Here is a 69480-nt window from a genome sequence, read left to right as displayed (position 1 = left end):
TTTTAGGGCAGAGGCTGGTCCTTCTTCTTTACCTTCTTCTTCCTTCTTCTTCGTGGCTTTGGGTGGTGTTTTGTAATCGGACAGAAAGGTCCTCATTGAGGACTTTGCGTGATCAGTTATTGGGTTAAAAGTGAAAATAATTTAGGTGTCATTTCTTAATTAGATCGTTTAGCCTTAAAAGACCTCCTAACGAGATAGTTGGCCATTTTGTGCCTTGTTAGTGAAATATTGCAAAACTCACTGCTGTGAGACTGTAACACTAGATAAGAAATAATAGATAATAGATAAGAAATAGATAAGAATAGATAATAGATAAGAAATAATAGATAAGAAATAATAAACACCTGAGTCTGAAGCCGAGCTAGCATCTCAAGTACCTTCAATCCCAATCTCAACAGAAGGAAAAAGAAGCTGAGAACCAGCACTCTGACACACTGAAAGGGCTCTTTTTGCTGCAGTCCGGGGGGGGAAAGCACACAGAACAGGGTGTTGAAATGTATTTCTTCTAATTTTTGCTTTAAAGGCTCCTGCACAGCGGGACAAGGCCTGTGCAGTGTGGTGGAAAACCCCAGCACCAGGAGCACGAGCTCAGCTGCCTGGAGGGGCTCAGCCCAGAGCCTCCTCTCACAAAGTCACCTCAACACCCAGAAGGGACTCCAGGACTGGCTACTTGGGCTTCAGAGCATCCAAAAAAGGAGAGAGGCTGAAGCCCAGGAACATTTGCCTTGTCCTGTGTTGCATGAGTTAATGAACGTGGTGTTTCCAGCCCGCTCCATTCATCCAGCCTTCCCCTCCCAGGTAGTAAAGAGTCACCCAGGTCACGCTGCTCTGGGATGTCCTCATGCCAGAGCTCCTTGGAAACTCTCTGTTTCCAAAGAGTCGCCCTCCTGCCCCAACATAATAGTGTTGGGCTTCTCTAAGTGCATCTCATAATTGTCTAAATTTATGAGGCCCCTACTGAAATGTTGAAGACAGCATTTAGAGTCCCTCAGTTCTCGTTCTGTTTAATCCATTCCCCTTTTCCCTGGGCTGTGATTCCAGCTCAGCATGTGAAGCTCTGCCATTGCCAACAGGCTCTTTCATTTCCAAAAGGAGGCAGTTCAGCCTCTCTGTGATGCTGTTCCTTTCCCTCCTGTGGTCCCTCTTCACCTTTTTTACAAATTGTTTCATTGGCAAATTAACTGCAGGCTGGGCACAGATCACCATGCACAGTGAGCAGTGGGATTGAAATTCCTTTGGCCAGCAGGAGTGACAGCCTGCTTGCCCTCAGGATGGGCCCAGTGTCCTGACACATTCAGAAAACCTCACCTTCTCTGAGGGCTTCTCAGTGGCATCAGTCCTACCACCTTTATCTCCACATTGTCTCCAGGGCACTCTCTGAAGGACAAATTCAGGCTGAAGGTACAAATTTATTGATTTTGGTGAAGGGCTTGAACTTTACACCAGAGATATACCAAAGGCAACAAATTGTGGGTTCCCCAAATTGGTATTTCACCCTGAGGATCCCATGGAGCACTTTCCCTTGGCACAGTCTGATTGCATTCACTCAGGGTGTGGGTGATCCACGATCCTTCCCCAGAAAATGTTTAATTGCATTTATAGCAGCAATTTAACTGAAACAATGGGATTGATTCACCTCTGAAACGAGAAGTGACAAAGGATGCTCCTATACAGGATTCCTACACGATTCCTACCCGTGCTTGCTTCTTCTGCAGCGGGTCCTGCTGCTGCAGTCCCCCTCCCTAGAGCAGAGGGATCTGCCCACCCCTCTCTGGCCCTTCAGCCACCCCAAAACCCTCCCCAGCTGCAGCAGATGTGGGTGGGCAGAGGCACAGGCTCTTTGGAGAGCTGTGAGAAGGCAGCCACAGCTCCTGGGCTGGGTGCCTGCAGAGGACACTGCCCCAGGACACCACTGGGTGAGTCCCTGCAGCTCCAGGAGCAGGGGTGGTGACCTCAGAAGCTGAAGCAGCCACAGAGCAGAGCTCAGCTGTCCCCTCCCCTGTCCCAGGAGGGACCCTCCCCAGATGGGGTCCTCCAGAGCCCTGCCAGCAGCTCTTGCTCTCCATTGAGACGCAGCCATCGAACAATCCCTCTCTAATTGGCATTGTTTGCTAAAATTAAACCCCTACTCAATGAAACACAGCCAGGAAGACACAGATCCCCCAGGGCTTGGGCCCTCCCCGTCCCTCAGACCTCTGCCCTCGTGCTTGGCCACGATCCTGCTCTGGGAATGCCCGGGCTGGTGGTGGTGGCATGGCAGGGACAGTCCCTCATAGTGGCATGAACCCTTGGAGACCGTGACTGCAGGTTCCCCAGGTGCCCACACGTGGCACAGCTGTCCTGGCAGGAGGCTGTGAGCACCCAGCACAGAGCAGCCCCTCCCTGCCCAGGGGTGTCCCTGGGGCTTGGGTCCATCCAGGACGTCACATTCCCCCACGTCCCCAGCAGCAACCAGCACAGAGACACTCCTCTCCAGAGCAGGGCAGGAAGGCAGATAGCAAACTTTGCATGCTGAATTTTCTACAACTAACTATAAATGGTAAAAACTCAAAGTCTTGCTTTCTCTGGAGGTTTTCAAGCAAAATAACCCCAAATAACGGCAGCTTCGACTTTTATTCGGATGAGAAAACATTCTTTTATTTTGACATCATCTTTGTCCGTTTTTATCATAGGGATAAAGTGTCTTTTATCTGGACACAATGCATCAAGTTGCAGGGTGAGTCATTAAGTGAATCTATACAATTGAGCCAAGGTGCTGCTCTGGGGCGAGGGCTGGCAATGTCCAAATGTCACCCTCGAGGTACGAGGCAATAAAAAGCATCTCTGCTCTCCAAGCAGCGGGGTCTGCTCGGGGAGAGGTGTCACTTCAGAGACATCCCCACGAGCTGGGCACGGAGCTGAGCCCATGAGTGAACCTTTCTCACACCTACTTAATCCTGCAGGGATGTGGGGTGTGTCCATGTGCCCCGGATTGCCTTACACGCGCTGGCACGTGGGCAGCTGTGGGAGCTGCTGTGGGGTGATGCTCTGTCAGCCAGGACTCTGCAGGGTCAGCTCTGTCAGCCAGCACTCAGCAGGGTTTCCATGTGCAGCACACTCTGTGTTCAGTGTCAGGCTCTCAGAGGATTAACTCGGGGGCTGGAAGGCCCCTGGACACGTCTGTGCTGCTTGGAAGGGAAGGCAGCCCTTGCAGAGACGTGCCAGGGATGTCAGAGAGCTGGAGACAGCCTCATCCCTTCCTGGGCTGCTGCAGACTCATGGGCCAGAGCCACCCCCAGTGACAATTGTGCCCCACAGTTTTTGGGGAGGGAGAGGGGCGTGTGTGAATCACTTTGGCTGTGGAGTCCTGTCATGGAAAGCCTGTGTGACCTTCCTGGGGGCAGCAGGCACACCTCACCTCCTCCTGCTCCTGGAAGGGCTGCTGAGCCAGCTGAGGGTGAGGAGGAAGAGGGTCCCAAGACATTACAGTGCTTTATGTCCCTGGGCTCTCTGCTCCCATCCTTTGCCACCACGAAGGGTCCACAGCAGCTCAAAGGCAGGACCAGCTCACGCTGCTGCTTCAGGAGAAGTGTCCCCAGCACAAGGCTGTCCTTTAACACCCCCAGAACTCTGGTACCAGGCAGGGCAGTAGGAACAAAGAGCTGATCTGACCAGGCCGTTCTCCCCAGGGCAGGCAGACACCTCAAACCTGTGCCATGGGCAAGCCTTCAGACAAGCCCGTGGCTGCCTTTGCAAGGCTCAGGACTAGGAGAGGCAGCACAGCTCCCCAGAGTAGAGGGGGCTTTGTGCTGGGCACCAGCCACCCCTCCAAACACCAGCATGCCAGGGGACAGTGGTGGGAAGAGCCCTCCTTCCTCTCCTGGCCAGCCAGAGCTGTGCAGGAGGGGAGGTGGGTACATACCTGCCCTGGAGGTGGCAGGAGGACCTTGCTTGAGGTTGAGTGGGTTGCCCACCCCTCTCTGGCTCTTCAGCCACACCAAAACTCACCCCAGCTGCAGCAAACGTGGGTGGGCAGAGGCACAGGCTCTTCGGGTGAGTGAAGGCAGCCACAGCCTCTAGGCTGGGTGCCTGCAGAGGACACTGCCCCGGGACCAGCCTCGAGGCTGGCTGCAGCCTGGGGGTGGTGCAGAACTGACACTGTGTTCTCCACTCTGGTACCCACCCTGTGGAGATCCATTCTGCTTCCCTTCTCCTCCCAGACACCATCAGGACCTCGACAAGGGACAGCCATCCTTCCTGGGATGGGAAATCTCAGCTCTGCTCCGCTCGAGTTTCCCTGCCCGGATCTTTCCAGAAAATGGGCTGTCCCAGGAGGAGGAGGAGGAGGAGGAAGATGTGGGCAAAAGGTGCCCATCGTGGGAGGAGGGCACCTCCCCACCTCCCCCAAGCACTGATGGTTTGGATCCCACAGGGCCAGGCCAGGAAGGAAAACCACCTGCTCTTTGCCTGCATGTGCTGCTGTTTCCCTGGAAAACCCAACCGGTGGTCACGCGGCAGAGGAGCACACCAGAAACAAAATGACTTGTTTTTAACCTCAAACTGGTCCAGCCAGCTGGACCTGGCCTGGGGGCTCACAGGGCAGCAGTGTAGGTCGGGGTGGGAATGTGTTCTGGTTTGGGGGGTACCCCTCAGGGATGCCTTTGGCTGCTGAGTGACAGGAGGGTTGCAGGGAATACGGGGAGCCAGAGCTGTGGCTGCTCCCCAGGGAACCAGGGCTGGGTGAGCAGCAACATCTGAACTGACTGAAACCAGGACCACAGCCCAGCTCAGCCCAGGGCAGAGGTTTCCTCCTGGCAGGGACACTGAACCAGGCATCTCTTGCACCTCTGGGGGACAGTGTGACTCAGCTTTTACCCACTCTCTTCTCAGAGGGGTCTTCTGCTCCTCAGGGCCCTTGCCCACCCCCTCTCCACTCCTCCAAAGCCACTGGATTAAGATTCAAAGGTGAAAGCACAGCAGGAAACGCTTTGATACCAAGAGACGGACCAGCCCAGGAATGTTACAGGATTTTTCCGTGGCTGTTTCTTCTCAAGCATGTACACAAGCAGCAGCACTGGGTTATGCAACTTTGCCTCAGTGCCTTTAGCAGCTCCAGGCAGGGAGAAGGGGCGTTATTTAGAATACCCCCTCCTTAAATCAGGCTGAGAAATCAGGACTGGCACGAGCAGCAGGGCTTGCAAACGACATCCATTCCAAATGTTCCCACTAATGAGCACAACAGAGCATCTTTCCAAGAACAAGGGAAGCTCTGACAGCCCGTGGCAGTGCAATAACATGCAGGCTGATGGAAGCGTGTGTCCTGAGGGTGGGTGGCCAAGCCCTTGTGGATGTGGCCTGGCTTGGCTCACAGCACGGCCTGACCACGCAGCAGGGCTGGAAAACCACTCTGATCAACGCACCCTTCAGTAGCCTGACACGTTTGGATTTGCTTTCCCTGGGGAGGCAACTCCTCTGAACCTTCCCACGGGTGGTGTCCTTCCACGCTGTGCTCCAGGAACACCCAGTGCCATCAGCTGCTCCTCGGACCCTCGGCAGCTGCAGGACGCAGCCGTGGTGCCACAAGAACTGCAGGACACCTCAGCCTGAGGCTGGGATAGAAGGGCATGGAGAGGAAGACTCTCCACAGCTCCTTCCCACGGACCTGATGTTCAGAGCCAGGCAGAAGTGTGTCCTTCAGCTTTGAGGATCTTGGCTTTCCTGCCTGGCCCTCTCCCCGAGGCTGGGTTGTGGGAGGCAGGGGCCTACCTGGATCTCTTAGTTCACAGAATTCACAGAATTCACAGAATTCACAGAATTCACAGAATCATAGGATCACTGGGTTGGAAGAGACCTTCAAGATCATCGAGTCCAGCCCAGCCCCAACACCTCAACTAAACCCTGGCACCCAGTGCCACATCCAGGCTTTGTTAAACACACCCAGGGATGGTGACTGCACCACCTCCCTGGGCAGCCATTCCAGAACTTTATCACCCTTTCTGTGAAAAACTTTTCCCTGATATCCAACCTGTATTTCCCTTGGTGCAGCTCAAGGCTGTGTCCTCTGGTTCTGTCAGAGCCATTTCTGGTGTTCTCAGTGCTGGTGTTGGGGCTCTGCCCAAACTGTGAGAGCCCAGTGATGTTTGTGAGCTCAGCTGGGTGCCCGTTCCCAGTTAGGAGGGGCAGGAAAGCTGTGAGTGCACCAAACACCTCCTCTCTGAAACCCCAGAGAGTCTGCAGGGGGTGCAGCCCAGCGTGGGTGTTTGGTGGAAGAACTGTGCCTGCAGCACTCTGCTCGGTAGCACTGGCAGCCCTCATCCTGGAAATCATCCCCAGCATCTTGGAGTCATCACTCCCACAAACCCCCGGAGGGGATGCTGCCCACGCACGCTGCGGCTCCAGGAGCCCAGGCAGGAGTGGGACCGTGGCTCCCTGGGGTTCCTGCTGGGGGAGATGAGTGTGAGCAGCTTCTGAGCCAGGGCAGAGCTCTGCCAGTGCTCCTGCACGAGCTGTGCCCGAGCTCAGAGCTGCGCTGAGCCCCTCGGGGTGACGGCAGCCAGGAGAGCTGGGCAGCGCAGCGCCCACTTTGCTGCTTCCATCAGCTCCTGCAGCAATTCCCCAGCATCCTGCAGCTCACAGGGTGCCCGTGCTGGTCTTGGCAGGGGAGAGGGTTGGTGCAGGCACACACAGGGCAGCAAAACCCCCCCAGCACCTCAGCCCTGCTGCCAGGCAGGGCTGCCCTGGAGGAGGGGGCACGCAGGATGCGTGTGGAGCTCAGCACAGACGGGGTGGCACAACCCAGCCCAGTCTGCTGGGGACTGCTCCCCGCTGGCTTGGTTTGTGTTTTAATTCCTCCTCCTCACTCAGGAGCTGCTCCCCTCAGTGCAGCACAGGGGAAGGATCAGCTCTGGCCGTGCTGGCAGGGGAGCCAGCCCAGTGTGTGCCCGGGGCAGGGCAGAGGCACCTGAGCACACTCACAGGAGGGTTCGCGTGGATCCTCATCCCAGCACATCCCCTCCAGGGAAACTCAGCGTTTGCTTTGCAAGTGCTGGGGAGAGAGGCTTGAAAACCACGCTCAGCACTAGTGAGGGAACCTTCCCTGAGTGCTGGCTGCTGCCCTCGGGGCTTTCACACTCCTGGGGACCGTGCCCCAGTTCTGCTGTGGGCAGAGCTGCCAAACTACAGCTGCTGTGACCGACATGGCCCTAATTCAGTGCTGGCTCTGGAGCACCTGCCTCAGCTGAATCGTTGGAGAAAGGACTCAAAAACAAGCTAGGGAGAAAACATGGAGGGAGGTGAACCAGCTTAGGGCGTGTGGCAGGAACCCCTGGGCTGTGATCACGTTTTCAGGAGGGCACTCTCACCCTAAAAATGGTGTGGCAAAGTCTTCCCCAAGCGCAGGGGAGGTCACCCAGCACACACCATAGCCCCAGCCACGAGTGAAGGCTTCTCCCTGGCACGATGAAGAGAAAGTGCATTCCCACATCTCTCAGGAAAGCACCAGGCAGCTCAGAGAGATCGGGGATCTCCAGCAGCACACCAAGAGTGACCAGCACTAGCTGGGATCCAGAGGGGGTTTTGGCACAGGGCAAAGTTTACTCTGCCACTCCCAGGCACACAAATACTGCAGCCTGTCCAGAGAGCAGGGGCAAAAGGTGGTCTGAAAAAATTCGGGTGGTGGAGGAAGGAGAAGCAGCACAGAGGTGAGGGAGCTGTGAAGTCCCAGAGCACTCTGCAGGCACAGCACCGACCCTCTGCCAGGTCTGCAGTGCTGGCCAGCAGCCTTGAGAGAGCTGGGATGGAAAAAGCATTTCAGGGAGGCTCAGGTAGCTTCTGCGTCACCTCCTAAGATGTGATGGCCCTTGAAAAGTCATCTCCTCTTCCCAAAACACCCTGTTCTGGGCCAGCCTGAGGGAGGAGCAGAGAAAGCTGAAACCCCACTGAAATCGCAGGAGGTCCCTTGTGGTTCCTGGCTCGAGCTGATGCGGATCCATTTCAGCTGAACGCGGGATTATCTTGACAGCTTGAAAGCTATTCTTAACCACAGCTGGTGCCCAACGCCCCCCACAGCCGGGGGAGGCTCCGAAAATCAGCGGACACGGGGAACCAAATAAGTGAGAGGAGATAAGAGACCAGAACAGAGGTGTGACGCACTCTGACAAATGTCTCTGAGATGGCAATCCCAGACCTGGGTATTGCAGGCACATGAGTCAGTGGGACAGGCAAAAATGTGACTTAATGGATGCTTTGGTGGGCTTGGCCTTGCTACCACGTCCTGCAGCACCTCACAATTCCTGCTCTGCTGGGCTGATGGACAAGAGCTGTGCTGCCAGAACCAGAGAGGCTCTGGGGCCAGAGTCAATTCATCCTGGACGGAGAGGAAACAACAGCTCCACGAAATGAGGCAGAAGAGCTCCAGGCAGAGTTATTCCCATGTTATTATTCCAGGTTATTCCCAAGGCAGCAATGGGAATCTCAGGGTAGACTCCAAACCCTCCTGACGAGCTGCACTACCCAAAGGTGGCAAACACGCATCAGCTCAGTGGCAAACAAGTCCCTCATGCTGTTCCTTCTTTCAGCCTGACTCTTCCTAACATGCAGCTTTCCCTCAGGCAAAAGCAAAATGCTGCTGATAATGCAGGAGGAGCAGTGGCTCTGCTCTTCAGGGACTGAGAGGCAGGAGAGGAGGAGAAAACAGGGAAATCCCGACCCCTCACTGCATTGTTTGGTCCTGTCTTCCCTCCTCTGCTCAGCCACCAGGATTCCCTTCCCTTTCCACCTCTGCAGCTCTGGGCAAAAGAGGGAAGGGGGCAAGAAAAAAAGCTGGTGGGAAAGCAGAGTAGATGCAGCATTCTGATGGAAAACTGACCAGGATGTGGGGCTGGGGAGCAGCTGGAAACTTGGAATCCTCAGGGAACCACTGCAAACCCTGCAGAGACACCCCCGTGTCCCTCAGGAGTTAAGGATGTACCTTGTGTGGGGAGCCCAGCTGCATCCAGGAAGAAATTGGCCCCCATCATGGGATCTATAAACCTACAGAACTGCCAGTGTGACATTTCTGGAGGCTAAAATGTGCCTGAGTCCCCAAGGCTGCCCATGCACTGACCTGCAGGATTTGCCTGAGGGGTGTGGACACTAGATCAGGTTCGTATTCTCCTCACCTCACTGAAAGCAGCCCTGTCAGCAGCAGTGCCTGGGCTGGAGACAGCTCTGATGGTCGCTGGTGACAACAGCCAGGAAGTCCCAGCCTTGGCAGGGCCAGTCCTCCCTCAGGTCAACTTTGGACCAGCCCTGCACACCAGAAATGGCCTTTAAATGGGGAGTTTTGAAGGTGCCAGTGTCTAACTCCTCGGCTTCTCTTAATTTTTGCCTTCTTGCCAGTCCTCTTGCTTTACAGACAGGACATATCACTTCTTCCAATTGCTCAAGGACTCCCTGGCCAGGACCTGTGTGAGGGTTTGGCCATTAATAACACACAGGGTTCCATATCTCCACCAGCGTCCACCTCCCTCCCTCACAGCTCCCTCCCTTTCAGGTGAGCCTCTGCCAGAAAAGATTTGGGATCTGTGGCAAACTCCAAGGCTCTGGAGAGCCTTTGGCCTCCTCCACTGGTCTCCAGCCCCAACAGAGTGACTATTTGCTTGCTCAGTGCGAGTTTATCCTGGAACCTCTCACTGATACTCAGCCACATTCGTCACTTGAGTCTCTGCAGACCCTCTGCCAGTTCAGGTGGGGTTTCTTGCCTTGCCCTTTCCCCCCAGCTCTCGGCTCTGCTCGGGCCAGCCCTGAGAGGTGCCTGGCTCCAAGCCACACATCCAGGGCTGGTATCAGATCTGGAGCACGGAGTTCCTTTTTTATGGGGATAAGTTTGGCAGCAGCGGGTCCACTCTAGCTGACTGCTGAAACCTCTCCTCCCGTCTGGTTTTCCCAGCCATCCGTTGCACCAGGACGCCAAACCAAGCCAGAGGCACCTCCTGGGGACATTTCACTCCAGGCCATGGCCTTTGGCCCCCTGTGAGAAGAGCAGCCCTCCAGCAGGGCACATCCTACTGCAAACTCCAGGTCCCGCCCACGCCCTTCTCCTCCTTGCTGGCATTCAGGCTGTGTGGGAGCCTGAAATCAATGAAAATGGCATATTCACTCTTTTTTTGGAATTGCAAGCTTGGTACTCAGAGCTTCAGAAAGTTAGATCAGCACAGGGAGATGTCCTGCTGAAGGAACGTTCCCTTCACCTTTCTTGTTTAATGTTCCAAGGAGATTTTTTTGTTTTGTTTTGTTTTAATCAGTACAAAAATCAGACAAAAGCCACGCTGTGCTGCAGTACTGAAAGTACATCCCAATAATTCAGAGTAAAATACTGTACAGGACAGGAGTGCTCACTCCCCAAACAGCCATTTGAGCAAAAGAATTTCCTGGTTAAACTCCTAAAAGGCCTGGCCAATGCTAAGGACACACAAGCTCCAGATGAGCCTGGTGGTACCGTAACACACACCTACACAGGTGGCTGAGGAAGCATCTAAAGGATTAATGGCATCTTCCTGATCCTTTATGCACTGCCTGTGCTGGGGCAGCTAGAGGCTCTTTGAGGTCCCTGCAGGGGATGAATTCCCCTTGGAGTTTGTCTCCTCGGGGAGGGGTGCCCTGTCCACGCGGCCCCACAAGCCTGGACAATATTTCGGAGAGTTCTGGGCTAGAGCTGGCCAAGAGACAGCCCTGGGCTTGTGCTTGGAGCAGGCTGGTGGCCCAGCATGAAGAATCACGGAACAGAATCACGGAATCATGGCAGCTCCTGAGCTGGAGGGACCCCCAGGATCATCAAATCCAGCTCCTGGCCCTGCCCAGACCCCCAACAAACCCCACCCTGGGCATCCCTGGCTGTCCAAAGGACCCCCAACAATCCCACCCTGGGCATCCCTGGCTGTCCAAAGGCTCCTGGAGCTCTGGCAGCCTCGTGCCCATTCTCTGGGGAGCCTGAGCAGTGCCAGCACCCTCTGGGGGAAGAACCTTTCCCAAAATCCACCCTAACCCTGCCCTGACCCAGCTCCAGCCGTTCCCTGCTCCTGTCCCTGCCCCAGAGGTCAGAGCTGCTCTTTAGGAGGAGCTGCAGCCCCTGCTGAGCTCTGCCCTCACCTCCTCTGCTCCAGCTGAACAAGCCCAGCTCCCTCAGCCCCCAAACCCTTCACCATCCTCATCCCCACCACATGCCTGGTGACACCACGGTGTCAGCCCGCTCTGCTCTGCCCACGTGCTTTCAATGACCAGAATGGCCCGTGGCAACCTCTGGGCAACCACCCTCAGCCTCCAGCAGCCCTTGGTGGAGCAGCAGGTCTGAGGGTTTGCAGATGGCCCGAGGGTGAGCATCACTGCCTCGTGCCAGGGGCTGCCCTGAGCTGTGCCCAGGAGCCAGGGGTGGGCTGGGGAGCACGTTCCCAGCTCCATGCCCCGAGCAGGGCGTGCTGGCCCGTGGGAAGGGCTGGCCCAGTGCATCCTGCTGCTGTTTTGTCTCCCGAGGGGTCAGGCAGCCCCGGGAGCTGTCAGGAGCTCCCCGTGCCAGCAGGCTCCGTGTGAGGCCGCAGCGTGCTTGCACAACACAGCAAAAAGTGATTTTTACACTCGTCAGCAAGGCAGTGTTCTCGTGCTTAGCAACAAGTGTGTGCTCTCCAGACTGGCTGCCTTTTGGGAATGCCCTTAAATCCACGGGTGGCACGTTGCTGTCCCCAGGGGTGCGAGTGACAGCCTGCCCGGGCTCTGCAGGATGTCTGGGGACAGCTGCTCACGTCCCAGGGGACAGCAGGGACCCCCGGCTGCACGGGAGGAGGGAGGGTGGCAATGCAAGCCAAGAAAGGCAGAGAGGGCTGTGGGAACGGGAGGAGGATGAGCTGCAGCAAGGCAAGCCCTGGACTCGGCCAGGCAGACCCAGGGATCCCCAGGCAGGTCAGGGGGCAGGGGAGGGCTCAGGGCTGTGCCAGCAGGGCCAGGTGCAGCCTGGCAGCCTGTGCCTCAGCCCCAGAGTGTCACCAGAGGGCAGCTGCAGGGGCCAGGATGGGGCTCCTCATCCCTGCAGCCCTGAAGCAGCTCCCTGGCTCTGTCCCAGCCCATCCCAGGAGTGCTGCTGTCCCAGGAGTGTGCCATGAGCTGGGAGTGCAAACCACACTGCGCTGACTTGCAAAGAAAAGTTTGTTTTCTTTCCCCTTCCAGTGTGACCAGGGAGCTCCACAGACCTTCTGGATGAGGAGCTGGCTGTGTTTGCTGTCCTTCAAATCAATCTCTACCACTGGAAACATCTCTGGGAAGCTGATTTGGCAGAATTTCATCGAGAACTGCCGCTCTGGAAATCACAGGTGCATTTGGCAATGTCTTGTGCAGCTGTGCATGGTTCCCACCTTCCAGGAAACACTGGTGAGAGAGCCAGGCACCACCAGAAACTCATCCAGAACAAAAGCTCAACGCAACCTAAGAGCCATTCCAAATATTTGTTAATTTAAAAAAAATAATAATAATTAAAAAAAAAGGCAAAAAGAAATTGCACACGAGGAATTTCAGCCCAAATCAAACTGTACATCATCACTTCTCACCATCCTTGTAAAGGTCTCTTGGTTTCCAACTGAAAAATGCCACTGATAAACCACTTGCACTCAAACAAAGCCACCTGGCTTTGATCCTGACATTTGCATTCACTTGACTGATTTTTTTCCCCCCCAAGAACAGACCTTTTTCTGTACAAAGCAGCCATTTCAGTGAAACCCTCTTGTTCAGCAGAAAATTCAGAGAGGCAGAGGAGGAAGAGGAGGTTGAGGATCAAACCCTGCATCCCAGGAGGAGAGGATCTCTCAGCTGGTGCCCAGGCTGGATGTGGCAGGACCTCTGTCCCTCTCTCTGTGCCCTCCCAGGGCTGTGCCCAGGGGCACACAGGGCTGCTGTGAGCCTGGGGGAGGGCTGAGTGCCAGCAGAGGGTCCTGGGGGCTCCAAGCACCTCTCCCATGGCACAGGGTGGGGTCAGGGGCACCTCACTCTGTCCCCAGGAAAGTGCAACCCTGGGCATGGAGGAAGGCTGGGGGTCTTGCAGCCTTCCCCGTGCTGCCTCCTGTCCTGGGGGATGCCAGACCCTCGCTGCCAGGGTCACAGGGCTCCTGTCTTGTGTGGAATTGGAGACTGTCCTGCACTGCCCCGCCACAGGCCGTGCCACGGCTGCGGCCGTGTTCCTGGGGACAGAGCCATTCCAGGACACCCCTCCATCCTCATGCTGCCAGCTCCTGCTCTGCTCGGGATTTGCCAAAGACACAGGAGCTCAGGAAGTGTGGGCAAGGCTCTCAAACACCCCGTGGGACTCCTGGGACTGTCCCGTGTAGGGTTGGGCACGACGGGTCCCTTCCACCTTGGGGATATTCTGCAGTTCTGTGATCCTGTGAAACGCTTGCTGGTGGTGCTTGCACTCGTTCAGGGGAGGTCTGTGTGTGTCAGAGCAGCCCAGCAAGATGAGGGATGAGCTCATGGGATCTGCCATGACATCACAGGGCACGGCACCCCAGCAGCCCGCTGGTGCACGTGGCTTGGAAATGTCTGGCCTGTACATGACAGACCCTTCCTGCACGGGACTGAAAACATTTATTCTGGAAGGGCCTGGATGCTCGTGGCTAAAAGCAATAAATACGGATTTAATTTCATAGTTAATACCCTGTCCAGGGTAAAATGCTCATTTTTAATATCGTTGCCTGCGATCTGACATTACCAACGAGATGTTGCAATGCAATCTCTGAGTCATTGCGCAGCAGATAATGGTATTTTCTTGAGTTCAATCTGGAGGAGTTGGCCCCATTTATCAAGCTCGAAAAAACGATGCCAGAGAGTCTGCCAGAGAGTCTGTCTGGCCTGTGCTGCACGAGTTACGTGAGCCAGGGCTGCGGGGAGAGGGGGAGAGAGGGAGCAGACCTGGATGTCGCCACGGGGGATCTCCTGGGAGTGTGTCTCACTCTCTCCTTCCTTAGGGTCAGCCAAGAGACTCCTGAGTTTGGGCTGTGAGGGAGTCAGGAGTGACCACGTCGCTCCAGCTCTGCCTTGGCTTTTTGGCTGCCCCAAGGGAGCTGCTGTCCCACAGCACGACCAGGCACAGCTGACGTTTGGGCTCTGGGCAGCCCCTGTGACCTGGAGGAGGTGGCCAGTGTGAGAGGATCCCTCAAGTGTGTCCACCACCAGGGCTGGGAGCCCCACTGCTGCTGAGCCCCAGTGGTGGGGACAACAGCACTTGGCAAGGGGGCTGAGGAAGGAATGTCCACCATGGACAGGTCAGTAAAACCTCCTGGGTAGGGACTGGGGCAGGGAAGCCACGAGAAACCACCCTCGGAGAAATCCTGCCCTTAGAAGTGTGTGTGCATCTTGTAGGTCTCTCAGGGGAGGAAGAAGAAGAACAGAAGGGTGAGAGCTGGAGGAGAAACCTGCCTGGGCTGCCTTGGGCTCTGGGAGTGTTAAAGGAGTTTGAAAGATCTGGAGGAAAGCAGAAGCAATCCTGGGAATATCGGGCTTTGTTTCCTTAGGCCAGCGGGAGCCTCTCCAGTTATCCAGCGTGGGAGGGAGCCCTCCCTGGCAGAGAGAGAGCTCCTTGCCCTGGCAGGCAGGGCCCAGGTTCTGCACAGAAACGTGCAGAGCACTTCTAGCACACGGCACCACCCCCACATTGGGCCAACGTGGCTGCGGATGCAGCAGATTCGTTTTCAGCAGAAAGGCTTCAACTCAAGACTGGGCACCTCATCGTAGAAGAAATGGTTTTTCTTGAGCAGACATGGCAGACAGCATGCAGGAACCAGTGGATGAAAGTCCCTGCAGAGGTCAGAGATGATCCCCTCTGTCCTTGAAAGCCAGTGAATGGTTCTGCAGATACTTCATGTGTGAATGAAGCAGTGACTCATGAGAACAAGACACGTCAGCTCCTGCAATGCTCCGTCCTGCCCTGAGGTGTCTGAGCCAGGAGGAGAGCGTGGAGTCCACCAAGGCTCCCACAGCCACGGGGCCCTGCCCAGGGGCTGCACAGGCAGGGCTTGTGCTGAGATCTCCTCCTCTGCTCACCTGGAAATCTGTGGGTCAGCAGAGATCCAACCCATGGTGTCAGTGGCCAGTCCTCTCTCCTGCTCCTCACAATTTTCTGTGGGTTTTAGGTAGGGAACTGCCTGTCAGATGTATCTGCAGCCACCTGCCTTTTCATGGCTTTGCCTTCCTTCTCCTTCCTCCTCCTGCCTTCTCCTGCCTTCTCCTTCCTCCTCCTTCCTCCAACTGCCTTCTCCTGCCTTCTCCTTCCTCCTCCTTCCTCCAACTGCCTTCTCCTGCCTTCTCCTTCCTCCTCCTTCCTCCAACTGCCTTCTCCTGCCTTCTCCTTCCTCCTCCTTCCTCCTCCTGCCTCCTCCTTCCTCCTCCTGCCTTCTCCTTCCTTCTCCTGCCTTCTCCTTCCTCCTCCTTCCTCCTCCTGCCTCCTCCTTCCTTCTCCTTCCTCCTCCTTCCTCCAACTGCCTTCTCCTTCCTTCTCCTTCCTTCTACTTCCTTCTCCTTCCTCCTCCTTCCTCCTCCTGCCTTCTCCTTCCTTCTCCTTCCTTCTACTTCCTTCTCCTTCCTTCTCCTTCCTCCTCCTGCCTTCTCCTGCCTCCCAGCATAAGCTGTCCAACAGGATCTCCCTGTCCCATGGATAAAAACTCCAGTCAGGCACTGCTCGGGATTGGGAGTGAGGGGTGGGAGCTGTGCCTGGGACAGAGGAGTCCAGCCACGAGCTGGGTGACCCCCAGGACACATTCCAGCCGTGGGCATCCTCCCCAGAACGAGTCACCACTGCTTGCTCAATGAAATGTGGTATTCTGGACATCAAGCTCATCATTTCAAAGAGAAACTTAATTTTCCTACAAAAACCAAAAAAAAAAAAAAAAAAAAAAAAAAGGAAATTATATTTCCAATGAATTCTGAAAAAACTCAAAGTGGTTGAGGAAGTTCTGATTTTAATTGCCAAGTGCAGAATGTTGGGGAAACTTGGAGAAGTGAAAAAATAATTTGGGCTCAGTTTTCAGTTGCCAAAGGAGGGATGATGCCATCTTAAAGCTGCCAGATTTCAGACGAGCCTCAGTTTATTCAAATTAATCTATATGTTGACAAAAAACATTTCATGAAAACAACTTTTCTCGGGAACAATTTCCATTTCCCAGTTCTGTGACCCTAAAATGCACGCCAAAAGTCTCTAAGAGTGCTTTAGTTTATTTAACCGAGAAGCAAAATGACAATAAAGCGAATATTTAAAGTGAAGCTCTGTTCTGAAAATATATCCACTTAATGCTTAAACGATTCAGCTTCACAGAGCTGGAAACAATTATGAACCAAATCAATTGGGAGAAGGAATTTAATCAGAAAAATGTGACTGCTAAGTGGGAATTGTTGAAAAACATTTTACGCGTTGCCCCAAAACCACAATCCCACAATTGAGAAAGAAGGCAACGTTGGTTAAAAAAATAGACAACTCTGGCTCGTGAGGGAAGTGAAGACAACAGTGAAAAATAAGAAAACCATATATAACTTAAGAAAGTGGAAACTGATAATAATGAATGAGAAGTGAGAAGCTGTAGAAAGCTGATAAGGGAAGCCAAGAGCCGAGAACAACGCACGGGCTGCAAACCTGAGCGAAGGAGCAGCAGCTCCTGTCGGTGTAAAGGGAATAATTACAGCTCTGGGGAGGCTGTGGGTTGTGTTAGACTTGGGGGGGACTGCAGAGCAGTCAGCAGCTACAGAAGAAATCTGTTTATTTGGCTGAATCAGGCGCTGGAGGGGCTGGGCATCATCTCTGGGCAGGCACCTCCAAAGGCTGCCACAGACAGCAGCAGACAAATTTGGGTGAGAGAAATGGATTAAAGCTAACTCAGACCTACAGAAAACAGAACTAAGAGAAACAGAACTAATGAGAAAACAGAACTAATGTCAAACTAAGCCCACCTTTTTCCTGAAATTGCAATTTTGATTGATAAAATAATACTGGTGTTATAATACACTCAGACTCCTGCAGGGCCATTGCACTGTTGCATTTTGGTGAAGAAACCAGAACAATACCCAATCAACACAGGCCATATTTAACAGATTAAAGCTGGCTGTGGGGTGTCCCAGCTGTGATTGTCAGTGGGAACTCCACACCCAGAGAGGGGAAAAGAGCTCCCAGGGGGTCAGGGCTGGGCCCTGGGCTATTCAACTGCCTTATCAATGATCTGGAAATTTATTAAATCATCTGTGTTGACACTGAGCTGGTGAAAACAAATGGATTGAGTGGTCACTGTGCACAAGCAGTTCATGCAGCCACACGTGCAGGGGCAGATTATGGGCCACAGAGACACCTCAGGGTGCTCTGTCCTGGGGAGGGGCGGCTCTGGGACCCCGGGGCTTGTGCAGGCTGTGCCTCCTCACAGGTGGAGGTGAACATTCCCAGGGCAGCAGGGAAATCCCAGTGCCCTGAGTGCCTGGGTGTGTCCAGCACCCAGCTCTGGTGCTCGCTGGGCACGGGGATGTTGAGAGGCTGAGGAAAAGCTGGGAATTTGGTTCTAGAGAACCAACCCTGCAGTGAGAGTCCTTCAGAATGCACCCGATCCACAGTGACCCAAACCAGCTCTTAACTTCATAGAAAACAGAATCCCAGGATGGCTTGGATAGGAAAGGACCTCAAAGCCCATCCTGTTCCAACTCCTGCCATGGCAGGGACACCTCCCACTGTCCCAGGCTGCTCCCAGCCCTGTCCAACCTGGCTCTGGGCACTGCCAGGGATCCAGGGGCAGCCCCAGCTGCTCTGGGCACCCTGTGCCAGGGCCTGCCCACCCTGCCAGGGAACAATTTCTTCTGTATATCCAATCTAAACCTGCTTTCTGTCAGTGTGAAGCCATTCCCCCTTTCCCTGTCACTTCCAGCCCTTGTGGGTTCCCATCAGGTCCTGCAAGGCCACAATTAAATCACATTAAAGCTTCTCCTGCCCAGGTGAGCAATGCCAGCTGTGCCAGCCTTTCCTGCCAGCAGAGCTGCTCCATCCTCTGCTCATCCTGGAGCCTCCTCTGGGCTCTGCAGCAGCTCCAGCTCCTCCCTGTGCTGGGACCCCAAAGGGACACAGAACTTGCCATGTGACATCCTCTCCCACCTGCTTACTCCCACTGGACAGTGAACCCAATATGGAAATGGAGCAAAACTCATAAAAGTGTGAGAACTCGTGACTCTGAGTCCATCCTGGGTGCAGCCCTGGCTGGGCTCTTGTGCTGCCCAAGGTGTGTCCTTTGAGGCCTTTTCATAAATCCCTGCTTTATTCCTTTACCTCTGTCCAGCCTCTGCTCCAGGCAGCCTCTCCAGCCATCACCAGCATTCCCGGGTGGAAAGAGTGGCTCTGCCTGCCCCTGTGCCAACATCCAGCATGTTTTACAGCTGACCTGCAAGGAATGTGTGTCACTGAAGAGGATATGTAGCCCTGGAGAACATAAAGCACAGCTGCATTGTTTAAAAGTATCTCATGCACCGGGCTGGAGCAGCAGGCGAAGATGATCTCAGGGAGATAACTCCAGGAGCGTGTCAGCAGCAACGGCCCCGCTACCTTCGCCAGTGGAAGATTCTTATAAATTCACTCCTCCTGCCATCCTTTTGCAAAGGGTCAGAAGATGTACTGACAATAGCAGCACGCAGATATTTCAGAACTTGGCCACACGCTGAGCAAACACTCTGGATAGTTTCACGGGTAGATTAAAATGCCAGATCAGCGAGCAGTGCTGCGCTTTAAATATGCTCACTAATTTATTAAGTTTATTCTTAGCAAGCTTGCAGACTTCAGAAAGTTAAATTTCTTGGTGACAAATGGAGCTGGGCAGGCAGGGCGTGCATGCTGTGGCCCCGGAGGCAGCGCAGGGGAGCGGGTCCCACTGAGCCCTGCACGGGGCAGAGCCAGCACGGGCTTGCTGGCAAGACTCTTGTGCAGCCACAGAGTACAAAACCAGGGCTCTTGGCACATCCCACGCTCCTCCAAGGAGCTGCTGCCTCCCCCTCCAGGCTTAGACATCCCTTATCTGTCTCCCCTGCGTGCTATGGGTTAACTGCTCTGAGCACCGCTCCCAGCATCAGTCCCCTGTGGCCCAGCTGCAGCAGCCGGTCACCTCCCACAGCCAGGGCTGAGCCAGCACACCTCCCCGACAAGGACACCATCTGCCCCGGGCCCTGATGACAGCCCTGCCCCTTTTCCTGGCAAGGCTGTGCCCAGGGCCTCTCATCTCCCTGCGGCACAGGGGTGCAGAAAGGAGGATGCCCTGTGGCACAGGAGTGCAGAGAAGGGATGCCCCGTGGCACAGGGATGAAAAGAAGGGATGCCCTGTGGCACAGGGATGAAAAGAAGGGATGCCCTGTGGCACAGGGGTGCAGGGAGGAGGATGCCCTGTGGCACAGGGATGCAAAGAATAGATGCCCCGTGGCACAGGGATGAAGAAATGAGGAAGCCCTGTGGCACAGGGATGCAGAGGAGGGATGCCCCGTGGCACAGGGATGCAAAGAAGGGATGCCCTGTGGCACAAAGATGAAGAAATGAGGAAGCCCTGTGGCACAGGGATGCAGAGAGGAGGATGCCCTGTGGCACAGGGGTGCAGAGAAGGGATGCCCCGTGGCACAAAGATGAAGAAATGAGGATGCCCTGTGGCACAGGGATGCAAAGAATAGATGCCCCGTGGCACAGGGATGAAGAAATGAGGATGCCCCGTGGCACAGGGATGAAAAGAAGGGATGCCCTGTGGCACAGGGGTGCAGGGAGGAGGATGCCCTTTGGCACAGGGATGAAGAAATGAGGAAGCCCTGTGGCACAGGGATGCAGAGAAGGGATGCCCCGTGGCACAGGGATGCAGAGAAGGGATGCCCTGTGGCACAGGGATGCAGAGAAGGGATGCCCCGTGGCACAGGGATGCCCCGTGGCACAGGGATGCAGAGAAGGGATGCCCCGTGGCACGGGGATGCCCTGTGGCACAGGGATGCAAAGAAGGGATGCCCCGTGGCACAGGGATGCAGAGAAGGGATGCCCTGTGGCACAGGGATGCAGAGAAGGGATGCCCCGTGGCACAGGGATGCAGAGAGGGGCGATCCCCGTGCCGAGAGCCGCCTGTCAGCCCCGGGGCCAGGGCTGGGCACTGCGTGCTGGGACAGCTCCTCGGGAGGGCGATGACAGCCGCCGTGGCGATGCCTACGTGCTGTTTGTGGGGCAGGAATAGGCTGTGGGGCAGGAATTGGGCCCTGCGAGCCTTCCAGGGACGGAAGGCAGCGGGATCCCGTGAGCTGGAGCTCGCAGCCGGGCGGGGCCGCCCCGCAGCGCTTGCCGCAGCTCTGGGGAGTTGTTACTCATGGTCCAGAGGGACTCGCGCCTCTCCTGGGAGGGAAAAGACTTTCCCAGCAACGTTTCCTGAGCTGGGAGCAAATCCCACACGGCATCACAACCCTCCGTCAACAGCAAAGGCGTGTTATTGTTGCTCGCACTGCAAGTGAGCTGTGTGTGCCTCTGCTGGTAGCTCAACAAACTCCCTCTGCCCGTCCAGCAGCGTGCTGGGTGATGGGCAAATATCCCACCAAAACCAACCCTCCTGGCAGACTGGCTGGGTGGTAAATATCCCACTAAATCCAACCCTCCTGCCTGGGTGATGGGTAAATGTCCCACCAAAACCAACCCTCCTGGGTGGGTGTTGGGCAAATATCCCATGAAAACCAATTCTCCTGGCTGGGTGATGGGTAAATATCCCATCAAAACCAATCTTCCTGGATGGGTGATGGGCAAATATCCCATCAAAACCAATCTTCCTGGATGGGTGATGGGTAAATATCCCATGAAAACCAATTCTCCTGGGTGGGTGATGGTTAAATATCCCATCAAAACCAACCCTCCTGGCTGGGTGTTGGGCAAATATCCCATGAAAACCAATTCTCCTGGGTGGGTGATGGTTAAATATCCCACCAAAACCAACCCTCCTGGCTGAGTGATGGGTAAATGTCCCACCAAAACCAACCCTCTTGGCTGGGTGATGGGTAAATATCCCATCAAAACCAATCTTCCTGGATGGGTGATGGGTAAATGTCCCACCAAAACCAACCCTCCTGGCAGACTGGCTGTTCCCCACGAGGCAGAGCTCTGTCTGGAGGGGGCACACAGCCCACAGCACCAGCCCAGTGCCACTGCCATCCCTGCAGAGCATCACCCCACACCCCAGTGCTGTGAGTGAGGGGGACACAGCCCCATCCTGCTGGGGGCTGTGCCCCTGTCACACTAGGGTTCAGAGCCAGGAAACCTCTGGGCACAGCTGGCACGCCCTCTGCATCTGTTCCAAGAATGCCAGTGCAGGCAGGGTGGATTTTTTGGCTCGAGGTTGGGCCATAAATCATCATGAGCCAGAAAAGCCCCCTGGCAGTACGTCCCCTTCCCTGGTGCCTTCTCCAGGGCACTGCCAAGAGCCCAGGCTGCTGGCTGCCTTGTGTCAGGGACCTGGGCACGGGGCCTGGGTGCAGTGGCCAGAGAACCCTGGGGGAACCTGGCAGCTCTGGTTCAGAACCACCCTGGCTCCTCGTGCCCAGGGTGGGCTGGGCCCTTGAGGGGAGCGTGGCAAGGAGGCTGCCAGGGGGCTTTGGGTGCAGTGGAGCCCTGTGGGAGCCAGGGAAGGGCGGGCAGGGCAGGGCTGCAGCTCTTGGGGCACACATCGGGCTGGGGAGGTCCAGCTCTGTGCAGGAGCAGGGGAACAGGCTGGCAGAGGAGCCTGGTGCCTCCTGCCACTGCTCTGGTGGGTGTGGGGGTCTGTGCTGCACCTCTGCACCCCCCATCCTCCATGGGGCCGTGCTGGTGGGCCCACAGGCGAGCTGGCACCATGAGTGATGTCCTCAGCACACACAGTGGGGCATCACTGAGCAGGGGACACCTGCACGCTGTCTGTGCCCAGCAGCCAGCCCAGGATGCAGGGCACACACAGGCAGCCTGCCGGGGGCTCAGAGGTGGGGAGGTGACACAAACGTGTCACATCTGACAGAGCAACGCCCCGGCAGGTCCCTGCCCTCCAGCTCGGGGGCTTTGTCCCGGTGCAAGGCTCCCCTGAGCCCGAGAGCAGGGCTGGATCTCTGTCACCTAAAGCCCAGAGCACGAGCTGAGCTCCTCTCCAGCCACAGGCAAGAAGGCCAAGAAATAAAGCAGGTGCATTCCGGGAATGCTGCGGCAGCAAACACTGCATGAATCACGTCAGGCCGCGTCTCCTTCCCAAAAAAACACACTTGGGGTGGGCACCCCACCTTTGGAGCTCGGCCTTTCCAGCACAGACAGGTCCTGCACACCAGGGGTGGTGGAGGAATGGGGTAAGCACCAGGCAGAGCGAGGTTTGGTGCAGCCATGGGGTGTGGAAGAGCCACACAACGTCCCCCACCTTGTGTCCCTCGTCCATCTGCACCCTGAGCTGCTCAGGGGCATCAAACCAACACCACGGGCCTTGGCACAGGGCACTGCTCCTGCCACAGCACCCACACCTCCCCTGCTCCTCTGGAATGCCTCTCCCTGAACTCCAGCAGGGTTTAATGTGGAGTGACCCTGGGGGAAAGCAGCAAGGGGACAAAGCTGCGGGAAGGCACGCAGTGAAAACGGATGGACCTGGAGCTCTGGGCCTCACGCTGGCTTGGAGAGCAAAAACAGCACAGAGAGATGTGGATGCCAGCCTGGTCAGAGAGACAGAAATGGCAATCGTTTCTCACAGTGGCTTGTGAAAATTTTTAGGGAGTTGTAAAAATGTGATAAGTTGTTAGTGTAACAATCTACAGGTAGTGTTTTTCCACTCTGTTTTTCTGTTCTTCTCAAAAACAGTGTGTGAAAAAACATATTTTTATCAACTAACCAAGCAAGTAGAATATATTGTATCAGTCTATATAAACTGGAAAATCCTTTGTATTAAAACTTCTTTTTATCCTCTTACAATTCAATCTCTCATCTGTTCCTGTGTCATTCTTAGCACCAAAGTAACAGAGAGAGACATCAGAACGAGGGAAACCATTGCCTACACAACAGGAGGGATGCTGGAAAATGGGAATGGGCTCAGAGAAAAGCTACAGGAATGACTGAGAGACAAAAAACCTGGGAAAATCCAATACCATGGGAGGCAGAGGAAGCCCAACCACTTTTCCCAGTGCAGGGCACAAGGGAAACAAGACCTGCTGGGCAGCTGTGCAGCCCAAACCAGATGGAGCTCCAAGAGCAGGAAAAGCAAAGACCCTTAGGCACTGAAGGGGCTTTAAGGTCGCCCTGGAGCCTTCTGCTCTCAGCCTCTCTCAGCCAGGGGTGATCTCACACAGGTGGCTGGGGGAGGTGGCACTTCTTGCACCCTCCTGAGTGTGGGCTCAGGGACCACACGGTCTGCCCCCACATTCCTGATGCACACCAGGAGAGCAAAGTGCCTGCTGGCTGCTCTCGTCCACACCAGCCCTGACATGCCAAGAGGGGCTCCCTCAGCTGGGTCACCCAGCTCTGCTCTGCCCAGGGGGGACTGCAGCACGCTGGCCTCCACACTCAGAGAGCATGGCATGGTTCTCCTGCCTCCCTGAGCCTTTCTGGGAGCAGCTCCCAGCTTTGGAGCTGAAAAAAAAAGTCACCAGGGACTCGGGCAGAGCAGTGGGGAGCGAGAGATCCTCAGTGGAGATGGGGATGAGCGCAGCAGAGTCCATCTCCTTGCTCTGCACAGGGCCCGTGCCAGCTCGGTGAGGTCTCTGCTGGTTTCCTCTTGGCTGTGAGGCTGCGAGAGCGCGGCAGCCGCCGTGCCAGGCTGCTCACAAGCACCAGCACAGCGGGACGGGGCCGGCCTGGCCAGCCTCCAGCCCTGGCTGCCATCAGACGGGAAGTAAGGGAATTGGAGCGAGACCACAGCGACCACCAAGCAGCCAGCACTGGCAGCGGCGGGGCCATCGCCTCTGCCAGGCACGAGCAGGCAGCAGCACCTCACCCGTGCCCGAGCCCAAACAGCCGGGGAGCAGCTGGAGCGTGCCCAGAGGAGGATGAGGGTGGGAGGAAGCTGGGATGCTCCCGAGGAGCGAGGCAGCCAGGAGTCCCGGGATGCTGCGCAGCAGACAGCACGGCCCAACCGTACGGAGTTTTCTGCTGGTTACATGTTTTATGAAAAGCTGCTGGCAAAAAATGTGCATTTTCTTTGGCCGTGTTTCGCATGGATCTGGCAAAAATGTAACGTTAGTGTCTCCCCTTGAGAGAACTTTATTGAGTGGAACAAAGTCGGATATTTTTAGCTACCCATTGTTAGCTGAAGAACAAAGCCATAACTAAGATATTTTGTCTCTTACACTGAAACGGGACTATCAGACAAATCCATGTACAGTCAAATGTGGCTGCCCATTCAGATGGAGCACGAGAGGGAAACTATTTTTAGCCTGAACGCTCCACACAACAACCGCATTTCCCTTCCCCTCCGAGCTGGACCACCAGAATACACAGGCAGCAGCAGAGAGAGCAGCACTGGACAGGGGGACCTGGGGTCACCTCCTGCTGCTGTCCCTGGGGCCGTCTGGCAAATGACATTTTACAGGAGAGGTCGGCTCGTGCCATCCTAAAAAAAGCACTTTAATTTTTCTGCCTTTTGGGGTGTTTTTCCCCCGCACTCGGAGCTGAGATGATGAGAGGCAGCAAGAAGCAGTAAAGCAGGATACAGGGGGCTCTTCAGTGCTGAACCCTGAACCCTCCCTGCTCCCAAAACACTCGGGCATGCCCCGAGGCCGCTCGCATGAGGAGGGAGGATGCCCGATGCCCGCGGGCGGCGCTGGGGGAACGGAGCCGCCGCCGCCCTTCCCGCTCCGCAGCCGAGCCCTCCGCACTGGAAATGCCCCGGCTGCGGCTGCCGAGGCGGTGCTTTCGAAAGCTTTAACCCCGAGACATCCGAGAGCCCAGCACGAGGCTGACAAGCCGCCCCCGAGCGAGCGCTTCAGCGCTCAGCAAATGACATCAGTGCGTTCTGACTGGCAGCGTTTTTGTCAAGTATTCGTGTAATAGAAACAAAGCGGTCCATAAATGCCCTGGATTTCTGAGTCTGAGAGATGCCGGGAGCTTCTTCTAAACAATCTTTGTGGGTTGCAGTGGTGAGTCACTGAGAAGTTGCATTAAACACTGAGCTTTTGGTACAACCAGAATGACCCTCCACAGTTATGACACGCTCATGGCAAAGGAAGAGTAAAAGCAGGGTGACACCGAGCACAGCTGAGCTGCTGGGGGGCACCCACCGTGTCAGCTGGGGTGGGGACACCAGAGAAGCCACCAGAGCAGCGTCCAAATGGCTGCGGCACAGCCAGAAGCTTTAGGAACCTCTAGGAAGCCCAGCGGCCCACCAGCACCATCCTCCCCTGCGCTCAGCCAGCCGCTGCCTCCGCAGCACCTCTGCCTGCCAGGCTGGCTCCCGAGTGCCACACGCGCCTTGTGCCCGCTCCTGAAGGAGTGTCACGCTCCTCAGAGACCTCTCTGCAGTCACCACCTGCCAGGTGCCCCTGAGACCCCACAAAACCCCCAGCAGCAGCAGCAGCGGCGATGCCCGGCTGCGCTCGTCTCCCTAAAGCTGTCACCGCACGCCCGCGTGTCACCGTAACCGAGCCGGCCAGAGGACAGGACAGCACGAAGGAGGAAGCATTAATTACCTGTGGGCTTTTCGGCGGAGCTCGAGCGTCCTGCAGGAGATGCTGCTCGGCCACTCCTCGCCTGCTCCGCGGGTTAGGGCTGCTTTGACCGGGGAGCACTGATTGTGTTTTATAAACTTGAAGCACAGTAAGAACTGGTTTAAAATAGAGTGAACGGAGCTGGTGCGGGTGGAATTAGACAAACTCTGCGAGCTGCTTTTCCAAAAATAAATTAACTTCTTGCAGCCCGCGGAGCAGAGGCGGGGGACGGGGCCTCCCGGGAGAGCTGCCCGAGTGCCTCTGCCGCTGCTGTCCCCTCCTGGCACAGCCCCGGGGCTGGGGCTGCCCCAGCCGGGGCACACTCAGTCCCGGGGCTGCATGGGGAGGGGGCAGCACCACCCCATGCCCCCCAGTCTCTCTGCACCCCAATAAAGTGGCTGTGCACTGGCAGAGGGGAGCAGAGGCACCTGAGGGAGCCGTCCCCTGGCAGTGAGGAGCGGGGCAGGATCCCAGCCAAGGGTGGCACTTACGGCTCGGTCCCTGCCAGGCTCGTTGCCTCAGCGTGTGCTGGGCATTTCTTTCAGCCCAGGGAGGCCAGTCTGGGTGAGCAGGAGCAGGTCTCCTTGGCACTGCAAAGTGCCCCTGCTTGGATGGAGCTGGGAAACGGTGAGCTGAAGGATGGGGCACAGAGAATCATAGGAAAGTTTGGAAGTGTTGGAAAGGACCTTAAGGACCATCACATCCCACCCTCTGCCATGGGCAGGGACACCTTCCACTGTCCCAGGCTGCTCCAAGCCCCATCCAACCTGGCCCCCTACCAGGGGCAGCCACAGCTGCTCTGGGCACCCTGTGTCAGGGCCTCCCACCCTCACAGGGAACAATTCCTGCCCAATATCCCATCCATCCCCGCCCTCTGGCAGTGGGAAGCCATTCCCTGTGTCCTGATACTCCAGGCCTTGTCCCAAGTCCCTCTCCAGCTCTGTTGGAGCCCCTTTAGGCACTGGGAGAGGCTTTAAGGTCTCCCTGGAGCTTTCTGCCCTCAACCTCTCTCAGCCAGTGACAGGGGCTGATCTCACACAGGCGGCAGGGGGAGGTGGCACTTCCTGCATCCTGCTCTCCTGAGTGTGGGCTCAGGGACCACACGGTCTGTCCCCACGTAGCCGAGCTCTGGAGGGTTCATTGAGCTGTGCCCAGCACCCAGAGGTGCTGTCGCCTTGAGCACAGCAGTCCCTCTTGCAGGCTGACCACCAAAACAGGCATGGCATGACCTGCCTATGAACCCCTGCACATCCCCAGGGCTTTCTCCTCACTGAGGAACGAGCAGAGTGATGTCCACCCACCTGTGCCCTCAATGCCACTGTGGTGCTGGGGACAGCGCTGGTGGCAGTCCCCTTCTCTCTCTCCCAGCTTTCTCCCTGCCCCACCCCTCAAAAAAAAAAAAAAAAAAAAAAAGAAAACAAAGTCCTTGTAGGTTTTTTGACACCAGCAGGGAGGTCCCTGGAAGCAAATCCCTCTTCTGACCGGCATCCAGGCCAAGGGCAGCCCTCCCTGGGCGGGCAGGATGCCACTCCCCAGGCAGGGAAAGTCCTTTTCCTTCTATTTATTTATATCCATCTCGCTGTAAACTCACCCGCCGGCGAACCTGCTGTTCACACTAACAAACACGTCCCTTTGGTCGGGGCAGCAGTCACTGGCCGGGGAGCTGGGGGATCTCCACCAGCCCTTCTCCAGCTCTTCCATAAATCCCCGGCTCCCACCGGCTTTGTTTACACAGCAGCTTGTAAGTGAAGTCCTTTTGGCAAAGCAGCTCCTGGTCTAGGACAGACCTAGAGAGCCCCAGAAGGGCCCAGAGCAGTAATGAGACAGGCGTGATGGTCCCCGTGGAAGGTTCTTCAGTGTCACATCCAGACCCTGCCCAGGAGAGGTCTGTGTTTGAAAAGGCAGGGCTGCAGTCCGTACAAAATGTCCTTTAGAAGCAGGAGGCTTTTAGGACAGGCACAAAAAGGGGAACAGTGACACTACTGGGGTGGAGAGGTGGGAGTTTCTGTATTAATAGGCTTCTGTACCAATACAGAAATATGGCTGTATTTCTCTATCAATAAGTTTCTGTACCAGTACAGAAATCCCAGGGCTCTGTGTATTTGGAGTGTGTTTTTGTACCAACACAGAACACGGTTGTTATTTAGGCTGCCTTCCTTAGAGCTCAGAGTTAAAAATCCACAGTGGGCAGTGGAACAACTCACACTTCCCTCAGGTTCCTTCCGAGCCATCCACTGGCCCAGTCCATGGGGTACATTGGAGTTTTTGCTCCCTGCAGAGGAAGATCCTCAGGACAGTTTTGCCCCACAGGTGGGGCAGGACATTTCTGCAGCAACATCAGAGCGTGGCCCAGGGCTTGGCAGGCAGGCCAGGGAGAGGAGGAGAGGCAGGGTGGGCTCAGGGGCACTTCCAGAGCAAGCCCTGCGTGCTGGCAGCAGCGTAGCAGCACAGGCCAGAGGGGGATCCCCACCTGCCAGCCCCACACCTGGCGAGTTTATCCCATCCAAACTGAAACGATCCACAGCAGAGGGGCTCAGCTCTGCCCTGCAGCGCAGCCCAGGACGAGTGTGGGGATGGCTCAGGGCCACCAGTGGGTGGCACGGAGGTGGCAGGCAGGACGGGGCTGTCCCCTGGCAATGCCACCGAGCAGCCAACGCTGGTAATTTGGCGTCACTGCCGCCCGCGGGTGCCGCAGTGCGCCAGGGGAGGTGGCGGTGTGGCAGCGGCTGTGTCACTGTGGCCGTGTCACCGTGGCTGTGTCACTGTGTCCCCGGGATGGGCACACCAGGGGTGTCCCGGGGTGTTGGTGCGGGGACGCAGGACGCGGGGTTCGGGTGTGGCAGCACCCCGGCTCCAAGCAGGTGCTGACACGACCGGCACGGTGTGCACGGCTGGATTTCCGTCCCGCTTCAGCCGCGAGCACCGCTGTGCCGGCTGTGCATCAGACAGTTTATTTTAGCCATCGAGGCAGCAGACGGCTGCAGGATCGCGGCTGAGGCTGTGTGGGCGGGCGGGGGCCGTCAGCCCGTGCCTCCAGCGCGTGTGACACGCGTTTGGTGTCACCCGAGTGGGAGACCTGCTGGCGGGGTGAAATATGAGCTGCGGGTTCCCGGCTGCAGCTGGAGGAGCTCGTCCTGCAGCCTGGCTCTGCTCCCTCTCCGGGGCAGGAGGGCAGCGGGAGCCGCTGCGGAGCCCGGGGGCCGCAGCCGCCATCCCCGAGCGGGGCGGGACGGACAGACACCGGGCAGCGGGACAGACAGACACCGGGCAGCGGGACAAAGACACCGGGCAGCGGGACGGACAGACAGACACCGGGCATCGGGAGGGACACCGGGCAGCGGGACAGACAGACACCGGGCAGCGGGACAGACAGACACCAGGCATCGGGAGGGACACCGGGCAGCGGGACGGACAGACACCGGGCATCGGGAGGGACAGACACCGGGCATCGGGAGGGACACCGGGCAGCGGGAAGGACAGACACCGGGCAGTGGGACAGAGACACCGGGCAGCGGGACAGACAGACAGACACTGGACATGGGGACAGACAGACATCAGGCAGTGGGACAGACAGACACCAGGCAGTGGGACAGACAGACACCGGGCATCGGGAGGGACACCGGGCAGCGGGAAGGACAGACACCGGGCAGTGGGACAGAGACACCGGGCAGCGGGACAGACAGACAGACACTGGACATGGGGACGGACAGACATCAGGCAGTGGGACAGACAGACACCAGGCAGTGGGACAGAGAGACACCAGGCAGTGGGATGGACAGACAGACACCGGGCAGTGGGACGGGCACCGGGCATTGGGAGGGACACCGGGCAGTGGGACAGACAGATACTGGGCAGTGGGACAGACAGACACTGAGCAGTGGGACAGACAGACACCGGGTAGCGAGATGGACACCGGGCAGCAGGACAGACAGACACCAAGCAGTGGGACAGACAGACACCAGGCAGTGAGATGGGCACCGGGCAGCAGGACAGACAGACACTGAGCAGTGGGACAGACAGACACCGGGCAGCAGGATGGACACCGGGCAGCAGGACAGACAGACACCGGGCAGTGGGACAGACAGACACCGGGCAGCAGGATGGACACCAGGCAGCAGGACAGACAGACACCAAACAGCGAGATGGACACAGGGCAGCAGGACAGATAGACACTGGGCATCGGGAGGGACACCAGGCAGCAGGACAGACAGACACCAGGCAGCAGGACAGATAGACACCGGGCAGCAGGATGGACACTGGGCAGTGGGACAGACAGACACCGGGCAGCAGGACAGACAGACACTGGGGAACAGGACAGATACCAGGCAGCAGGACAGACAGACACTGGGCAGCAGGACAGACAGACACCGGGCAGCAGGACAGACAGACACTGGGCAGCAGGACAGACAGACACCGGGCAGCAGGACGGACACCGGGCACTCACTCAGGGCCAGCAGCGAGGACAGAGGGCTCTGCAGAGCCTTGCACGCCAGGGCACGCAGCGCCCAAGCACCGCAGCCCCTGCTTCACCTGCCCGTGCCCTGAACAGCACCTGGCAGCCTAAAGTCTGCACCGGGGCTGCTCCTCCTGCAACGTCAAGCCCCAGCCCTCCAGGAAAGCTCCTTCCCTGCCTGTGATCTGAAGGGATGGGGAAGGACAAGCTGAAGCCTTTCCCCAGGATACTCCCAAAAATGCAAACATAAATAAAAGTGCCCTTTCAGAGCCTATGGAGCCCCAAGCTGGCACCCAAGGGAAGACACTGAAGCCTCGTGTCCCTGCTGTGGGCAGCCTGAGCAGCTCCATCACGATGCCAAATCCCAAGGCTCTGGTATTTGGGATGAGGCAGGAGCCCCATCCCACGGGGGAAGTGGCAGGGTTGGAGGCAGCAGCCATGCCCTAAAACATGAAATAACATCTTCACCCCACACACTGCATGTCTGGGATACAAATACTTCCCTTAGGCCCCCAGCCAGCCCTAGGAACACAGGGATGCTCTCCTGCACCAGGATGCTCTGCCCTGTGGATAACTCTCACTCGGCAAAGGGAATCGGGCACTCCCTTGGTGGTGGCACCTGCCTGTGTGGGGACAACAAGGCTGTGACAGCACTTGTTGAGGGACACCCTGGCCCCGGTGCAGCTGCTCCTGGGCTGTGAGATGGGGCTGGCAGCAGCCCGAGGGACCCCGATCCCTCCTGGCCCACACCGGCTGGGCATGGGGGCATGGGCACCGTGCACGGGGCCGGCAAAGCTCTCCCCACGCTCTTCTTAGGAAGGGTAAAGTTTATACAAGAAATTTAAGCTTTAAGCCCAGGCACCATAAATAGTCTATTTTTCAAGGGCTTCAAGTCAGTTGTAGGCTCAAAGCCAGAGCCAAAATTTGGCAGCTGTCTTTGTTTAGTGATTAATTAAAATGAGGTAACAAAACGAGACATATCTATTAACGAGGGTATTTGCAGCGTCAGTAGAGGATTCCAAATGGCTGATTTTTTTCCCCTTTTAATCTTCAAACTTCTCGTTAGGAAAACAAGCTCTTCCTCCGGCTGGGAGGGAAGGGCTGAGCCGCGGCCCCTCGCCCGGGCAGCGGGAGGGGAGCGGCGGGCAGGCAAGGCTTTATCTTTATGGTCCTCTTCCTTTAAACAAAGCAAACCTCTGCATAAAGATTTTTCCAGTTTGGAAATTTTATTAGACCTTAAAGTAAACTCCAATGGAGAGACCCTTGGCTGTGACAGAGGCGGGAGGGGGGGAAGCTTTGCACATTGCCGGCCTTTCCCCAGCGGGTGCCACCCAGTGGGACTAAAATGGGAGTGACGGAGGCAAAGGGGCATTTTCCAGGCTCTTTTCCACATTTGCCAGGCAAACAGGGCCAAACCCATGTTCCTTCCTTGTCTTGGGGCAGCAGTAGACAGCATTCTGGGCACCCTGAGGAGGTGTGAGCAGACGAGGTGACAAGGAGGAGGGTGAGGATGGAGCCTGGGAGGCTCGTTCCCATCCGCTGTGCTCTCAGCTCATCCCCGGCACTGGATGCATTTCCTAGCTCGGAAAACCAAGTGGAGCATGAAGCTGCCCTGTGTGGGAGGTGCCTGTGGTCAGAGGAGGGGGTTAAAGTGCGTGCAGGGGTCAGAGGCAGCTCTCAGGGGTGTGTGAAACAGGTTCACCCTCCCCAAGGCTCCGAAGACTTAGCCACATGGGAAAGCACCCAAGTATGAGGAAAAGGGAAAAACATCCCAAAATAGTTTAGTCTTGTTTTCTGCACTGAGACGCCCAGACAGGGTGGGAGTTCTGCTTGTGTCTGAGCTAAAAATTACAGTAAATAGAGAAGTGGCTGCAAAGCCCCATGTTCTGGATAAGAGGGACATGTGCAAACACCGTCCATCAGGGTGAAGCCACGCTGCGATGAAGGACCATAAATAAATGAGGAGGGGGATGGAGTGAAACGAGCTCCGTGTCAAGGGTGAACTGTCAGCCACCCCCTGAAGTGTGTGCTCGCTCCAGTTTGGTTCATGGGGTGACTGGGAGCGAGGGGAAGCAGCTTTGTACCTAGGGACCCCCCTGAGCAGAGGTGGGATCCCGGCATCTCTCTTTGCATGGGGGTCTGGCACCACTGAGCCCAGCTGGCACCAAGGGCGCTGGTTCTGCCCGGACAGACCAGCTCTGAGCCACCCTGCACCACTCTCCAGGCCCATCTCAGCTGCTGGGGAAACCTCAGCAGAAGTCCTGAGCTCTGATTTCTGGAGGAGATGATGGAGAGGGTCATCCATGCAACAACCAGAGAGGTCCTGGACGCTGGGTCCTGAAGGGATCTGCTCCTGTGGCACACACACCATGCGAGGAGCAGGATGGGGAGAGGGCTGGAGCTCAGAGTAGAGGAAATCCCACTGCTCCTCCTTGGGGGATCGAACAAACAGGGGGATACATTCCACAAATGCTCCACGGCCCTCTTTCATCATCAGGATTTGCCCACATCAAGCAGCAGCCTCAAGGCCCTGTGATACGAGTCCTGGGATGGGTGAGCTGCTGAAAACCCAGCGGCAGCTTGGGCTCCCGGGCTGTCCAAGCTGTGCCTGGAGCTGGCCACGGGCAAGGTGCCATCCTCAGTGGGGCAGGGTCCCATGTGCCAGCCTGCTGCACTGCGGCGTTACAGCTGCGCTGGAGGGGGACAGGGCACCCGTGGGGCAGGGGTCCTGCCTGTGCCGCTGCGGGAGCCGCCTCTGCTCCCCGGGCAGGGGCCCCTGGAGCCCGGCCTTGCCGCAGGATTTGCCCTGGGGGTGCTACAGGCGGCACGGAGGGCAGGTGACAGGCAGCCGCGGTGGGAGCTCCGTGCTGTGCGATGTCCGGGTTCTCCGGATAGGGCTGAGCCCGAAGCAGCAGCAGGTGCTGGGCAAGGACGTGGAGCAGCGCAGGGGCAGCACGGAGGGGACGGGGCAGCGCAGGGGCAGCCGCGGGGCACAGAGCAGCCCAGGGACAGCGGGACAGCTTGGGCGGTGGCGGTGGGACAGCCTGGGGCAGCGGGGACGCGGGACATCGCGGCGGGCTGCAGGAGGCGGAGGGGACTCGCCGGGGCTGCCCCGTCCTCACCTCCCGCCCGGTCCCGGCGGGACGCGGTGGCGGCGGCGGAGCCGCGGTGCCACCTAGGGCCGGGCCCGGGCCGCTGCAGCGCCGGCGGCTGCGGGACGGGGCTGGGGAACGGGATGGAGATGGGATATGGGAGCTGTGGGATACGGGAATGGGATATGGGAGCTGTGGGATACGGGAATGGGATATGGGAGCTGTGGGATATGGGAGCCGTGGGATATGGGAATGGGATATGGGAGCTGTGGGATATGGAAATAGGATATGGAAATGGGATATGGGAGCCGTGGGATATGGGAATGGGATATGGGAGCTGTGGGATATGGAAATAGGATATGGGAATGGGATATGGGAGCCGTGGGATATGGGAATGGGATATGGGAACGGGATAGGAAATGGGATGAGGAATGGGATATGGGAGCTTTGGGATATGGGAATGGGCTGGGGAATGGGATATGGGAATGGGATATGGGAATGAGATGGGGAATGGGATATGGGAATGGGATATGGGAATGAGATGGTGGAATGGGATATGGGAATGGGATAGAGAATGGGATGGGGAATGGGGTGTGGGAATGGGATGGGGAATGAGAATGGGATATGGGAATGGGATATGGGAATGGGATGGGGAATGGGATGGGGAATGGGATATGGGAATGGGATATGGGAATGGGATATGGGAATGGGATATAGGAATGGGCTGTTCTGTTCCTCCTCGAACAAAGAGGAATTTATTTAATTTATACTTTGACAGGCAATATTGAAAATAATCACAAGCCGCTGCAGCTGGGTGTGGGGTGTTTACCTTTCTTTTATTGAAAGAGCAGAAAGAAATATGCCTGGACTGGGAGGACTGGGAGAGGGAGATGGGGCTCTGCAGGGACCAGGCTTATCCATGCATCTGCTGCTCTGGCAGACAAAGCACCAGGGGGCTGGGGCAGATTGCAGATAAGAAAAGTAATCTCTTCTTAAATGCAGCTCCCTCAGTTACACCTTGCTGCTGGCTCCCTGAAATCATTCTAAATTCCAGTATTTCTGAGGCCTAATTAATTTTTCTCCTATTTAGTTGCCTATATCTTTGCATATTTATTTTTCTGGGGGTTTTATTTTGAAGGTTTTCTGGCTAAAGCAGTGCTTGTCATGTCCTGTGCCACTTTTTGAGAGTTTCCCCACTCCTCTGCCAAGTACTGTCATGATTTGTTGCTGAGGAACAAGACCTCTTCAGCAAAATGCCACTAATCTGAGGGATGAACCACCTGAAAGCTCACCTCTTAAAGTAATCCTACCCACAATCTCCATTCAAATCCTTTATGGCAAAAGAAGCATTGTAAATTGCTTTCCCCTCCTGGATTCCCTGCCTGTTCCCCATCACTCCATGCCGTTGGTAACTGCATTTATCCCTCAGCTACCACAGGTTTGCAGGGCAAATCCACCTCTGGGGCTGTGCAGAGCCAAACTGAGCAGGATTTAACGTGAATCCTTTGAGCTTTTGGAGCTCTAAGTTGCAATGCTGAGAAAGAGACCCTGTGAGACCCTGCTGCTGTCCCACAGCCCCTTTTGCAGGCTCACCATAACCCACCTGGGGACTTGGGGGTTTTGTCACTGGTTGCTCGAAGGGAATCTGGGAATTCTCACCAGGAACCTTTGCTCACACGCGTTTCCATGTCAAGGGATGTTAGAGGAGAAACTTTAGAACATTCTAAACAAGATCATGCCCTTCTGGGGGCTGTATAAAATTGGTGCACACACAGCTGGCTCCAAGGAAAGGTTTAGGGACACTCACAAATTCCCAGGTCACCCCTCATGCCTTTGTCTTGGGCACGATGTTCCAGCCACTGGTCCATTTGGGATTTCATTTTGTGCAGTTCCCATGAGCTGGACTTGAGCCTCTGAGGGGCTGGCAGCGTGGCCAGCAGCATGTCTGGCCCAGAGGCCACTGGAAAAGGGGGTCTGGGACAGCCCCCTGGAGTATCCATGCCCAAGGTCGTGCTGTGCAGCAGGGAAGTCCTTGCTGTGTTGAGGTGATGCTGACACCACTTTCACTCCTCAGTGGCAGGGTCCTGTCCAGTGGTGGGTGGAAATTAACCCACAAACATCAGAGGCTGATGTCCAAAAGGGGACAGAGGAGTCCTTTTTCTTTATTTGAATAAAGGGAGAGGCCATGGGGCATTCCCCTGGGCTCTCCCCAATTTTTGGAGGACGCAGCCTCCTTTTTATCCCAATTTCCCACATTTCCCTTCTCTCTTTCCCCATTGCCTGAGCTACTTGAGAGGTACAGACTTCCTGAAATGCCTGATACCAAAGATTTCCCTCTAATGTACAACCCTCCCTTTTCATTTTTTGGGGCACCTTCAGGGCGAGGCTGTGAGCTGCCCACGCTCTGCAGCTCATCCAGTTCTGTGTGGAGGGCAGTGTGCACCGAGCCCCAGCTCCAGCTGCACGCCCTCCTGCCTCAGGGTGATGTCAGAGTGTCCTCTCTTGATCCCTGCTGTCTTTGGGGGATTCTCTGTGCCTGGGACCAGCATCTTGTGGTTACTGCTTCGCCCTCAAGATCTACTTTCCACTAGTTTTGCTCCTTATCTTGACCAGACTGGTTATCTTTATGAGCCACTGCCACGCCAAACTCTTCATATTGTCCTGTGCTGTCTTTAACCTGTGTGCAAACCTGCTCTTCCAATAAACCCAGGCTCCAGGGGATGATGCTAATCAGTGGAATACACAGCAAACAAAGGGAAGCATCGCTATCACCTTGGGGAAATCCCAAAGATAAGGATCCTCCTTTGTCTGTGGGTGGGGTCTCTCAGGATATTGCTTTCAAATCTCTCTTGTGGCATGGCTGATGCTATCGCTGCAGCTGGGTTAGTTATCCAAACTGCATTGCTGTGTGTTATTGGAGCATTCCCGGGCAGGATGGGGAGGCTTCCCTGCAGCCCCGAGGCAGAGCTGGGTTTGTGAGGACTCTCCAGGTTAGGGGTGGTTATTGTGTGTGACCCCTGCACCCTGCAGTGGGGACTGAGGCTTTGGGGGGAATCAGAATGTAATTTAGCATTTCATACCAAAGGGCTGGGAGACCTGCTCCAGGAGATGTGTGTGCTCCTGGAGCAGTGTCACAGAAACCCAGAATGGCTGGGTTGGAAGGGACCTTAAAGTTCACCTCATTCCACCCCTGGCACGGCAGGGACACCTCCCACTGTCCCAGGCTGCTCCCAGCCCTGTCCAGGCTGGCCTTGGGCACTGCCAGGGATCCAGGGGCAGCCACAGTTTCTCTTCACCCTGTGCCAGGGCCTGCCCACCCTCCCAGGGAACAATTTCTTCCTTATATCCAATCTAAACCTGCTGTCTTTTAATTTGAAGTCATTCTCCCCTGTCCTGTCACTCCAGGCCCTTGTAAATCATCTCTTGTAGGGTCCCTTCAGGTACTGAAAGGCCACAACTAAATCACCCCGAGGCTGCTCTCCTCAGGCTGAACAATCCCAATTCTCTCAGCCTTTTGTCGTACCAGAGGTGCTGTGTTGGAGCGAGGGTGGGTAGGATGGTCGGGATGGACAGAGGCAGGAGATCTCTGAAGCCAGGGCTTGGAACTTGTGGTTTATTGGAAAGGACGTGGGTGCAGGGCCCTGCTTGGGGCTGCCAGCCACAGCTCAGAGCAGGCCTGAAAGAGAGACCCCAAAGAGAGACCCCAAAGAGAGACCCCAAAGAGCAAGAGAGAGAGGCAAGAGAAAGAAAGGGAAAGAGTAAGAGCAAGAGTAAGAGTAAGAGCAAGAGCAAGAGAGGGAAGTTCCCATTACAATACAATAAATCTGAATATTCTAATTTTCACTAACCAATCTAGTACAAGATACAAATCCTACAGCCTATAAGAATCATGACATTACCATCCTGTGTTACATTTTCAACCCTAAAAACGACTCTTTGGACCCCTTCTGCCAAGCTGGCAGGGTCTGCTCTGAGCCTCGGAGCTGTCTGCAAGCAGAGGGTGTTGTTTCATCAGGAGGGGATTACCTTCAGCCGGCCATGCCATTGTTTTCCAGTTGTTCAGTGACCAAGGTTTGGTGTCTCAAAGCTTGCTTTCATTTCAATCTCGCTTATAGCTTCCATATTCTCAAAATCTTTTGCCAGGCAATCATATTTATAAGGCTTTCATGTTTCATCTTCCCCAACAATGTCCATCCCTCTGATCATCTTGGTGGCCTCCTCTGGACTGGCTCCAGCAGCTCCACGTCCTCCCTGTGCTGGAGGCCCCTCAGGGCCCTGCTGGTGGCCCTGTCACAGCAGCTGCACGGGGCACGAGCCACCCCCAGTCACCGTGGGGACGACAGGGACTGAGCTCTGGGGTGTCCCCACTTACCCACCAGGCCACCTGTTAGCATGGGGCAGCTCTCACCCCAAGCAAGGGCCAAAACTGCCCAACAAAAGGCATTTCCTCCTCAGCCGTGAGCCAGTCTCTGAAATTCCTGCCCCTCTGTGAGAAGCCAGAGCACCCTGCAGCCCAAACAGTAAAGGACATTTGTGTGCTGCTGCCGAGAGCCTCTGATCAGCTTCAGGGCCTTTTTGCACTTCCTTGGAGCCTTCCTAAGACTGGTGAGGCAGATTTTTACAGAACCAAGAATTTCCAGTTGTTGGGGTTCAAAGGATGCTTCAGGAAGGAATTTGGTCCAAACCCCCCATCCATCAGAGGGATTTATAATGAAAGATGTGGAGGAATGGTTTTTGGTATTGGCCAAGCATCTACAGGCAAGCTGACTAAACAAGTTGAAAATGGCTTTTCAGGGCTTGCATGAGTTAAAAATTTGGTATCTAAGCCTGAGGCATTGGCTAAGGCTACCCAAATATTATTTTTTGGCTGATCAATGGGTAAAACTGCAGGCAGGCAGTTCTGTCACTCTGCAGAAGTGGAGAAGTGGAGAAGTGGAGTGTGCCCACTCGCCTGGGCACACACCCTCAAGCCAGCAGGCTTGGACAGAATTGCCAGGGTTCGTTGGATGAAAAATACCACACACCTTCTTAGTTACTTCACCCACTAAAGAAACACTGGCTGGAACCCTCATGCCAGCTGGTCAGAGCCCTAAGAAAACTCCTGTGCTTCTAAAGGTATTTAAAAAATGCAATAAGCACACACAAAAAAAAAAAAAAAAAAGTTAAGAAGTATTTTCATGCTTCCTCACTTACCTGACCAGAAAAGCAATGCCAGGGGGAGGGATTGATGCAGCAGTGGAGCAGGAAGGAGCACAGAGCCTTTGGAAACTCCAGCTTTTAAACTCTGAAACTTCTTCAGAGTTTCCTTTCTGACATGGGGAGCAGAGCCAAGTGCCATGAGCAAGTTCTGGGCTGCCAGGGGTGATGTGTGTGTGAGCAAAGAGTTTGCCACTCAAAGGAACAAACCTTTCATTTCATTCAGAAGGGAGGAAAACCATGCTAATTTGAGCTGTTGTGAGAAAGCAGGTGAATTTTAGGTCTGAAGAATGACAGAAGAGCTGTAATCACCATGGCAAGATCTGGAGAGGGCCTGACTGAAAGGATCACGGGGAGAGAAAGGGAAGAACATTGGCACTAAGAATAAAGGGAGACAGTGTTTGGAAAGCAAAGCACTGGGAAAGATAAGGTTTTCCTTTGGAACTCAGGGAGAAAAGGGATATTGACGGTCAGGGTTGTTTATGTTGGGGTATTCTGGTTACAATAACATCAAGGGGCTCTTTTTGAAACAAACAAAGAGCCCCAGAGAGCTCAGAGAGAGGTTGGAGAGCTCAGAAATAAACAGAGCTGCAGCTGGGGGTTTGTCCACAGGTCCTGAGCAGGGGGGAATGGGGGAGCCTGGGAATTCCAGGGGTTCTGAGGGGCTTCAGGAGGCCCAACCCCCTTGATGGAGGCCAGGCCAGGAGAGGGGACTGACAGCTGCCCCAGCCTGGCTCAGTGAGCTGTAAGGATGGCAAGGATGGCTGGAGTTCCCCTGGAATGTTCCCCAGGATGTACTGGCAGGCAAACAATCTGCACAAAGAATTGTCACCCTGGCAGCCCAGTGAGGGAGGGCAAAGCCACAACCCCAGAACTGCTGAGTTTCTTCTGGTGCCAGAGGTGCAAAGAGGGTAAGGAGGGAGTGATGGCTACACAGGCATTCAACCCCCAGGTTTAAACAATGCAGGGATTAACTCCACCAGCTCGCTCCTAGACCTGCACCAGCTTTGGCAAGGGGAGATGAAGCAGCTCTGCCAAACAGCAAACACCCAGCCATACCCACACAGGAGCTCATTCCCTGGTCACCACCCCAACAGCCCCAGGATGCACTGGCAGGCAAAGCATTCTGCACAAAAACCTGTCAGCCTGGCAGCCCAGTGAAGGAGGCAGAGTGGCAAAGGCACAACAGAAGCACAGGCACAGCTTACCTCTTTGCCTTCAAAAGTGATGCTCTCCCCATTTTTGAGGGCTGTAATGATGGGAAGGATGGCTGGAGTTCCCCTGAGAACAAGGCCACAGAAATATTGAGCTGCCAGCAGCCACGTGCCTGCTCCTGCTGCCCCGTGCCCCAGGCTGGGCTCTCATACTCACACTGGCAGCCCCAGCTCCTGGGCTTTAGCTGCGAGGAATTTCCCCTTCCTGGGGTGAACCTGCAAAGAGTCCAACACAATTAGCACCCAAATAAAGAGGGCCACAAAACAACTTCATGTACTGCCAGCTTAAGAGCTTCTTCACAAACCAAGGGAATCTTTTGTCCTTTTTCAGGTCCACGGTGTTAGGAGAATCAATCCACAAACATCAGAGGCTGATGTCCTTTTACTTTATTCCAATAAAGGGAGAGGCCATGGGGCATTCCCCTGGGCTCTCCCCAGTTTTTGGAGGATGCAGCCTCCTTTTTATCCCAATTTCCCGGCTGCATTTCCCTTCTCTCTTTCCCCATTGCCTGAGCTACTTGAGAAGTTCAGACTTCCTGAAATGCCTGATACCAGAGATTTCCCTCTAATGTACAACTCTCCCTTTTCATTTTTAATTCTTATGGAATTTTGGGGTTTTCCTCATTGTTTCCTTCATCTTTCAATGTCTTAATTTTATTTATCAGCAAACCTAAAGCTTATTTGTAAAACAAATATCTTTTTTCCACTCGTCAATCAGTGGAATCCTTCCCATTGTTTCTTTTACCTCTCAGTGCTGGTAGATAAAACCAGCACAGCTGGTTTGGAAAGACAAATCCACTATTCCTCTCAACAGCCACTGCTCCAATTTACCCCAAAAAGGCTTTTCTGGACTCTCTGCTCTCCAGGATCAGGCTGCTGCTTCTTGCTCCCCTCTCAGCCAAGCAAGCACAGCAGCCTGCCCTCCTCTGAGGGTTAGACAAGAATGGAACCTGCACACTCCTCACTGTGAGTTTGTGGGCCCCAGCTCCCTGGGGGCTCCCCTGGCAGGGGAGACCCTCCTGGAGCAGCTCTGTGTCAGGAACCAGAGATGCATTGGACTTTTTCTGTCTTCAGCTTCTGTTTATTGTTATCAAAACTTCAGCACTGTCTGCACCAGACTCTGCGTGCAGGAAAAAACAGCACAAAAATGGCCAACAATCTTGTGTTACAAGGCCTTTTAAGTCTAATCAAAAACTAAGCTACCCAGTTAAGAAGTGACACCTAAATTATTTCCCTTTCTAACCCAATAACTGACCCCTAAAGACCTGCAATGTGGATTTTTCTGCCCAATTACAAGATACCACCCAAACCCAAGAAGAAGAAGAAGAAAGAAGAAAGGAACTCAAGACAACACCCTGTACCCTCCATCTTGAACCCATCTATAAGCATTGTAAATAATATATAAATATAATATAAATATATATACACAATGTAAATATTGTAGCTAACATACTAAAAATCCTAAAACCTAAATTTCTCACCCGTGTGACACACTACACTACTCTCTACAACCTCCACAATCTATTTCCCACTTTTGTGGTTTCTGGTTTACCTTGAGGCTTTGGAAGTTTTTCTCCAAAGTCAGTGCTCCCCTGGGGGTCAGGACACCCCAGAGCAGAGAGAGAAATATTCCCAGTGCCCCGGATTTCCACACCTAACCACTGCTGGGTTCTAAAACCACCTCCAGTTTTACACATTCCTACTCCTGCTACAGCAGCTGTGACACTTGAAAAGCAGGAACAGAGAGCTTCAAAGCCCCACTTGAAAAGGCTGTCTCCAATTAAATCTCTCATGTAAATTGGAATGTCCTCCTGATGTTAGGAAGCATTTTCTTAGCGAGAGGGAGATCAAACAGTGGGATGGGATTCCTCAAGGAGGCACGTTTGGGAGTGAGGAGCTGTGAGGGGATAAACCCCGCGGGTTCCCCGTTTGGGGTCTCTCCTGGGAGGCCCCAGCCGGGCCTGTGTGGGTGTCACAGCACCAGGGACAAACAAACAGCTCTGTGGGACGGCACATCCCGGGCTCTGCGTGTCTGCAAGTGCCGAGTTCTGCGTTTTGGCCACAAAAATCCCCTCCAGCGCTACAGGCCGGGCACAGCGTGGCTGGACAGTGCCCAGGCAGAAAGGGAGCTGGGGGTGCTGGTCCACAGCCGGCTGGACATGAGCCAGCAGAGTGCCCTGGTGGCCAAGAAGGCCAAAGGCTCCTGGCCTGGATCAGGAATGGTGTGGCCAGCAGGAGCAGGGAGGTCACTCTCCCCTGTGCTCAGCACTGGTGAGGGCACACCTCGAGGCTGTGTCCAGCTCTGGCCCCTCAGTTTGGGAAGGACGTTGAGATGCTCGAGTGCATCCAGAGGAGGCAACGAGGCTGGAGAGGGGCTGGGGACACAAACCCTGTGAGGAACGTTTGGAGGAGCTGGGGTTGTTCAGCCTGGAGAAGAGGAGGCTCAGAGGTGACCTCATTGCTCTCCACAACTCCCTGAAGGGAGGTGCAGACAGGTGGGGTCGGTCTCTTCCACCGGGCAGCACTGACAGAACAAGAGGACACAGCCTCGAGCTACGTCAGGGGAGGTACAGGTTGGATATCAGGGAAAAAATTCACCGAAAGAATAATAAAGCACTGGAATTGTCTTCCCAGGGAGGTGGTGGAATCACCATCTCTGGGTGTGTTTAAAAAAAGACTGGACGTGGCACTTGGTGCTATAGTCTAGGTGAGGTGTTGGGGCATGGGTTGGACTTGATGATCTTAGAGGTCTCTTCCAACCTCATTATTCTGTGATTCTGCGGTTCTGTGACACACAGCCGGGCTGGAGCCGCTGGGGACACCGGGCCTGACCGGGCAACGGGGGGTCCAGCAGGGCCGCGGCTCAGCGGAGCTGGGAGCCGGGCCCGGCAGCGCCGGGGCCCAGAGCCGGGATGGACGGGCAGAACCCCGGCAGTGCATGGGCAGAGAAGCGGCCGGACCGGACACAGGACCGGCAATGACCGGACACAGAGAACCGGTAGTGACCGGACACAGAGCCGAACGGACCGGATACAGAACCCCAACCGGACCGGACACCGGACCAGACAGAGAAGAGCCTGGACCGGACACAGGACCGGCAGTGACCGGACACAGGACCGGCCGGACCGGACTCAGAACCGCCTGGACCGGACACAGAACTGAACAGACCGGACACAGAACCCCAGCCAGACCGGACACAGAACCGGCAGCGACCGGACACAGAACCCCGCACACCGGACACAGCACCGCCCGGACCGCCATCCCCCGAACACCGACCGGCAGAGCGCGGTCACGTGTCAGCGGCCGGGCAGGACGGCGGCGCTTCGGGGGCGGGGCGTTGCCTGCTGCTCTCACTCGCCATTGGTCCGCCCGCATGACGTAATAAAGGGGCGGGGCGCCAGCGGGCATTTCTGGCCTCTCATTGGCCGCGGCGCGCCAGGCGGGGCGGGGCGGGGCGCGCGCGCGGATGTGGGCGCTGGCGCTGCCGGCGGCCCGCGGGCTCGTGTGGGGACGGGCCGGCCCCGGGCTCCTGTGGCGGCGGGCGGGCCCCGGGCTCGTGTGGGGACGGGCCGGCCCCGGGCTCCTGTGGCGGCGGGCGGGCCCCGGCGGCCGCGCCATGGCCGAGGGCCCCTCAGCGGCGCGGCCGGCGCGGCGGCCCAAGGACGTGCCCCGGCACGTGTGGGCCCGCGAGCGGCGGCGGAGCGCGGGCACGGGCCTGGCGGGGCCCAACACCGTGTACGTGCAGGTGGTGGCGGCCGGGAGCCGCGACGCGGGGGCCGCCGTGTACGTGTTCTCCGAGTTCAACCGGTGAGTGCGGGGCTGGCGGCGGCGGCTCCCGGCCGGGCCTGCCCTGACGCCGCCGTCCCTCCCCCAGGTATCTGTTCAACTGCGGCGAGGGCACGCAGCGCGCCATGCAGGAGCACAAGTAAGTGCGAGAGCGCGGGGGGAGCCGGCGCCGCAGCGGGCCCTGCTCACCCCCGTCCGCCCCGCAGGCTGAAGATCTCCCACCTGGACAGCATCTTCCTCAGCCGCGTGTCCTGGGCCAACGTCGGGGGGCTGCCGGGTGAGTGCCAGGTGCCCGCGGGCAGGACGTGGTCCCTTTGCGGGCACAGCCCTCGGGCAGGACGCGGTCCCTTTGCGGGCAGAGCCCTCGGGCAGGACGCGGTCCCTTTGCGGGCAGAGCCCTCGGGCAGGACGCGGTCCCTTTGCGGGGACCCCTCGGGCAGGGCGCGGTCCCTTTTCGGGGACCCCTCGGGCAGGGCGCGGTCGCTTTGCGGGGACCCCTCGGGCAGCAGCTCCCTGGCAGGACGCGGTCACATCGCGGGGATGTTCCAGGCTGCGGTGGGGATGGCAGCATCGCTGCCTGGGGGCTGGGCTGGGGCTCTGACAGCGCACGCACGTGGTGGGACGGGCCCTGCCTGTCCAGCATGCCTGGCTTCAGCGTCCCAAAATCTCCTGAGCAGAAGGTGGTGCTAGTGTTGGCAGCAGGGAGGTGTTGGGGGATTAAGCTGGTTTGAGTCCAAAGGAGCACATGAAAGTTGGTGGGCACGGTTGTGCTCAGTGCAGGATGAGGTTAGGACAGATGGCTGTGGAGCCTGCCCATTAAAATTCTGGATATCTCCAAGAAAAGGAGGAGATTAGTGATCTGTTCAGATGCCTTGCTCCAGATTAATTTCATCAAGATGTGTATTTTCTTTATCTGTAGAGGCAAGTGACTTGTTGAAACTGCTACAAAACTGAATTCAGGTCCAGGTTCAGTTCTGGTCTTTGTGGAGAGGCCAAGCACTCCTGAACACAGAGGGATCTTTCTTTTGGCACTGGAGCTGTGGTAAAGCTGTTTCTCTGCTTGCTCTTAGGTATGATTCTCACCCTGAAGGCTATAGGACTCCAGAGGTGTGTGTTTCTGGGGCCACCAAAGCTGGTAAGTGTGGCAGGGTGCAGAAGGCAGAGCAAGCCCTCAAAGTGTTACAGCTCACCCTGGAATTGGGAGAGCTGCTGGCAAAGGGAATCTTTGTGCAGGTGTGAAATGCTGGTCTGAATTAGTGTCAGCCCAAAGGGCTGGCTTGAAAATCCAAATCTCTTCAGTTACAGGATGGCAGAAATCTTCTGCACCTGCCTTGTGGTCTTGTATCCTGCTAAATCAGCTTCTGGGAGAAGGGAGGATCTTTGTTCCCTTGTCTGCTCCCTCCCCATTTTACATTAATAGGAGCTCAGTCTCTGCTCTCCTGTTTGATGTGGTCCTTGCCAGCCTAATGCCACGTCTGGACCAGAAATTTGCAATCCTCAGCGTTGCTGCAGTGGTTTCATTTCCTTGCAGTTTCTGCTGAGTAATGGCATGGCTGGAGGGGGTGGGGACAGTGGCTCTTTCCCTTTCTGATGGCACGGTGCCTGCCAGAGGTGGGACACCTGCCCAGAGCTGTGTGAGCTGCTCAGGTTGGTCTGGCTGGGTGTTTGTTGTGGCACTGCTCATGCCCTCTCCTGATGCTCTGTCTCTTTTCCAGCAAAACTACTTGAAAGCCATTCGCCTCTTTCCCGGGCCCCTCAAAAGGATGGATTTAGGTACGTGGCTCAGGGATGTGGAGCAAAGGAACTTGGAACTTTTTGTTTCATCTCTAGCCAAGGTTGCATTGCTGAGCAACAGCCTCAGCCTCTGGTTTAGGTCCACTCAGAGGATGTTTTAAACATTTGTTTTGCTCTGATACACTGTTAAACCCCTCACAACAGTGTTTCCAGCACTCTTTCTGCTCAGGGGCTACCAGGCTGGCTGATTCTCTGCAGTTTTTGGTTTTTGGAATTTTGGAATCAGCATTTGGTTTTAAAACACTGAAGGCAGTTTGCTTCCAGAGTCTGCCAGTGAACTTGCTCACCGTGGCATCCTGGGCTGCTCCCTGAGGGTGATGGGCTTTTAAAACTTTAGTTGTTCATTAGGGTTTGCAGTTGGGCAGAGAAAGGGAAGGGGAACGTTCAGCAGGTTGTGTTTAAGAAAGACAAAGACACTTTTGTGATTTATATCCTTGAAGAGTGTTAATCTCTGCTTATGCACTTGTTAATGGTGGTTTTTGATCTCTTCCAGCTGTGCAGCTGCACACAGAGCCAGAGTACAAGGATGAGACAATGACTGTCTACCAAATCCCCCTGACAGGTGAGCACTGGTGCTGCAGGGAGACAGGGGAAGCTCATGCTCAGTAAGCACAATGAAAGTTCAAGGAGCAGCTTCTGTTTGCCAGCCTGAGTAAGCAGAGGTTCATTAATTTGCTTTTCTCAGGAGAAGCATCTCATTTAAATAACAAGACCTGCTGAGTCAGGGCCTTGGCTTTTTCCTTTAGGTGTGGGTGGATGGAATGACCTGTGAAACATCCCTGGGTTTGGCTTTCTCAGCCAGCTGCAATCTCTCTGCTGGGAACTGTGATACTGAGGGTGCAGCACAGACTTGACAGAGTTTAACAGTTTGGGGAGAAGGACTTGGATGAGGGATGGCTCCTGAAATAAGTGACAGGAGAATGCAAGTGCAAGCTAGACTGAGGGGAGGAGCTCTGTGTCCTGGTGCAGTTTAAACCTGACTGTCATGGAAGAGGGAATGCTACTCGTACTTTTCTTTTTTGTTGCTTTGGATTGAGTGATCTTTGTCTGCTTTTATTGGATTTGGGACAGGAAAACCATTGGCTGCTGAAAGTTCATCACCCCATAGTCCTGGAGCATCTTCCCAAGGTGGAAATAGCCCTGAAGGGGACACAGGGCCTGGATCCCCGAGAGCTGCACAGCAAAGCTTGGAGGAAGGAAAAGAAAGCCCAAAGAAAGCAGGTGAAACACATGGAATGGCCTCTTTAACTTGAATGAGATGAAGCCAAACTAAGGATAGGAATTTGTCCTCTGAGCCATTTGCTGTCTGAAAGTGGGGTTGGTAGAGAAGCTCAGCTGGAAGGTTCCATGGGGCAGAAAGTGTTCTGCTACTTTGGAAGTTGATAGAGAACTTAAAAGGCCAAGAAATTGGACTTGATTGGTGTGATTAGTCCCTGTAGTAGTTTGCTTCTGGTGGGGGTAGATGCTCCAACCTTTGTAATTTAATTACTTGTACATGCTGGGCTGATTATTTTTCAGTCTTGGGCTTTAGTTTGGCTTCCTGTATTTGAAACCATGGGCTCTCGGGCCTTGGGTGTTCATAACATTTTGCTGCTGGGCTCCAGGTTAGGTGGATAATGTTCCTGTTAATACTTTAGCAAATTTTGCCATGTTTTGGTTTTAAGAAAAGTGATAGTAAGTGCTGATTTTTAGTAGTTTTGCTTTGTTTTACAGGTGATGAGCAGAAATGTGCAAGGAAGCATCCTGACCTGGTGACAGCTTTTCTTTGTAAAGTAAGTTTGGACACAGGGTCTCTAAACTGACACAACAGATGAGAGAATAAAACAGAGTATTTCAGGGGGGAGGGACATGCACTAATCACCTATAACAACAGGATGAGGTGGGTTGGAAGAGACCTTAAAGATAATCTCATTCCATGCCCCTGCGGGCAGGGACACCTTCCACTAGATCAGGTTGCTCAAGCCCCATCCAAGCAGGCTTTGGACACTTCCAGGACTGAACCCAGCTGCCTGGCTACTTCAGGCTGCCCAAAATTTGAAACTTATAAAGGGCATTGTCCAGCCATTTCTTAAACACTGGCAGGCTTGGAGCATTGACCACCCTCTGTAAGGAAAAGTTTTCTAATGTCATCTTGCTGCAGGGATTTAATTGGAGATAGCCTTTTCAAGTAGGGCTTTGAAGCTCTCATGTGTTTCTGCTTTTCAAGTGTCACAGCTGCTGTGGCAGGAGTAGGAATGTGTAAAACTGGAGGTGTTTTTTAGAACCCAGCAGTGGTTAGGAGTGTACAGGTTCCATTCTTGTCTAACCCTCAGAGGAGGGCAGGCTATTGTGCTTGCTTGGCTGAGAGGGGAGCAAGAAGCAGCAGCCTGATCCTGGAGAGCAGAGAGTCCAGAAAAGCCTTTTTGGGGTAAATTGGAGCAGTGGCTGTGGACCTGAAAAAGGACAAAAGATTCCCTTGGTTTGTGAAGAAGCTCTTAAGCTGGCAGTACATGAAGTTGTTTTGTGGCCCTCTTTATTTGGGTGCTAATTGTGTTGGACTCTTTGCAGGTTCACCCCAGGAAGGGGAAATTCCTCGCAGCTAAAGCCCAGGAGCTGGGGCTGCCAGTGTGAGTATGAGAGCCCAGCCTGGGGCACGGGGCAGCAGGAGCAGGCACGTGGCTGCTGGCAGCTCAATATTTCTGTGGCCTTGTTCTCAGGGGAACTCCAGCCATCCTTCCCATCATTACAGCCCTCAAAAATGGGGAGAGCATCACTTTTGAAGGCAAAGAGGTAAGCTGTGCCTGTGCTTCTGTTGTGCCTTTGCCACTCTGCCTCCTTCACTGGGCTGCCAGGGTGCCAGTTTTTTGTGCAGAATGCTTTGCCTGCCAGTGCATCCTGGGGCTGTTGGGGTGGTGACCAGGGAATGAGCTCCTGTGTGGGTATGGCTGGGTGTTTGCTGTTTGGCAGAGCTGCTTCATCTCCCCTTGCCAAAGCTGGTGCAGGTCTAGGAGCGAGCTGGTGGAGTTAATCCCTGCATTGTTTAAACCTGGGGGTTGAATGCCTGTGTAGCCATCACTCCCTCCTTACCCTCTTTGCACCTCTGGCACCAGAAGAAACTCAGTAGTTCTGGGTACAGGGTCTGGATCTCTCAAACACTGGAGTGAGAGGCAGAGCCAGCTCTGGCTGTGGCCCAGGTGATCTGCAAGTGAAGATCCTGACCTGGGAGACCGGATCAGCACGTTTTTGTGTCACAAGAATTTTATAAGACCTTTTTTTCCTTACACGTGCTTTTGCTACCATCTGAATCTGCCATGGCACCCTAGAAACTGCTGAGATTCCCCTCCTCGGGTTAGGTTGTGATTTCTCTGAGCCAGGGTTGGGATTTGCTGTTACCCACGTTTGATTTTGCTGTGTAATGAGAGCAGAAAGGGCCCCAGAGCTGCCCTGGCTGGGTGCACTGAGCATTGCCAGGGGCTGCTGGGCTCTGACTGACAAAGGAGTCTGACACAGAGGTGCAGGAAGGGCTGTGTGTGCAGGCTGGTTGTGATGTGACCACTGTGTATCTGCCTGCAGCTCTTTCCTGAGGAGCTGTGCACCCCCACTGACCCTGGCCCAGTGTTCCTCGTGCTGGAGTGTCCCCACGAGGGCTTTGTGGATGCTGTCTGTGAAAACGAGACCTTCCGAAGGTAGGGCTGGGGCAGCTGCAGTGCTTGGGGAAGGACACCTGTGCTGAGTTTTGCTCTTGTTCCAGCCTAGGTGTGCTGTTTCTCGTGGCTCATGTCTGAGCTCTTTGGCACTGTTAAGGAGCTTGAGATGCAAGAAAGGATTGGTGGTACATTTTGGGGCTTTTAGGAAAGGCAGGACCTGTGGGTTTCTGTGACTTCCACGGGCCTGTTTTCCCTCAGGGACCTCCAGAGCAGGAATGTGCCCTGGTGTCGGCTTGGGGAGCAGTGGAGGCTGCTGCTTCCCTGGCCGCTGGAAGCCTGGACTGCACATGACAACTCTGTAGGGCTTGTGCAGAAGCATTTGGGCTCCTGCAGGCTCTGCAGATGTTGTTGCTGATGGAGGAGAGGAATTGCCCTGTGGGGGACAGTGGAGGTGTCAGCAAACAGTGGCCTGAGCCTTGTGGCTTGGGTGAGGCAGTGCCTGGAGCTCCAGGGCCGTGCTCTGAAAACAAATCCCTGCTCTGCCTGCCTCAGGGGGCATCTCTGGCAGCACCAAAGTGGGAGAGGGGAGGGCATGGCAAGGCCATGGACCGGAGCACAGATGTTCTTTCTGTTTGCATGTGTCCCAGGTACCAGGAGGGAGTTGCTGAGCACCAGGTGGCCTTGGTTATTCACATGACCCCCGAGGCAGTGCTGCGAGACAGCCGCTACCAGCAGTGGATGGAGAGGTACGTGTCCTGTGCTCCCGGGGCTCCTGTCTCTGTGGGCAGCAGCCTGTCCTGCTGGGAACCCAGCACATCCCTCTGGCTGCCCTGGCTGGCTCCAGACCCTGGCAGGGGGCTCAGAGACCTTGGCACAAAGTCAAAAACACCTGTGGCTTCCATTTTAGCCCGTGGGAAAAGCTGCCAACTCTGTGTGAGGAATTACAAACCACAAGGGTTTGAGTAGTGTGGTGGTTGAATTAACACAGGGTGAAAAAGTAGAATTTTGGGGCTTTTTAGAATGGGGTTCAGGGAGTCAAGATGGAGGGGTTTGGGCATGTCCTGACCTCCTTCTCCTGCCCTCCATGTCTCGCTGTGCTGGTGACACTTTTCTGTTGGTTTAAGGTACAGACACACTGTCCAACATCAATGACAGACATTGGCACGTTATTGTAAACACAGCACACGGAGTTTTTGGTATAAAATGTGAACACCACCCTGAGGGCAGACAGAATGCCATGGCCGAGCTGCTGGACAGAGCTCAGCAGGGCAGAGAGAGAATGTTCTAGATCAGGGAAAATAAACAACCTTGAGAAACCGACCCTGCACATTCAGACTCCTTTGGCTGCATGGGCTGGGAAACAAAAGGACTTTTACACTCTCAGGGTCACTTCGATCCTCAGACCCTGAGAGTGCACATCTTTGTTCCAAAGTAAAGAGCTCTAAAAAGAGAGCTCTGCTGGCTCAGGTGAGGTTTTTAGTTCAGGTCTGCACACGGGCCCAGTTCTAAGTTGAGGCTGAAGCTGTGGAGCATTTTTGTCCTCTGACAGATTTGGGCCTGGCACTCAGCACTTGGTGCTCAATGAAAACTCCTCTGCTGTGCACAACCCACGCAGCTACAAGATCCAAACTCAGCTGAACCTCATCCACCCAGAGATCTTCCCTCTGCTCACCACCTACCAGAGCAAGGTAACCCAGGCCCACCTTGCCCCTGTGCCTGCTGCCCTCAGCAAAGGCTGTGTCTCACGTCACCCTCCTCCCTCAGGAAGCAGAGGCTGTGTGCCCTGTGCCCATCGTGCGAGGGGAGTGCCTCCTGAAATACCACCTCAGGCCACAGCAGGAGTGGCAGAGGTCAGTGGGAATCTTTTCCTCCTGGGTTTTGGGTGTTGGCTTGAAGCAGCTTTTTAGTGAGGGAGGGCACTGTGTCAGGATCCCCTGCAGATCCTTTTGGTGGCTGTGCTGGGGGAGCTTTTGAGGGCTGTGTCCTTGCCCCTGGAAGTCTCAGACAAAGTGTAGCACATGGAGAAGTGGGCCACTGAAAACAACACCTGGCCAGTGCTATGGAGTGTTGTTTCTGTCCCTTCTGTAGCTTTGTGGTCCTTTGTCTTTTACTTTGACTCATGCTGTGCACGGCTGTGGCAGAGCAGATGGGGGCAGGAGAGAGTTTTTGGGGAGCCCAGGGAGGGTCTTACCTTCTGAAGACCTAGAAGGCCAGAGATGAGAGCTGAAAGCTCCAGGTGGTTCAACAGTTACTGGCTTTGCTCCTGTGGCCTGGTGGGCAAATGGGTGAAGGTTTGGGCTCAGTGAGAGCCTTAAGGGCCAGGGACCACAGGGGGCAAGGGGATTTCAGCCACCATGGCTCAGATTTGTGTCCTTGTTGGGCACAATGGAGGATACAGGTGCCAAGAAGAGTTTTAAGTTTCTCTGTTGAGGTAACTGAAGACCTGCAGTGCTGCCCATGCTCTGAAGCAGGCTCAGGACACAGGTTTCTTACACTTTTCACTGATGCCTGGAAGCCTTTAGGTGTCTGCTCCTCTTGCAGGACCTTCTGTGCTGCCTTGCAGTGCCCTCTAGTGCCTGGCAGCTCTGGATGGGATGAAGTGCTATTGCAGGAGCTTCTCCACTTCGGTGGAATTATCATTTCTGTGCCTGGCTCAGCCCAACCAGGCCTTTTGGGCACACGCCCCACTCGTGGATGTGTCTTCTCCAACCCCTCAAAATGGGAAGAGCATTTCTCCCCTTGTTGTAAGGCTGTTTTGTCACAGGAATTTGGCACTTTGCTCTGAAAAGGGCTGTTGCAGTTGCTGCCTTGCCCCATCCTGATAGGTGGCCTGTTGTTGCAGAGATGCTGTGACTGTCTGTGACCCTGATGAGTTTGTCAGTGAGGCCTTGGAGCTCCCTGACTTCCAGACCCGCGTGAAGGAGTGCAAAGAGAGCCTGTCTGCTGTACCAGGTACAGATCAGCAGCTTGGCTTGGATCAGTGTGCTGGAAAATAGGATCTCCTGGTGGCCCACTGTTTCAGAGCCCAGGTGAAGCTGTGAAGTGGTGGGGCTTGTTCTACTTTCCCTTGTAAACCTGCTGCTGAGGGGGCAGAAATTTCTGTGCTGGCCATGTTGGCTCTGGAGTTACTGGGCTGGTGAATTAGATGGTGTCTGAGTGGGCAACGTGTGGAGAACATTTGCCTCCAAATCCTTGTTGTCTGTTTTCTCTAGGAAATGTGGGCGCTTATCCTGAAATTGTGTTCTTGGGAACAGGATCTGCAATCCCAATGAAAATCCGCAATGTCAGTTCCACGCTGGTGAATACCAGGTAAAGCCCAGTGCTCTCTGATCTCTGCCTTCCAACCCAAAAGATCCCCCTCCCTGCCTGGCCCTGCTCAGAGCTCTCAGAGTGGCTGCTGAATGTCTCTGTCACCTCTCATAGCGCTACCCGCTCCCTGCTCCTGGACTGTGGAGAAGGAACTTTTGGACAGCTCTGCCGCCACTACGGAGAGCAAGTTGACCAAGTGCTGTGTAACCTCGTGGCTGTGTTTGTGTCCCACATGCACACGGATCATCACTCGGTGGGTTCAGCCTGTGGGGAGGGGCTCTGTGCAGCTCTGCTCTGATCCTTGGGTTCAGAGCTGCCTGGGAAGCTCCAGCTGATGAATGTGGGCTGCCCTGAATCACATTTCTTCATGGTGGAAAAAAGCCCATTCCTTATTCACATAACTCCTTTTTATGCAGTTTTACATATAAAAAAATATTTTTCATATGTAAAAATATTTTTGTGGGACTCCAATTAGTTAGTAGTTTTCTTGCCAATTACTTTTATTGGTCAGTAACAAGTTGGTACTCTGTATTGAATGGTCACTCAAACCCCTGGTGTCTATGTGCAGGGAAGTTGTTTGTGAAAGATAGTTTTCATTTTTATATCTGAAGGTGCAAAAACAGTTTATGCAGGTGCAAGCTGTTTTTTTTACTCAGGAAAATGGGTAAGGAATGGCTTGTTTTAGTAACAAATGGCTCACAATAGGATTGCATTCACATGGGCACTTGCAAAGTGCTAGTTTTGACAAGGCCAGCCAGTGATTCCAGGAGAGCAGGCTTGATTTTATGAAGCCTTTCTCTATGACTTTTCTACCTTGCTGCAGCAGCCCCGCTCTGTGTTCCTCTCCTCATTCACTCCCCAGGCACTGCGGAATCCGTGTTTCTAATCCCTCTCCCTTCTTGTTTGCTCTGACTGACTCTGGGCTGGCTGAGCTGTGGTGGCTCTGTTGCCCCTGACTCCCCAGACAGCTCTGACTGCCCTTGCTGTCTCCTGTGTTCCCTTTGCAGGGGCTGGTGAATATCCTGATGGAGCGGAGGAGAGCTTTTGTAAGTAGCCTCTCTGCTCCTGAACGTGGCTTGGGGTGAGGGGAGGGGAACTGCAGAGTCGTGGAGAAGCACCAGCCTTTCCCTAGCATTTTCCTCTCTGATTTGGTGTACACCTAGTACTGATTTTTTCCCCTACCCTTGCTTTTGCAGGCAGCCCTGGGTCAGGCTTTCAGCCCTCTGTTTCTGGTAGCACCTGAGCAGATCATGCCTTGGCTGCATGAGTACCACAACCACTGTGAGGAGATTCTTGGAGACATCAAGTGAGTGTTCTGTGTGGAGAAATGTCTTTATTCAAGGCAGCCTCATCCATTCCCCCAGCCCTTTGTTGGAGGTGGCTCTGACTCCTTCCACTGCCTGTAGAACAAGGATATGCAGTCTGCAGAGGGTGGGATGGGGTTTGTCACTCAGCTCTGCTGCTTAATAGAGGTTTATGTGCAGGCTTCCCTCTGCTGTAGGCAAAGGGAGTTGGGCAAGTAGAAGAAAGAGTATTTGATAGTGGGGTAGAAGTGATTGGGTGAGTTACTGGGGCACCAATGAAAGCAAGAGGTAATGCAGATCACCAAGGCACTGAACTGAGGCTGAGGAGCAGGAGAAATTGGCTGCTTGAAGAGAAGACCAGGTTTTATTTTGTACCTGTCCTTAATTATCTCTTCTTCCCTCCCTCACAGAATGATTCCTTCTCAGTCTCTTGTGAAAGGCTGTGAGAACATCAGACCCAAGGCCAAGGAGTTTGTGAGCTCTCTGTTAGAGAGCTACGACCTGGCTGAGGTGAGTTCCTGAGCTGGGGGGCTCCGTGGCTGGAGGGGACCTGGAGTCTAACACTTGTGTCCTTGTTCAGTTTCAGACCTGTGAAGTGCAACACTGTAAAAATGCTTTTGCATGTTCAGTGGTCCACAAGTCTGGCTGGAAAGTAGTTTATTCTGGTGATACAATGCCCTGCATGGCCTTAGTGCAAATGGGTAGGTAACCAAACCCTCTGCTTGATGAATCTCTTGGAGAAAGGTTCTCCATCTGTCAGTAACCAAAGTGGGCACCCCCAAACCTTTGGTGCTGTGTCTGCCACACACAGCGAGGGACTGAGGAGGGACAGGAAGGCTCCTGTGGGCAGTTGGGCTGGTCAGTGTTCAGCTGAAGATTGAATATGTGATTGTTTGCACAGGGAAGAATGCCAACCTGCTGATCCACGAAGCCACGCTGGAAGATGGCATGGAAAAAGAAGCTATAGAGAAGACCCACAGGTAGGGAGTGTTCTGCTGTCTGTCTCTGTTAGGAAGGGAAAGGTGCACAGCTGGGTGTGCTCCTTGGAGCTGGTGGTGAAGGGTCCAAGTCCTGTCAAAGGTTCTGCTGTGCACGGATCTCTTCTACACTAAAGATGGGGTGTTGGTCATTGCAGCAGCTCTGAAACCACCACAGCTCCTCCCAACATCCCCAAAAGAAATGGGGAAAGCTTTCAAGCAGACATTGGTAACTCTACAAGCAGACCAGCCCAAGGGAAAGACCCTCTGCATGGGTCTTACATGAGTTACATCCTGGGACTAAGCTCAGGAGGCAGAAGAGTCACTTTACCCCCACAGCTCACTGAGAGCACTGCAGGCAGGGGATTCCATGTGCTGCCCAGGCAGATGTGGGAGCCGAGAGCAGCTGCTGGGCTGTGCCAGGCACGCTGCAAGAGCTGAGCTATTGGCACCCCTGGGCCAAGTGCCTGTCCCCAGGTTGTGGAGCTCTTAAATGCAAGGCTGCAACAATTACAGCTGCATTCCTGCACTCGGGGTTGTGTGAAAGTCAGAGAATTGCCACCAGTGCAGGCTGCCCCAGGGAGAGGGGCCTGTGCCCATGAGCTCACTGCGTGCAGTGTGACCCTGGGTGCAGAGCAGCAGTACCTGCCAGCCTGGCTGTGACCAGGGCGTGCTCCTTTTGCAGCACGACCTCCCAGGCCATCCAGACTGGGATGAAGATGAATGCAGAGTTCATCATGCTCAATCACTTCAGCCAGAGGTACGCCAAGATCCCGCTGTTCAGCGAAGACTTCAGCGACAAGGTCGGCATTGCCTTTGACCATATGAGGGTAAGTTGGGAGCTTGGGGCCAGGCCTGGGAACGGTGTCGGTGTTATTTTGGGATGGCTGCTGGTGAATTAAATGCTCTTCTTGTACTGTATCAATACTCCATCTCTTGAAAAGCAGTCTCTGAAACGGCTCCTTTAACTGCTGGCAGCAGATACCCTGTGCCACCCTGTCCCCACACTGGTGTGAGACAGGTGCTGATGGCCCTCGAATCCAACTCTTAACACACTGGGTACTTGCCTCGTGTCACCTCGAGTCTGTGCTTCCTACTCCCAGCCAGAAAACCTAATTTTGCTACCATTCCCATCCCAACTGATGAGCTGCTCAAGTGGCTTTCTGTAGCAGAAATCTGGGAGACAAAAGCTGGCTGAAGGCACTCCTGGCAGTGAGGGCAGCTCAGAGTCAGAATTTGTACTGGGCCACAGCATTCCTGTGAAGAAAGCATCAATAGCTCTTTGAGGGCAGGGCTGCTGGGTGCAGGTGCTGCACACAGGAAGGGGCAGTGCCCTGCTGCCTGCACAGGCCAAAGGCAAGGGGGAGCAAGGAAATCAAACAGCAGTCCCCACACAGGAGCTCCTGTGCTTGTGTTTCAGGTACGTTTCGGGGACTTCCCGGCCATCCCGAAGCTGATCCCGCCCCTGAAGGCTTTGTTTGCAGACGACATTGTGGAGATGGAGGAGAGGAAGGAGAAGCGGGAGATGCGGCTGCTGAAGGAGACTGCCTTGGTCCTGGACAAACTCACCAGGGGGGACAGCACGGAAGCAGCATGCCAGAAAAGAAAACAAGCCAAGAACCATCAGGAACTGCCAGACAAGAAGCTTAAAACAGTCAACTGAGAGGGACAAGGCTGGGAGTGCTCTGCTCTGAGAGAGAAGCCTGGCTCTGCGCAGGCCTCGGCAGCGCGGCGCTGCCAGCGCCACGGGACAGGGGCTGGCCTGGCCATCTGGGTTTGCTTGGTCATCCTGGATCTCCCTGGGATGCAGCTCCAGTGGGTTGTCAGCAGCACTGGGCCTTGTGGAGACAGGATCTGCCCGCAAAGCTCCTGTTCAGAGGGCTCACCAGTCCATGGGGCAACTCTTTTAACCAGACATTCTCTCTGAACTGTTTTAATTTTGGGGTTTATGCTACGAGGTATTGATAATGTAACAGCAGCAGGTGTGACCTTTGCAAGAGATGAGGTGTGAGAGGCCCTGGAGGGGCTCTGGGTTTGCCAGAAGAAGGTGAGCATGTCCCAGCTGGTTATACTGCCCTTCACTATCAGAACCCAGGTGATAGGAGGAAAATTAACAGTAAAATGGGACCCAATTTTAGGGTTTTAGGTTAAATCAGGGGTGAGAATACATCTGTACATTGGTGTTCCCATTTTATTTTGGTTTTCTCTGCTGTTTTTTTTTTGTTTCAAAAGATGAGTTTTCCAAACCCTTTATTTTAGAATCTGAATAAACCACTTGCCATCCTCCAGAAAGCTGTGTTGTGTCTGGACCACTAATGAGGAAACAAAAACCTGGATTTCTCTGGTGAGCAGCCTTGGCTGGCTGATTCAGCTTTGGGGCAAAGACCAAGATCCTGCCCATCAGATCTGGATCACGCTGGAGCCTCATGGCTGCGAGTGTCCTTGAGCAGATTCTGGTTCTGGATGCAGGGGACAGGAAAGTGGCACAGCAGGCAGAGATGGGGGAGGTCTGTGGTTAAGAGGAGTTTTTCTGAGGCTTTTTGTGGGTCACTTTGCTTCTTCCCTTGCCACTGCTGTCATTGCCTATGATTGGAAGTAGGAGGGGAGTTCTGTGCTGTTCCAATTAAAAAGTTCATTTTTGGAGGCAACTTTTAGACACCCAGGCCCTGCTCAGCTGATGATACTTGCACACAAGTCTTCATTTTGAGTTTATGGGACCTTAAGGGATAAACTATCAGCAAAGCATCTTTTGTTGATGAGCTATGCTTTAGTGTGGTGCTTGTCTAAAGCAGACACTGCAGAATTGACACATCTGTGTCCTCCAGAAAAGCTCTGCTGGGCTTTTATGAATAGCAGGGACTAGGGAAAACCAAAATGTTCCTGTCACTGGACAGGTGGAGGTAGGAGCAGGCTGGGGTGCCCAGGAGAGGACCTGGTTACTGCTGAGGTGACACAAGCAGCTCTGGGACTGCACAGGACCCGTGTGCTGCTTTCCATGGAATTACGGAAGGACCTTTTATTTGGAAAATAGTGAACTGCTTCTCACAGAAGAGGGCATCAATGAAGTGGAAATGCAGCGGTGGCTGGAGCCCACAGCACCCAAGTTTCAGCTTCAGGTGGTTGATGCAGGTACGCCGGTGTCGGGAACAGCACCAGGGGCTGAGGGACAGGAGCTGTCAGTGCCCGATTTGGAAAAAAATCCCGCGGAGCGAGCCGGGAATTGCTTCACAGCGCTGCCGGGATGGGCGAAACGGGCTGGAGCAGCGGGAGGGAGGCGGCAGCGCTGGGACCGCCCTCGCATCCCGGGAGTTCCCCGGGCAACGCCGGCTGCTCCTCGCAAACACTGGCCGGAGCCGGGCGGATGGAGGCCGAGGGGGATCCCGGTTTGGCGGGGCCGGAGCCCCCGGAGGAGCCCCGGGAGGAGCCCCGGGAGGAGCCGGGCGCGGCGCGGCTGGCGCGGCTGGCGGCGCGGGCGCTGGCGGTGCCCCCGGGGCGCGGCGCGGCGGGGCCGGCGCTGCGGGGCTTCGTGCGGGGCGCGGCGGGGCCGGCGCTGCTCGCCTGGAGGGGCCCGGCCGGCGAGCTGGGGCTGCGGCCCGGGCCGCCCCCGCCGCCCCCCAGCGCCAACAAGGCGCTTTTCTTCCTCCGGCCGCCCGGAGCCGGCCCCGGCCCCGCCGAGCTGCTGTGCGGGGACCTGCCCGCAGAGCCCCTGCCGCACTTCGCCGCGCTGGTGGAGGAGGTAAGGGGGGAAAGGCGGCGCCGGGGTCTGTAGAGCCCGGTGGAACCTTTTAAATCATGAGCCATGTGGGCTCTGGGCGTCTCACGGTGGGGTCCGTGGGGATGACCCACGTTACACAGTCTCAGGATGAGTTCCTGAGAATGAGAAGCTGTGCTTGTCCCATCCTTGGAAGTGTTGAAGGCCAGGGTGGATGGGGCTTGGAGCAGCCCGGGGTAGCAGATGGTGTCCCTGCCCATGGCAGAGGGTGGAACGAGATTAATTTTAAGGTCCCTCCCAACCCAAACCATTCTGTGGTTGTAGGATAGTTGGTGCTGCATGGCACATCTGGTCCAAGCCCCTGCTCAAGCCAGGCCACTCAGAACCTGTTGCCCAGGACCATGTCCAGGTGACTTTTCAGATGGAGACTCCTGTGCCAACCCTCAGCCACCCTCTCAGGAAAGTGTTTTTCCTGATGTTCAGAAGAGCCTCCTGTATTTGAGTGCCCAGTTACCTCAGGTGGGCTGATGTTTTCCCAAAGGGATCTTCAAGAGGCTCCATCAGGGGTCCAGTTGTCATTTTAACAATCCAAAAGATTACAAACAGCCGATGTGACTGGTTATGGCATTACTCTCATTAGCAGTCCGTGTGATTTGAGTCATGGAGACAAAGCCTGCTACTGTTGCAGCTGAAGCTGTTGAAGGTGAGCTCCGTGTGCCCTGGGGTTGTTCCCCCTTCCCATGGCTCCCTGGACATGGTGGTTTTTGTCCGCTTTTGTCGTGGTTGCAAAGAACTTTCAGCACCCTGGAGTGGCACCCTGGTTGTTCCTTTTCGATTCTGTGTCTGTTTGTAGCTGGTTTTACACCTTTATCCTCCCCCAAGTCTGGCCGCACAAAGGCTGCTCATCACCAGGGGCAACCTGGCTCTGATCCCACAGGAAGGTGACAGACACTGTTGCTATCCCAGCACAAAAGAGCCAGGAGCAGCTCAGGTCCAGGCAAGCCCAGCCCAGAGCCCCCAGCTGCTGGAATTTCCATGATAAAGACAGGAACCATATTTAGTGGGCTGCAGCTTTGGGAAATAACCAAAAACGTGGCTCTGCTGTGGATGCCAGGAGGTGCCAGAGCACCTTCCCTCTGCATATGGGGCTGGCTGTGCAGGGACAGCCCCTGGGCTCAGCCCAGCCCTGCTGGCCTGTTCATCATCACCTGCAGGAACAGTGGTCAGTGAGGGTCTCCAGGCTTGCCCAGGGCCTCAGAGCCTGGTGGCCAGTCCATCCATAGTGCTTTTTGTTATAGAATCATCAAATCACAGCATGTTTTGTGTTGGAAGGGACCTTAAAGCCCAGCCAGTGCCACCCCTGCCATGGCAGGGACACCTTCCACTGTCCCAGGTTGCTCCAAGCCTCGATATCCAACCTGGCCTTGTATAGATATTCTCAGTTCAGTCAGAGAGATTTCTGCCAGGCTAAGCCTGGGAAAAAATCTGAGAGGAATGTAAATAATTATTATCTCTCTTTCTGTTCATATTGTTTATAGATATGTTCTACCACTGTGTGCTATTCATAGGGCATCAATGGTGTGAAATGTTTTTACTTTAAGACCAATGAAATTAGTGTTCACAATGTTCTCTGTAAAAGAGAGATGTACTTGTTAATAAACAATTCATTCTTTGCCTTCTGAACTTGGAATCATTTTCATTCCTGTCCCTGCCTCAACAGCAACAGCCTTGGGCACTGCCAGCCACAGATTCTGGTGTGGTGTCTCCCCACCCTCACAGGGAACAATTTCTTCCTAAATCAAACCTAAATCTGCCCTCCTGCAGCTCTTATCCATTGCTCTTCCACGGCTCCTGCTGTAGGTGATCGTGCCCATCCTGACAAACCGGAGGAACCATCAGGGCTGGCCACGAGTGGTGTCACAAGACATCATCCATCATGTCCACAGCCTGAAAAATACTGTCTTCAAGGTTGTTGGCCAGGTGAAGGGCAAGACCTTGCTGCCTCTTCCAGCTGCCTCGGAGGGAATCGAGAACATTGATCCTAAAAATGAGAAATTGTGAGTACCAGCCCTTGCTCCCCTCTGGGTTTTCCTCTGCTGCTGCATGTGCTGCATCTTTTGGGGATCCTTCCTGTTAGACTCTTCTTGCTCCCTGTCCCTCATCAGACTGCCAAGGAGGGTATTTTGCTCTGTCTAGTTCATGGGCTCTGTCTTTGGGGACTGTGCAATGGTTCAAGCAGGAAAAGCTCAGGAGGTGGAAGGGGATGAGGCCATGCAGAGAAGCAATGAACTGCTGGGATCACTGAGGGAAAACTCCAAACTCTGCAGTCAGGCTGCTCCAAGCCCTGTCCAACCTGGCCTTGGGCACTGCCAGGGATCCAGGGGCAGCCACAGCTGCTCTGGGCACCTGTGCCAGGGGCTGCCCACCCTCACAGTGGGGAATTCCTTCCTGATATCTAATTTAAATCTACTCTCTGTCAGTTTTAAACCATTCCTCCGTATCTTGTCTCTAACTGCCCTTGTAAATGTTCTCCCTCATGAATTTTATTGTTCTGTGGTTTTGAAACGTGAATCTGGGCTGTAACTGTAAAATCAGCTGCCCATTGAGGTAGATCCAGCTGAGCAATGCACATGCACAAGTGGGAAGCCAAGTGACCCTCGTGCTCTGTTTCCTGCAGCTTGGAGCTGATCAATAAATCCCTTGTGCACACCACCGAGTCAGCCATCATTGACTGGAGCCAGCAGATCCAGAGAGTGCTGAAGAAAGAGTCCTCAGAGCCTCTCCTGCAAGGCACCAACCCCACCCCGCAGGTGGAGCTGGAGTTCTGGAAGAACAGGTGCTGGGGAAGAACCAGCTGCTGCTGGTTGGGGTGCAGGGGGTGCTGCTGCTGTGAGCCAAGAGCAGCTGCTCGAGGTCATGCAGAGACCTGAACCCAAAAGTATTGCTCCCAGACATAAAATAATGATGATCTCTGAGTGCCTGGAGGTGGCTGGGCAGCTGGCTCCGTTTGGCTTGGCCCAGCCACAGTTCAGGGCTGCACCACGAGGGAATTTTGTTGGAAATGCTGTTTCCATCACTGGTCACTAGGAACAAGCCCCTGAGTAGAGATGCTGGGCGCTCTCCATGCTGTCAGCTGGCTGCTGGTGGTGCCAGAGAGGGGTTAGATGAGCCAGGGAGTGGAATTTCACCTGCCCTTTGTGTTGGCTCAGGCTGACTGGAGAGCTGTCAGCAGTGGCTGCAGGAACAACACCTGGCTCCTTTTGGCACTGCTCTCGTCTGAAGGTGGCATGAGCTGTGTCCTCTGGGGCTGGTCCCATTTCCTGCCAGCTCAGTTCAGACTAAAACATGGGTTCTTAAGTTCTAAAACAAAATGTTTCTTTAAGTGTGGGTGAGATCCTGCCTGGGTCTGTTTGCACTGCAGTCTGTGCAGAAAAGCCTCCCAGGGGCTGCAGGACTTCACCACTTCCCTCTCTCCAGCCACAGCCTTGTTCTTCTTACATCCTCTGTACTTTCCTGTGCTGCAGCTCTTTGCTCATGCAGGTACATCTACTGCTTTGCAGAGCTGTGGGGGCTTCAGGAAAACTGGTTGGAAAACTTCTTGCATGTCCTCCAAAAAAGTTCCAAATCTAAAACAAACACAACTCCCCTTCCCCCCAGCATTTCTTATTCTTTAAAGGGTTTTTTTCTCCCACATAAAAATAAGTTCAGGGCTCTCATTATTTGGAGATCTCATTCAAAACCCTGCTCTACCTCTAACTTCCCTGTTGTAGAGAGTCTGTGCTCAGTCCTTGTGTAACTGCAGAAAATCCCAAGCCAGGGTTTGGGGCACAGCTGCTGCTGCCCCAGCTGGGCTGTAACGTGTCCTGGTGCTGCAGGTGTGCTGACCTGGAGGGCATCCACAGCCAGCTGACGTCCAGGAGGGTCAGCAACATGGTGGAGGTGCTGGAGAGAGTGCAGAGCATCTACGTGCCAGCCTTCCAAAACATGCTCCTGGATGTGGAGGCAGGTGAGTATTGTAAATGCAGCTGAACCCAGTGGGAAGAAATGCTGATGTCTGACTCCAGCTCAGAAGGCTGAATGATTTCTTTATTATAACTATGCTATCATACATTAATATACTATTTAAAGGAGATACTAACACTACAAACCTACTTTTCTAACTCCCATATCTAACTCACTCACAACTCGTGACCCTCTCTGAGAGTGCAGCCACAGGTGGGTTGGATTGGCCACCAGGCTCAAACAATCCTCACCAGAATCCAACCAAGCAAACACCCCAGGTAAACAATTCTCCAAACACATTCCACATGGGAAAAACAAGGAGCAGAAATAGAAATTTTCTCTTTCTTTCCTCTGTGCTGCTCTATAAAAAATCCTGAGAGAGAGAAGAACGTGCCTGCCACGGGTGAGAACCTGGGACAGCTCTACCATGGTGCTGACTTCTGCCCTCTGTTCCTGGCCTGGGGTGCCAGTGTCTGTGCCCTCCCTGCTGGGGTGACGGGGTGGCTTTGTGGGAGGGAGGTGCTGACAGGGAGAGTTTCTTCTTCTTAGCCCTGAGCTTTGGGGTTATTTGCACGTGCACTTCTGGCACTTCTGAAAAGGCTGAGACAATTGGGGTTGCTCAGTCCAGAGAAGAGAAGTCTCTGGAGTGATCTTATTCTGACCTTCCAGTGCCTAAAGTGCTCCAAGAGAGCTGGAGATGGATTTTTACAAGGAGGTGGATCTTTACAGTGACAGGACAAGGCCCAATGGCTTCATGCTGTCAGAGGTTAGATAAGATATTAGGAAGAAATTCTGCCCTGTGAGGGTGGGCAGGCCCTGGCACAGGTGCCCAGAGCAGCTGTGGCTGCCCCTGGATCCCTGGCAGTGCCCAAGGCCAGGCTGGACAGGGCTGGGAGCAGCCTGGGACAGTGGGAGGTGTAACAGAATGTGCTTTAAGGTCCCTTCCAGCCCAAACCTTTCCATAGTTCTATGATTAGATGATGGTGATTTTCTTCATGTTGGTCCCCAGGTCTAGTTGCACAACGATATCCTGGTTTTATTAAAAATCATTAATTTAATAAAAATCAATTAATTATTGACTCTGGGGTAGTTCTTCAGGGTCCAACCACACAAAGCTAGGCTGAAGATTTCACCCAGTCAGGCACTCACTCATTTCTGTTCTGGTGCAGTCAGGACAGGTGGGACTGTGCTGCCCTTGGGGCATGGGCTGCCAGAGCCAAAACCAGGCTCAGCTGAGCTCAGGCCCAGCCTGGTGATCCTGCAGCCCAAGCAGAGCTGTGGTTTTGGAGCTGCTTGGTTGTTGTGGGAGCCCTGTCACACTCCCTGTCCCCACCCCTGTCCCTCACCATCTTTTTTTTTTGTTTTTTTTTACAGCTTCAAAGATTTAAAATGGGGATGTTCAGTTAGTGCTAAAAATCAGGAGACTCATTTGCACAATTTCAAGGTGGTCTATTCGGAAATTATTACACTGAAAATAGGGCTGTGTCACCAAAATATAGAAAGTGGCAGTTTTACTCAGTCTAGGATGCTTACTGCTACCATCTCAGATGTTAAGTGCAGCAAGAGATTTTAAGCTCCAGAAGATTAATTGCTCTAAAACCTGGTCTGAGCCATCTCATCACAGCTGTTTAGATTCCAGTATGAATGTCTAGATGCCAGTTAAAAAGATGCTGGGATCCAATATTTAGTCATCCAGGAAGAAGTCGTTTCCACTCTTCTTTTGTCCCACATCCTTGGTGGAATTGAGTTGAGTCAGGTTGTTTGCTGTGCTGTAGGTTCTCGGGTTCTGGGTGTTGGGATGACCCCAAGAGTGTAAAAGTCCTCATTTCCCAGCCTGAGCAGCCAAAGGAGGAGTCTGAATGTGCAGGATCAGCTTCTCAAGGGTGTTTATTTTCCCTTCTCTAGAACATTCTCTCTCTGCCCTGCTGAGCTCTGTCCAGCAGCTCGGCCATGGCATTCTGTCTGCCCTCAGGGCAGTGTTCACATTTTATACCAAAAACTCCGTGTGCCGTGGTTACAATAACGTGCCAATGTCTGTCATTGATGTTGGACAGTGTGTCTGTGCCTTAAACCAACAGAAAAGTGTCACCAGCACAGCGAAACATGGAGGGCAGGAGAAGGAGGTCAGGACACACCCAAATCCCTCCATCTTGTCCCCTGAATCACATTCTAAAAGCCCCAAAATTCTACTTTTTCACCCTGTGTTAATTCAACCACCACACTGCTCAAACCCTTGTGGCTTGTAATTCCTCACACAAAGCTGGCAGCTTTTCCCACGAGCTAAAATGGAAGCCACAGGTGTTTTTGACTTTGTGCCAAGGTCTCTGAGCCCCCTGCCAGGGTCTGGAGCCAGCCAGGGCAGCCAGAGGGATGTGCTGGACTCTGACAGCAGGTGAGCAGGGATCAAGGTGGTTTCTCTCCAGCACACACAGGTGAGTGCTTTGTGCCCACCAGGACTGTCTGCTCCCCTTTGTGACCCCCAGCCCAGCCCTGTGCATCTCACCCCTCTGCCCTCCCTTCCCACAGCTCTGAGCGAAGCTCAGGACATCGACCTGCACCTGACAGCCCTCCAGCAGCCCCTGGAGCACATAGAGGCCGTTGAGTTCAGCAAGGTGAAGCCTCTCCTGGTCCCTCTGCTGCACGTGGTGTGCTGGATCTGGGCCACCTGCAAGCACTACAGCGTGCCCCTGCGGGTCGTGGTGCTGCTCCAGGAGATCTGCAACCTCCTCATCCAGCAGGTGTGTGCCTGTGGCACCTGTGTTTGCACAGGAAGGGTTTCATGGAAGCCTCTTCTCTCTCTCGTTCCCCTGTCCTCCCTTGCCAAGGGATTCTGACTGAGCTGTTCAGTGCCAGAAGTCACCATTTGCTGTGGCAGCAGGAGGGACATCTCTGGTGTGGTCTGGCTCTTCCAGGCCGTGGTGTACCTGGCCCCAGAAGACCTGCTGAAAGGAGAGGTGGAAGAGAGCCTGGGCAAGGTGCAAACCGTGTTTGACATCCTGAATGCCTTCAAAAGGGCGTTGGAGGAGAGAAGGGCAAACCTGCAGGTGTATTATGAGCCAGGCCAGCAAGTGAGGAGCTGGGACTTCCACTCCAGGCTGGTGTTTGCAAGGCTGGACAGCTTCCTGCAGAGGCTGCAGATGGTGAAGGTGAGACGGGAGCTGTGAGCTATTGCAGCCATGAACTGCCTTGCTGGCTTCTTCCCTCCCTGAGGCAGGGGATGGGGCCACTCTCTGTGCTGTGTGGTCCCCCTGACATCAAGGCCAGGTCCTGCTCAGTGCACGGGTCAGATCTGCTGCTGTGTCCTTCTGCTCAGGCTGGTGGATGTGTCAGTGCTCCCAGGAGTCCTCTGGGACTCGTGCTCTTGCTGGGACAAGGGGGATGGGGGTTATGGCGTGGCTGGGGATAAACCAGGACAAGCTCCTAGGCTTCCCGTGGCCCTCAGGGACACCCTGGAGCTAGGCAGCTCCTGACTTGGACAGGGGGCCTGGGGAGGAGCAGGGACACGTTCCACATCCCTCACCAGGTCATCCCTTCACATGTGTGTGGGGTGGGGTGTCCCTGTTTGCCGTGGTTCTCACTGTGAGGCAGGACAGGGACACGGGGTGTCACCAGTGCCATCATCCCTCAGCCCCCCCGAGGCTCTGTGAGAACCTGCTACACTCTGTGTACCTGTTACACGAACACTGTGCTCACCTGTGAGCTCTCCTGTGGCTACCAGCCCACTGCTCCTGCTGCCCACACCTCTCTCAAGTGAATCTCTCTTTGTGGATGGGCTCTTCCCAGCTGGGCACTCTGCAGGCTGCTTGTGCCTGTTCAAGGCAAGGTCTGGGCTGCTTTCCTCCTCTTGTTCTCTGCTCTGGAACAGAAGGTTTTACTGGTTTAACCACACTGTGTAACTCTGCTCATTCCTTAAGGAGCTGTGTTGAAAACCACAAAGGATCCATTTTAGAACCACAAAGGATGGCATCCATTTTAAAGCCACAAAGGATGGCATCTATTTTAAAACCACTCATAATCACAGAATCACAGAAGGGTCTGGGTTGGAAGGGACCTCAAAGATCTTCCTGATCCCAGCCTGAGCACCCTTGGGATGGCCCAGGAGCAAACCTGTGCTGTGGTAACTTGTCACCTGCTTGTGGCTGAAGCTGTGTGTGCCTCCCCTGGCTCTGCAGGGTCTCCTGACCACAGCCCTGGACCTGGCACAGCTGGAGAAGATTGAGTTCGGGGGGATGAAAGGGAAGGCCCTGGGCCAGCAGGTGCTGGACATGCACGAGGAGTTCCAGGAGGGCTACCAGGTGTTCTCAGAGCGAGCCTACGACTGCCTGGACCTGGCCAACGTGGTAGGTGGGAGCAGCCTGTGGGAATGCCAGCAGCACATCCTCCTTTCCAGAGAGCAGCTCCCTCTTCAGCAGAGCCCTGCTTCCTCCTCCCTGCTCCTTCCTCCCTTTGTCGTGCTCTGATCTGTCACTGGGGGGGACAGGGAGCTGATGGCCCTTTCTGCAGACACTTGGGAGTTCTTGCAGCTCCACATCTCAGGATCACACAATGAACCAGGCTGGAAAAGACCTTTGAGATCATCAAGTCCAAGCTGTGACCTAACACCTCCTCATCAACTAAACCATGGCCCTGAGTGCCACGTGCAGTCTGTTTTCAAACTTGTCAGAGACTCCAGCACCTCGCTGGGCAGATGATTCCAGTGCCCAGTCACTCTTTCAGTGAAGAATTTTTTCCTGATGTCTAACCTAAAGTTCCCCTGGCACAGCTTAAGTCTAGCATACCTTGCTGGTTGATTGAGTTTGAGCTTCTGTGGGTTTTTGGGGTGGTGGTGTGGTCCTCAGGGTAAGAGAATATGGAAATACCTCCTGTCTTGCCTCCAGCTGAAGTTGGTACCTGTTGGACTGCAGGTCCATCCTGGGGGGCCGTGAGCTCAGCCATGCACAGCACAGACGTGTCCTTGACTCTGTGGAGGAGTGTTTTAATTCCTGGTGAATAAAAGAGGAAACCTCTCTGGGCAGGGAAGCAGCAGGCACCTCCCCAGTGCCTTCTCACAGCTCAGGACCTGCTGCTGCCCTTCCCACAGGAGTTTGAGCAGGATGCCCTGGACTTCCAGCGGAAGGTGGAGGACATCGACCGGCGCCTGGGCACTGTGTTCAGCCACGCCTTCAACGACGCCCCGGACCTGGAGCACGTCTTCAAGGTCTGTCTGTCCCTCCCTTCCCTCTCCTTGAGCCCCACAGAGAGGCCAGACAGAGCTGGAGCTGTAGGATTTGCCCGGGGGATGGACAAGGGTCTGCAGGATCAGTCTGTGTCTCACAAACGGGACAGACCCTGCCTGGGTGCAGATTTGGGATTTGTTATCTGTCTGTATCATACAAGCAAAAAGCAAGAGAGAAAGAAACAACAACATCCATGCAAACACAGGTCAGAGACAGGATAGCAGCCCATGCAAAGCCTTTTCCTACATATTCTCTGAACCAACAGCTAAAAGAAAAGGTGGAAAGTCATTATACTCTAACCAATAAGGAAAGGAGCCACGTGGGTTTAACATTAACAAAAGGACTTCTGTGAACCTCAAACAACACACAATAATTCATTATTTAAGATTGAAACTTTTTCTGTCTTTGCAAAGCATATATCTAGGGTTGGACTTGGGTAGGGATGCTCAGAGCTGTGGGTCCCTCATGAGCCCTGGAGCTGGGAGTGTCCCTGTAATGCTTTGTCTATTCAAGCTAGGTTTTATAAGCTCTGAGACAAGTGTTATACCTTTGATAGCTCAGCTACTTCAGGTGGCAGAAGAGTAGCAGGATGGCTCCTGTGACAGTGTTGGAAACAAAAAAGGTTTAATAAAAGGCAAAATAAAAAAGCTCTTTACAGAGAAAAACCGAGCCAGGGCAAGAGGTTCTTGCTCCTGCTAAAAGACTTCACAAAAGCGATTTACTTCTTTTGTTCTCTTCTTTTTCTAGTGAATTGCTCAGGTGGGACCTTTTGGCTCCTGTGCAATTGGCTATCCCTAGGTTTGAGGTGAAGTCCCCAAGGTCCTATGAGGTGTATTTTAACCAAATTGAGGAGAGAAACTTCTGGGCTTTTGTCCTTTTTAAAGAGACAAAAAGTAACTTGTCTACTCCATCAAGAGGGGGCACATTCCTACATCCCTGCTCTTCCTCCTGGCACAAACAGAAGAGGCCTTTGCTCAGTTTGGGGAAGAGCAGCCAAAGAAATGACTCAAGTCAGGCTTTTGGATGGCAGGAGTTTCACTGGTCTCCCTGGGAGGTGGAGGAAAGGCTGCTCTGAGTTCCCAGGCCAGGCTGGACAGGGCTTGGAGCACCCTGGTCTAGTGGAGGTGTCCCTGCCATGGCAGGGGGTGGAATGAGCTGGCCTTTAAGGTCCCTTCCAACCCAAACCATTCTGTGATTCTCTGATTTCCCGGTGAAAACTGCAGTTAAAACCAGGTGATTGTTGTTAATATCAGTTTGTTAATGCATTAATTTCAACTCTGAAAATTGAGGTTTTCTAGAAATGAGGGGGCTTTATTTGCCAGTGAATCTATCCTGCAGAGAAAGTAAATTGTATTTTCTAAAAAAAATAATCAGTATAATTGTAAAAATTACTATAGAAAATAGTAAGTGATAGCATTTATCTTTGAGTTGTTTTGGGTTGTTTTTTATTTTTTAATAGCAAATTTTGAAGAATGACAGTTGGAATATGGTTCGCCCACAGAGAAGGTCTGGGCATTTCTGTAACAAAGACATCCTTTGTGATGTGGTTTAGTGATGGGATCACTCAAAGGTGATTTTGGAATTCTTTTCAAATCTTAATGACTCCATGAAAGGCAGGAACTACTTGGGAAAGCAGGTGGAAAACCTTCCCTTTGACAGATGTCCATCACTGCAGACCTTTGAGTTACTGAGGAGCTGCATCAGTGAGGGAAATCCCAGTGGGACTTCGTGCAGGAGTGTGACTTCTCCCCATTCTTCCCCTGCACAGCTGCTGGCCATGTTCCGGAACCTTCTGGAGCGCCCTGTGATGGCTGCAGTCGCTGCTGGCAAGGTCCCTGTCCTGCTCAGCATGTTCAGCACTGCCCTGGACCAGGCCAGGCTCACCTACACCAGGCACACCCAGGCAGGGCTGCAGCTCGGTGCGTGCCATGTCAGGAGGAAAACGGATTTTACAGGAAACTGGATTTAGGCTAATTTAGGGAGGGTGGGGAATAATTTGCTTTCGCTAAGGACACCAGAACGTCCCAAATTGCAAAGGTTTTCAGCTTCCCTAGTGGAAAGTGCTTGGGAATGCTCAGTCCTTGGCATTAAAGCAGTGGCAATATCCTTGTTTCAAATGTGCCCGTGTGAGGTGTGGCTGGGATTG

The 69480-nt window shown here is 54.5% G+C and overlaps 1 protein-coding gene and 1 long non-coding RNA gene across 2 annotated transcripts; one reads left to right on the top strand and one right to left on the bottom strand.

Moving 5' to 3' along the window:
• Positions 1-37105: 37105 nt before the first annotated feature.
• Positions 37106-39996, bottom strand: LOC128816880 (uncharacterized). Its single transcript, XR_008440042.1, has 3 exons — positions 39766-39996; positions 39603-39675; positions 37106-37497 (listed from the first exon to the last, which is right to left on the bottom strand). It is a non-coding gene; the product is annotated as an uncharacterized LOC128816880 (long non-coding RNA).
• A 3213-nt stretch (positions 39997-43209) lies between these two features.
• ELAC2 (elaC ribonuclease Z 2) lies at positions 43210-56696 on the top strand. The gene is made up of 24 exons (XM_053994823.1): positions 43210-43415; positions 43483-43533; positions 43601-43671; positions 44465-44529; positions 45110-45167; positions 45682-45750; positions 46260-46409; positions 46902-46960; positions 47736-47794; positions 47885-47957; positions 48741-48853; positions 49462-49560; positions 50364-50502; positions 50579-50664; positions 51657-51766; positions 52027-52123; positions 52238-52376; positions 53131-53169; positions 53320-53429; positions 53838-53937; positions 54008-54128; positions 54329-54407; positions 55090-55234; positions 55825-56696. The coding sequence occupies exons 1-24, from the start codon at positions 43225-43227 to the stop codon at positions 56065-56067; spliced, it is 2466 nt and encodes an 821-aa protein (XP_053850798.1). The 5' UTR covers positions 43210-43224; the 3' UTR covers positions 56068-56696.
• The last annotated feature ends 12784 nt before the right edge of the window (positions 56697-69480 follow it).

The sequence above is a fragment of the Vidua macroura genome, chromosome 19 (assembly GCF_024509145.1).
Source record: "Vidua macroura isolate BioBank_ID:100142 chromosome 19, ASM2450914v1, whole genome shotgun sequence".
Lineage (NCBI taxonomy): Eukaryota > Metazoa > Chordata > Aves > Passeriformes > Viduidae > Vidua > Vidua macroura.
Note: the sequence above shows the minus strand (reverse complement) of the source record. Positions and strands in the feature narration are given on the sequence as shown.

Coding starts and splice junctions, on each gene's coding strand:
- ELAC2 (XM_053994823.1), top strand. CDS start 43,225: ATGGCCGAGGGCCCCTCAGCGGCGCGGCCGGCGCGGCGGCCCAAGGAC. Junction 46,410..46,901: donor AGAAAGCCCAAAGAAAGCAG/GTGAAACACATG, acceptor TTTGTTTTACAG/GTGATGAGCAGAAATGTGCA. Junction 47,958..48,740: donor TCACTTTTGAAGGCAAAGAG/GTAAGCTGTGCC, acceptor ATCTGCCTGCAG/CTCTTTCCTGAGGAGCTGTG.